The sequence below is a fragment of the Orbicella faveolata genome, unplaced genomic scaffold (genome assembly GCF_042242905.1).
Source record: "Orbicella faveolata isolate gen_17 unplaced genomic scaffold, um_ofav_v1 contig_3, whole genome shotgun sequence".
Lineage (NCBI taxonomy): Eukaryota > Metazoa > Cnidaria > Anthozoa > Scleractinia > Merulinidae > Orbicella > Orbicella faveolata.
Window position 1 is genome coordinate 23778897 of NW_028301558.1, and position 71091 is coordinate 23849987.

The window sequence follows — 71091 nt, forward strand, 5'->3', positions numbered from 1 at the left end:
CAGTGAAATGGACACAGCAAAACTTTTTGAACGCTCACTTTCGAGCTTGTGGGCCTAAATATAGCCACACCACTTTAAGACTGAAACAGTAGCCGAGACCGCGTTACGCGCATCGTGATTTTGATCAACTTCTGCTCGCTTTCCTGGAACTTGGGGAAAATTTTCCAGTCCTGGGGACTCTAAACTAACTCCTCATGGCCATGGTTTGCAGTGAAATTCACACAGCACAAGTTTTTGAAAGCACACTTTCGAGCTTCTAGGCCGAAAAATAGTCCCACATCACTTACGATTTAAAGAGTAGCCGAGACCGGCGTGCGCGCATCGTGATTTTGACTAACTTCGGGTCGATATTCCGGAACTTGGGGGATACTTTCCAGTCCCAGGGACTCTAAACTAGCTCTTGATGGCCTTGGTTTGCAGTGAAATGGAGACAGCAAAACTTTTTGAACGCTCACCTTCAAGCTTCTGGGCCGAAATATAGCCCACTTTACTTTAATACTGAAAAAGTAGCCGAGACCACCTTACGCGCATCGTGATTTTGACAAACTTCGGGTGGATTTCCCGGAACTTGGGGGATATTTTCCAGTCCCTTGGACGCTAAACTAGGTGCCGATGGCCTTGTTTTGCACTGAAATGGACACAGCAAAGTTTTTCCAACGCTCACTTTCGAGCTTGTGGGCCGAAATATAGCCATACTTCACTTTAAGACTGAAACAGTAGCCGAGACCACGTTTCGCGCATCGTGATTTTGATCAACTTCGGCTCGATTTCCCGGAACTTGCGAAATATTTTCCAGTCCCGGGGACTTTAAACTAACTGGTGCTGGTCTTGGTTTGCAGTGAAACGGAAAAAGAAAAAGTTTTTGAACGCATACTTTCGAGCTTCTGGAGCGAAATAGAACCCCACTTCACTTGAAGACTGAAAGAGTTGCCGAGACCGCCTTACGTGCATTGTGATTTTGAGCAACTTCGGCTCGATTTGCCGGAACTAAGGGGATATATTCCAGTTCTGAGGACTCTAAACTAATTCCTGATGGCCTTGGTTTTCAGTGAAATGGACAAAGGAAAGCTTTTTGCACACTCTCTTTGTAGCTTCTGGCCCGAAATAGAATCCCACTTCACTTTCAGACTCAAATAGTAGCCGAGACCGCCTCACGCGCATCGTGAGTTAGACCAAGTTCAGCTCGATTTCACGCAACTTTTGGGATATTTTCCAGTCCGGGGGACTCTAAACTAACTCCGGATGGCCGTGGTTTGCACTGAAATGTGAACAGCATAACTTTTTGAACGCCCGCTTTGGAGCTTCAGGGCAGCAATATAGCCCCACTTCACTTTAAGAGTGAAAGAGTAGTCGAGATCGCCTTACGCGCATTGTGATTTTGACCATTTTCGGATCGATTTCTCGGAACTTGGGGGATATTTTCCAGTTCCGGGGACTCTAAACTAACTCCTGATCCCCTTGCTTTGCATTGAAATGAACACTGCAAAACTTTTTGAACGCTCACTTTTGAGCTTGTGGGCCGAAATATAGCCACACTTTACTTTAAGACTGAAACAGTAGCCGAGTTCGCATTTCGCGCATCGTGATTTTGATCAACTTCGGCTCGCTTTCCCGGAACTTGGGATATATTTTCCACTCCCGGGGACCCTAAACTAACTTTTGATAGCTTTGGTTTCCAGTGAAATGCACACAGCAAAATGTTTTGAACGCTCACTTTCGAGCTTCTGGACAGAAATATAGCCCGACTTTACTTTAAGACTGAAAGAGTAGCCGAAACCGCCTTACGTATATCGTAATTTTGACGAACTTCGAATGGATTTCCCGAAACTTGGGGGATATTTTCCAGTCCCTTGGACGCTAAACTAAGTCCTGATGGCCTTGTTTTGAAGTTAAATGGACACAGCAAAACTTTTTGAATGCTCACTTTCTAGCTTGTGGGCCGAAATATAGGCGCACTTGACTATAAGACTGAAACAGTAGCCGAGACCACGTTACGCGCATCATGAATTTGAACAACGTCGGCTCCAATTCGCGGGACTTGGGGGATATTTTCCAGTCCCGGGGACTCTAAACTAACTCCTGATGGCCTTCGTTTGCATTGAAATGGACACAGCACAATTTTTAGAACGCACACTTTCGGGATTCTGGGCCGAAATATAGCCCCACTTCACTTAAGACTGAAAGAGTAGCCGAGACCGCCTTGCTCGCATCGTGAGTTTGACAATTTTCGGGTCGATATTCCGGAACTTGGGGGATATTTTCCAGTCCCAGGAACTCTAAACTAACTCCTGATGGCCTTGTTTTGCAGTGAAATGGACAGAGCAAAACTTTTTGAACGCTCACCTTCGAGCTTCCTGGCCGAAATAAAGCCCCACTTTACTTTAAGACTTAAAGAATAACCGAGACCACCTTACGCGCATTGTGATTTTGACAAACTTCGGGTGGATCTCCCGGAATTTGGGGAACATTTTGCAGTCCCTTGGACGCGAAACTAAGTCCTGATGGCCTTGTTTTGCAGTGAAATGGACACAGCAAAACTTTTTGAACGCTCACTTTCGAGCTTGTGGGCCGAAATATAGCCACACTTTACTTTAAGACTGAAACAGTAGCCGAGACCGCATTTCGCGCATCGTGATTTTGATCAACTTCGGCTCGCTTTCCCGGAACTTGGGGGATATTTTCCAGTCCCGGGGACCCTAAACTAACTTTTGATAGCTTTGGTTTGCAGTGAAATGCACACAGCAAAACTTTTTGAACGCTCACTTTCGAGCTTGTGGGCCGAAATATAGCCACACTTTACTTTAAGACTGAAACAATAGCCGAGTTCGCATTTCGCGCATCGTGATTTTGATCAACTTCGGCTCGCTTTCCCGGAACTTGGGGAATATTTTCCAGTCCCGGGGACCCTAAACTAACTTTTGATAGCTTTGGTTTGCAGTGAAATGCACACAGCAAAACTTTTTGAACGCTCACTGTCGAGCTTCTGGACAGAAATATAGCCCCACTTTACTTTAAGACTGAAAGGGTAGCCGAGACCGCCTTACGAGCATCGTGATTTTGACCAAGTTCAGCTCGATTTCCCGGAACTTGGGGGATATTTTCCAGTCCGGGAGACCTTAAACTAACTCCTGATGGCCTTGGTTTGTAGTTAAATGCACAAAGCGTAACTTTTTAAAGGGTCACTTTCGAGCTTCTGGGCCGAAATATAGCCCCACTTTACTTTAAGACTGAAAGAGTAGCCGAGACCGTCTTACGCGCATCGTGATTTTGACCAACTTCCGTTCGATTTCCCGGAACTTCGAGGATATATTCCAGTCCCGAGGACTCTAAACTAACTGCTGATGGCCTTGGTTTGCAGTGAAATGGACACAGCACATTTTTTTGAATGCTCACTTTCGAGCTTCTCGGCCGAAATATAGCCCTACTTCACTTTAAGACTGAAAGAGTAGCCGAGACCGCCTTACGCGCATCGTAATTTTGACCAACTTCGGGTCGATTTCCCGGAAGTTGGCGAATATTTTCAATTCCCGGGGAAGCTAAACTAACTTCGGATGGCCTTGGTTTGTAGTTAAATGGACACAGCAAAACTCTTTCAACGCTCACTTTCGAGCTTATGGGTCGAAATATAGCCTCACTTAACTTTAAGACTGAAAGAGTAGCCGAGACCGCCTTACGCGCATCGTGATTTTGGGATACTTCGGCTCGATTTCCCGCAAATAGGCGGATATTTTCCAGTTCCGGGGACTCTAAAATAACTCCTGATGGCCTTGGTTTCCAGTGAGATGGACACAGGAACACTTTTTGAACGCGCACTTTCGAGCTTGCTGGCCGAAATATAGCCCTACTTCTTTTTAAGACTGAAAGACTAGGCGGGACCGCCTTACGCGCATTGTGATTTTGAGGATCTTCGGCTCGATCTGGCGAAACTTGGAGATATTTTCCAGTCCCAAAGTCTCTAAACTCACTCCTGATTGTCTAAGATGTAACTGAAATAGAGACAAAAATTTTTGAACCCTTACTTTCGAGCTTCTGGAGTTAAATCTAAGCCCACTTTACCTTAAGACTGAAAGAGTAGCCGAGACCCCCTTAAGCGCATCGTGATTTTGACAAACTTCGGGTGGATTTCCCGTAACTTGGGGGATATTTCCAGTCCCTTGGACGCTAAACTAAGTCGTGATGGCCTTGTTTTGCAGTGAAATGGACACAGCAAAACTTTCTAAACACTCAGTTTCGAGCTTCTGGGCCGAAATATTGCCCCACTTCACTTTAAGACTGAAAGAGTAGCTGAGACCGGCGTACGCGCGTCGTGATTTTGACTAACTTCGGTTAAATTTCCCGGAACTTGGGGGATATTTTCCAGGCCCGGGGACTCTAAACTGACCCCCGACGTCCTTGGTCTGCAGTAAAATGGCTACAGCAAAACTTTTTAAACGCTCAGTCTTGAGCTTCTGGGCCGAAATATAGCTCCACTTCACTTTACGAGTGAAAGAGTAGCCGAGACCGCCTTACGCCCATCGTAATTTTGACCAACTTCGCCTCGATTTCCCGGAACTTGGGGGATATTTTCCAGTCCCTCAGACTCTAAAGTAACTCCTGATGGCCTTGCTCTGGAGGGAAATGGACACAGCACAACTCTTTGAACGCTCACTTTCCAGCTTCTGGGCGGAAATATTGCCCCAGTTCACTTTAAGAATGAAAGAGTAACTGGGACGGCCCTACGCGCATCGTGATTTTGACCAACTTTGGCTCGATTTCCCGGGAAATGGGGGATATTTTCCGCTACCGGAGACTCTAAACTAACTCCTGATTGCCTTGGTTTGCAGTGAAAAGGAAACAGCACAACTTTTTGAGCGCTCACGTTTAAGCTTCTGGGCCGAAGCATAGCCCTACTTCACTTTAAGACTGAAAGACTAGCCGAGACCGCCTTACGCGCATCGTGATTTTGGGCTACTTCGGCTCGATTTCCCGGAACTTGGGAGATAATTCCCAGTCCCGGGCACCCTAGACTAATTCCTGATGGTCTTGGTTTTAAGTGAAATGGACACAGCCAAACTCTTTGAACGTTGACTTTCGAGCTTCTGGGCCGAAATATAGCCCCACTTCACTTTAAGACTGAAAGAGTAGCCGGGACCGCCTTACGCGCATGGTAATTTTGTCAAACTTCGGCTTGATTTCCTGGCACTTGGGGGATATTTTCCAGTCCCGGAAGCTCTAAACTAACTCCTGAATGCCTTGGTTTTTAGTGAAATGGACACAGGTAAAAGGAGCGCACGCTGGGTTTCCAGGTTGTAGGGCGAACTATAGCCCCACTTTATTTTAAGACTGAAAGTGTACACGAAACCGCCTTAAGCGCATCGAAATTTTTAGCCACTATGGCTCGATCTGCCAAAACTTGGGGGATATTTTCCAGTCCTGGGGACTCTAAGCTAACTCCTGATAACCTTAGTTTTCAGTAAAATGGTCACAGGTAGCAGGAGCGCACGCTCGGTGTCGAGCTTCTAGGCCGAAATGTAGCCCCAGTTCATTTTAAGACTGAAAGAGTAAACGAAACTGCCGTAGGCTTATCGTAATTTTAAGAAAGTATGGCTCAATTTGCCGAAACTTGGAGGATAGCTTTCAGTCTCGAGGATTCTAAACTATCTCCTGATGGACTTAGTTCTTAGTGAAATGGACACAGGTAAAAGGAGAGCACGCTCGGTGTCGAGCTTGTAGAACCGAAATATAGCCCCACTTCATTTTCGGAGTAAACGAGTAGCCGAGACCGCCTTACGCGCATCGTGATTTTGAGCATCTTTGGCTCGATTTGCCGGAATTCGGGGAATATTTTCCAGTCCCGAGGACTCTATGCTAACTCCTGATGAACTTAGTTTTCAGTGATATGTACACAGGCAAAAGGAGCGCACGCTCGGTGTTGAGCTTGTCGGCCGAAATATAGCCCCACTTCATTTTAAGACTGAAAGAGTAACCCAGACCGCCTTACGCGCATCGTGATTTTGAGCAACTTTGGCTCGATCTGCCAGAATGTGGGAAATATTTTCCAGTCCCAAGGACTCTAAACTAACTCCTGATGGCCTAAGATGTCAGTGAAATGGACACAGCTAAAATTAGCGCACGCCCGGTCTCGAGCTTCTAGGTCGAAATATAGCGCCCCTTAATTTTAAGACTGAAAGAGTAGCCGAGACCGCCTTACGCGCATCGTGATTTTGGGCCACTTTTGCTCGATTTCCCGGAAGTTGGCGAATAATTTCAAGTCCCGGAGACGCTAAACTAACTCCGGATGACCTTGGTTTGCAGTTTAATGAACACAGCAAAACATTCTGAACGCTCACCTTCGAGCTTCAGGGCCGAAATATAGCCCTACTTAAATTTAAGACTGAAAGAATAGCCGAGAGCCCGTTACGCGCATCGTAATTTTCATCAACTTCGCCGCCATTTCCTGAAACTTGGAGAATATTTTCCAGTTCCGGGGACTCTATACTAACTCCTGATGGCCTTGGTTTGCAGTGAAATGGACACAGCAAAGCTTTTTGAACGCTCACTTTCGAGGTTGTGGGCCTAAATATAGCCACACTTCACTTTAAGACTGAAACAGTAGCCGAGACCGCGTTACGCGCATCGTGATTTTGATCAACTTCTGCTCGCTTTCCTGGAACTTGGGGAATATTTTCTAGTCCCTGGGACTCTAAACTAACTCCCGATGGCCATGGTTTGTACTGAAATTCACACAGCACAAGTTTTTGAACGCACACTTTCGAGCTTCTAGGCCGAAATATAGTCCCACATCACTTACGACTTAAGAATGGCTGACTGTTAGGACCGAGAAACGCCGGTCAACCTCCCATTTGACAAAGCGCTCATACTTTCCCTAAAGATACCCTTAGGTGACCTAATTCTAAAAATCATATTTAAAGGTTCCAGCGAATTTTTATTTTTCAGAAATTCGCGAAAATTTGAAAGCGCGGTCAAAGTGCGGTTTTTCGTGTAATGAAATGACCGAAATAAGGTTCGAGGACGAAGCGCTGCTTAAGTCTTAAAATAAACTCAATTGACTTCAAACTTCACACAAATGTGGAACAACCACTCTAATTTATTCCTCGCTTTAAACTAATCTCAGATATGTTGATATAGTGGTTTTACGAACCATTTTAAAAACAACTATGAAGCGTGTGAAAAATAACGGCAAATTATAGGTCATGTTTAACAGCATAAAAATGCATCTGGTACCTCACTTTCCGATTATTTTACTTTACAACCTTAAAATATCATTATTAAAGATATACCATGCCAAGTTTTATGCTCGAACTCGCAGTATTTCCCTTTGTGAGAAACGAAAATCTATGTCAATGTGTCGGGCGCAAATAACACAATAATTATGCACGAACCAGAGACAAATCAATTTCAATGGCGAAAGTAAAAGGCTATCATTAATTAGAATCCCGTCAATTCACTGCTATCAGGAGAAACATAATGTCCACTGCATAAAAACTGTTTGCAGACGTTTTCGAACCATTGCGCGTTAACTTTGTTTAATTTCGTGTCCGCCGTCATGTCTAGTTTGTCATCGCGTGTATTTCCTTAATGTCAACAACACGTGAATTGTTGTCATAACAAACGCAAGAGATTTCCTGGAACCTTAATGTTTTCGATTCACCAAAACGCTTTAAGTTCGTTAAGACACAATAATGGGTCAACTTGGAATGCTTTTTAGCATCAAGGACGTTAAAGGACTGTAAATTAATCGAGTTGAAATATCTTGAAGCAAATCAAAATCGCGCCCTTATTCTAATTTGGTAAACAGCCGATCTCCGTTCAAGTTAGAGAAGTCGAGAGGTTAATCCGGCAATGTACTACCGGTACAACAACAAAATCAAACCGAGGTCATCAAAAGTGTAAGTTTAAAAGTGAAGTGGCAAGTTCCAAATAAATTTCGCCTATGTAAATTGGAAACAAGATGTGAAACGGTCGGACCCGAAACAAATAAACAAAATAATAATACGACTAATTTAACCCGAAAATGTTACAGAAAACATACCTAAAAGCCGTCGATTCCCCTCGATACCACTCCACATTGCCTTAAAGAGCCCAAGCTTTCTGCTGTAAGAATCAGGGGCCTCATGAATCTGTATTTATTATATCGGCAACCATGCTGCGTGGCTGATATTCGAGACTCAGGAAAAGTTGTCACACAACCGTACGAGCAGCCCAGTCACGCTTTCACTGCTCTTGCGCAAATGTTCAACAATTCGCAGTTTACGTAAACCGACTACAAGTTTAAAGTTATGACAGTAGATTGAAGTGCGCTTGTTAAAGTTGTCCTATCGAGGAACAATTATTTCTTGTTTTTGAATGGCTCTTAGTTGTAGCTACAGTCGGGGAGGGGGGAGAGGGTATTCCCGGAAATTTCGGATATCTGTATGCCGTGGAAGATTAAGTGGTCTCCAGCTCTTAACGCCAACACTGAAACACTAGATGATTCTCGAAGTATCACAGGGGTCACTAGGGCTAAATAATTTTGAGTGTAGCTCCGATGAGTCAATTAACCGTTGGCGCGCATATTGCATTGACTGTGGACAGGTGGAAAAACAGTTAAACCGGAAAAGCCTGTTGCACATTGTAATTTAGCGTTGTCCAACACGCAGTCGGTCTGGTTGTAATGTTAATCGTATTTGAGAGAATCTCAAGTTTTCTTTCGACACATACTGGGGTGACATACTGTTAGATGGGCGTGGCCGGGAGCCACGAGTCAAGTCAGTCAACCCGCCATGCTTAACCGAGAAGAGTGACTGCGACCTTAACATCAGTGCCATTATCAACAGGTGTGACCGAGGAAGCGTCTCCTGAGGTTTCCATAGATTGTAACCATGCACGGTAGGGGTGTATTGATGTCTTCAAGGCCGCTGCGTTCGTGTCTTTTATAGGCTGTCTACTTTAGAGAGGCACTTGTCGCTGGAGATATGTACTCAGTCCCTGGAAAGCTATTTCCTTATGGACTTAGCCAACATGTGCTACAAACCTTGCTTGGAGCAGGCGTTGGCGCTTAACTCAAAGCCACAATAGGTCACCAGGAAGCCCTCATTGTTTTTAAAAAGGTTTGGGCTCTCAGGGCAGTCAGTGACAAGCAGCAATCTTATCTTATGGCAAAATTCCGCTTTGGTCAAACGACAGGCCGAAAGGTTGACGTCGAACTGGTGGCGCGGGAATGCGCAGTGTCCGGGATCCTTATAATATTCGTCTTTTTCAGGTGCTAGTTTTTCTCTCACCTAAGTGCCGCAACGCGCCAAAGTGATCCTGATGAGATGCATGTTCAGGCATCTGAAGAGGAGAGAAATTTTAGTCAGGTAAAGGAAGTTGTAGAAATACTCCAGCTCCAGCATCCTTTGGTACACGACCAGCAAGACTTCTGTGCCTTGGCGATGGAGGGTGACCTAAAGAACCTGAAACTGTGTATGCTACCGTGCGGGTGCGAAGACATGGGACTAGATATACCTCTCCCACTCGTGCGCGGAAAAGCTCCAAACTCAGCGCTTCTGAAGTATTTTATTAACAACTACACTTGGCGGAAGTATTCTTAGGAACTGCCGGTGTTTGACTTCTTCGGTATTTAGCAAACACCTCTTACGGGGGGGGGGGGAGGGGGAAGGATCGTTAAATTTTTGTAGAGAAGGGGAGGGAGTAGAGGAGGAAGACACTTAAGAGGAAAAACTAACCGCCGAATCGTCTCGACCTCGTTCCCAGGGTCTCTCATCTCACCACCCCCCTCGAGCGAGCTCAGCATCAGTTCATTAGAATAACACAGAGGCCTATTAGGGTAAAGCGTAGGGACAATCTGCAGTCCTTCCACTAGTGGCTCACTATCACTCTTCTCGGTTAAGCATGGTAAATTGACTGATTGACACGTGGCTCCCGGCCACGCCCATCTAGCGGTATGTCACCCCAGTATGTGTCGAAAGAAAACTTGAGATTCTCTCAAATACGATTAACATTACAACCAGACCGACTGCGTGTTGGACAACGCTAAATTACAATGTGCAACAGGCTTTTCCGGTTTAACTGTTTTTCCACCTGTCCACAGTCAATGCAATATGCGCGCCAACGGTTAATTGACTCATCGGAGCTACACTCAAAATTATTTAGCTTAGTGACCCCTCTGATATTTCAAGAATCATCTAGTGTTTCAGTGTTGGCGTTAAGAGCTGGAGATCACTTAATCTTCCACGGCATACAGATATCCGAAATTTCCAGGAATACTCTCTCTCCCCTCCCCGACTGTAGCTACAACTAAGAGCCATTCAAAAACAAGAAATAATTGTTCCTCGATAGGACAGCTTTAACAAGCGCACTTCAATCTACTGTCATAACTTTAAACTTGTAGTCGGTTTACGTAAACTGCGAATTGTTGAACATTTGCGCAAGAGCAGTGAAAGCGTGACTGGGCTGCTCGTACGGTTGTGTGACAACTTTTCCTGAGTCTCGAATATCAGCCACGCAGCATGGTTGCCGATATAATAAATACAGATTCATGAGGCCCCTGATTCTTACAGCAGAAAGCTTGGGCTCTTTAAGGCAATGTGGAGTGGTATCGAGGGGAATCGACGGCTTTTAGGTATGTTTTCTGTAACATTTTCGGGTTAAATTAGTCGTATTATTATTTTGTTTATTTGTTTCGGGTCCGACCGTTTCACATCTTGTTTCCAATTTACATAGGCGAAATTTATTTGGAACTTGCCACTTCACTTTTAAACTTACACTTTTGATGACCTCGGTTTGATTTTGTTGTTGTACCGGTAGTACATTGCCGGATTAACCTCTCGACTTCTCTAACTTGAACGGAGATCGGCTGTTTACCAAATTAGAATAAGGGCGCGATTTTGATTTGCTTCAAGATATTTCAACTCGATTAATTTACAGTCCTTTAACGTCCTTGATGCTAAAAAGCATTCCAAGTTGACCCATTATTGTGTCTTAACGAACTTAAAGCGTTTTGGTGAATCGAAAACATTAAGGTTCCAGGAAATCTCTTGCGTTTGTTATGACAACAATTCACGTGTTGTTGACATTAAGGAAATACACGCGATGACAAACTAGACATGACGGCGGACACGAAATTAAACAAAGTTAACGCGCAATGGTTCGAAAACGTCTGCAAACAGTTTTTATGCAGTGGACATTATGTTTCTCCTGATAGCAGTGAATTGACGGGATTCTAATTAATGATAGCCTTTTACTTTCGCCATTGAAATTGATTTGTCTCTGGTTCGTGCATAATTATTGTGTTATTTGCGCCCGACACATTGACATAGATTTTCGTTTTTCACAAAGGGAAATACTGCGAGTTCGAGCATAAAACTTGGCATGGTATATCTTTAATAATGATATTTTAAGGCTGTAAAGTAAAATAATCGGAAAGTGAGGTACCAGATGCATTTTTATGCTGTTAAACATGACCTATAATTTGCCGTTATTTTTCACACGCTTCATAGTTGTTTTTAAAATGGTTCGTAAAACCACTATATCAACATATCTGAGATTAGTTTAAAGCGAGGAATAAATTAGAGTGGTTGTTCCACATTTGTGTGAAGTTTGAAGTCAATTGAGTTTATTTTAAGACTTAAGCAGCGCTTCGTCCTCGCACCTTATTTCGGTTATTTCATTACACGAAAAACCGCACTTTGACCGCGCTTTCAAATTTTCGCGAATTTCTGAAAAATAAAAATTCGCTGGAACCTTTAAATATGATTTTTAGAATTAGGTCACCTAAGGGTATCTTTAGGGAAAGTATGAGCGCTTTGTCAAATGGGAGTTTGACCGGCGTTTCTCGATCCTAACAGTCAGCCATTCTTAAAGAGTAGCCGAGACCGGCGTGCGCGCATCGTGATTTTGACTAACTTCGGGTCGATATTCCGGAACTTGGGGGATACTTTCCAGTCGCAGGGACTCTAAACTAACTCTTGATGGCCTTGGTTTGCAGTGAAATGGAGACAGCAAAACTTTTTGAACGCTCACCTTCAAGCTTCTGGGCCGAAATATAGCCCACTTTACTTTAATACTGAAAAAGTAGCCGAGACCACCTTACGCGCATCGTGATTTTGACAAACTTCGGGTGGATTTCCGGGAACTTGGGGGATATTTTCCAGTCCCTTGGACGCTAAACTAGGTGCCGATGGCCTTGTTTTGCACTGAAATGGACACAGCAAAGCTTTTTGAACGCTTACTTTCGAGCTTGTGGGCCGAAATATAGCCATACTTCACTTTAAGACTGAAACAGTAGCCGAGACCACGTTTCGCGCATCGTGATTTTGATCAACTTCGGCTCGATTTCCCGGAACTTGCGAAATATTTTCCAGTCCCGGGGACTCTAAACTAACTCGTGCTGGTCTTGGTTTGCAGTGAAACGGAAACAGAAAAAGTTTTTGAACCCATACTTTCGAGCTTCTGGAGCGAAATAGAACCCCACTTCACTTGAAGACTGAAAGAGTAGCCGAGACCGCCTTACGTGCATCGTGATTTTGAGCAACTTCGGCTCGATTTGCCGGAACTAAGGGGATATATTCCAGTTCTGAGGACTCTACACTAATTCCTGATGGCCTTGGTTTGCAGTAAAATGGACCCAGAAAAACTTTTTGAACGCTCAATTTCGAGCTTCTGGGCCAAAATATAGCCCCCCATTACTTTAACACTGAAAGAGTAGCCGAGACCGCCTTACGCGCATCGTGATTTTGACAAACTTCGGGTTGATTTCCCGGAACTTGAGGGATATTTTCCAGTCCCGGGGACTCTCAACTAAGTCCTGCTTGTCTTGGTTTGCAGTGAAATGGACACAGCGAAAGTTTTTGAACGCTCACTCTCGAGCTTCTGGGCCGAAATAGAGCCCCATTTTACTTTGAGACTGAAAGAGTAGGCGAGACCGTCTTGAGCGAATCGTGATGTTGACCAATTTCGCGTTTATTACCCGAAACTTGGGGGATATATTCCAGTCAAAGGGACTCTAAAGTAGCTCCTGATGGCCTTGGTTTTCAGTGAAATGGACAGAGCACAACTTTGGAGCTTCTGGGCAGAAATATAGCCCCACTTTACTTTAAGACTGAAAGAGTAGATGAGACCGCCTTACGCGCATCGTAATTTTGACGAACTTCGAATGGATTTCCCGGAACTTGGGAGATATTTTGCAGTCCCTTGGACGCTAAACTAAGTCCTGATGGCCTTGTTTTGAAGTAAAATGGACACAACAAAACTTTTTGAACGCTCACTTTCTAGCTTGCGGGCCGAAATATAGCCACACTTCACTTTAGCACTGACACAGTAGCCGAGACCACGTTACGCGCATCATGAATTTGATCAACTTCGGCTCGATTTCCCGGGACTTGGGGGATATTCTCCAGTCCCGGGGACTCTAAACTAACTTCTGATGGCCTTGGTTTGCACTGAAAGTGACAGAGCAAAACTTTTTAAACACTCACTTTCGAGCTTCTGGGCCGAAATATTGCCCCACTTCACTTTAAGACTGAAAGAGTAGCCGAGACCACCCTACGCACATCGTGATTTTGACCAACTTCGGCTCGATTTACCGGAACTTGGGGTATATTTTCCAGTCCCGAGGACTCTTAAGTAACCCGTGATGGCCTTGGTTTGCATTGAAATGGATACAGCAAAACTTTTTGAACGCTCAGTTTTGAGCTTCGAAATATAGCCCCACCTCACTTTAAGACTAAAAGAGTAGCTGAGAAGGTCTTACGCGCATCGTGATTTTGACCAACGTCTTCTCGATTTTCCGGAACTTGGGAAATACATTCCACTCCCGGGGACTCTAAACTAACTCCTGATAGCCTTGGTTTGCAGTGAAATAGACACAGTAATTTTTTTTGAGCTTTGAGCTTGTGGGCCGAAATAGAGCCCCACTTCACTTTAAGACTGAAGGAGTAGCCGACACCGCCTTAAGCGCACCGTGATTTTGACCAACTTCGGCTCGATTTGCCGGAACTTGGGGGATATTTTCCAGTCCCGGGGACTCTAAACTAACTCCTGATTGTCTTGGTTTTCAGTGCAATGGACACAGCGAAACTTTTTGAACGCTCAATCTCGAGCTTCTGGACCGAAATATAGCCCCACTTTACTTTAAGACTGAAAGAGTAGCCGAGACCGTCTTGCGCAAATCGTGATTTTGACCAACTTCGGGTCGGCTTCCCGGATCTTGGGGGATATATTCCATTTCTGCGGGCTCTAAACTAACTCCTGATGGCCTTGGTTTTCAGTGAAATGGACAAAGGAAAGCTTTTTGAACACTCTCTTTGTAGCTTCTGGGCCGAAATAGAATCCCACTTCACTTTCAGACTCAAATAGTAGCCGAGACCGCCTCACGCGCATCGTGAGTTAGACCAAGTTCAGCTCGATTTCACGCAACTTTTGGGATATTTTCCAGTCCGGGGGACTCTAAACTAACTCCGGATTGCCGTGGTTTGCACTGAAATGCGCACAGCATAACTTTTTGAACGCCCACTTGGGAGCTTGTGGGCCGAAATATAGCCCCACTTCACTTTAAGACTGAAATAGTAGCCGAGATCGCCTTACGCACATCGTCATTTTGACCATTTTCGGATCGATTTCTCGGAACTTGGGGGATATTTTCCAGTTCCGGGGACTCTAAACTAACTCCTGATCGCCTTGCTTTGCACTGAAATCGACAGAGCAAAACTTTTTGAACGCTCACTTTCGAGCTTGTGGGCCGAAATATAGCCGCACTTTACTTTAAGACTGAAAGAGTAGCCGAAACCGCATTTCGCGCATCGTGATTTTGATCAACTTCGGCTCGCTTTCCCGGAACTTGGGATATATTTTCCACTCCCGGGGACCCTAAACTAACTTTTGATAGCTTTGGTTTGCAGTGAAATGCACAGAGCAAAACTTTTTGAACGCTCACTTTCGAGCTTCTGGACAGAAATATAGCCCGACTTTACTTTAAGACTGAAAGAGTAGCCGAAACCGCCTTACGTATATCCTAATTTTGACGAGCTTCGAATGGATTTCCCGGAACTTGGGGAATATTTTCCAGTCGCATGGACGCTAAACTAATGGCCTTGTTTTGAAGTGAAATGGACACAGCAAAACTTTTTGAACGCTCACTTTCTAGCTTGTGCGCCCAAATATAGGCACACTTGACTTTAAGACTGAAAGAGTAGCCGAGACCACGTTACGCGCATCATGAATTTGATCAACTTCGGCTCCAATTCCCGGGACTTGGGGGATATTTTCCAGTCCCGGGGACTCTAAACTAATTCCTGACTGCCTTGGTTTCCGTTGAAATGGACACAGCACAATTTTTTGAACGCACACTTTCGAGATTCTGGGCCAAAATATAGCCCCACTTCACTTAAGACTGAAAGAGTAGCCGAGACCGCCTTGCTCGAATCGTGAGTTTGACAAACTTCGGGTCGATATTCCGGAACTTGGGAAATACATTCCACTCCCGGGGACTCTAAACTAACTCCTGATGGCCTTGGTTTGCAGTGAAATAGACACAGTAATTTTTTTTTGAGCTTTGAGCCTGTGGGCCGAAATAGAGCCTCACTTCACTTTAAGACTGAAAGAGTAGCCGAGACCGCCTTACGCGCATCGTGATTTTGAGCAACTTCCGCTCGATTTTCTAGAATTTTGGTGCTATTTTCAAGTCCTGGGGACTGTAAACTAACTCCTGATGACCTTGGTTTACAGTGAAATGGACGCAGGAAAACTTTTTGAACGCTCAGTTTCGAGCTTCTGGGCCGAAATACAACCGTATTTCACTTTAAGACTGAAATAGTAGCCGAGACCGCCTTACGAGCATCGTGATTTTGACCAAGTTCAGCTCGATTTCCCGAAACTTGGGGGATATTTTCCAGTCCGGGGGACTTTAAACTAACTCCTGATGGCCTTGGTTTGCAGTTAAATGCAGAAAGCGGAACTTTTTAAAGGGTCACTTTCGAGCTTCTGGGCCGAAATATAGCCCAACTTTACTTTAAGACTGAAAGAGTAGCCGAGACCGTCTTACGCGCATGGTGATTTTGACCAACTTCCGTTCGATTTCCCGGAACTTCGGGGATATATTCCAGTCCTGGGGACTCTAAACTAACTGCTGATGGCCTTGGTTTGCAGTGAAATGGACACAGCACATTTTTTTGAACCCTCACTTTCGAGCTTCTCGGCCGAAATATAGCGCTACTTCACTTTAAGACTGAAAGAGTAGCCGAGACCCCCTTACGCGCATCGTAATTTTGACCAACTTCGGCTCGATTTCCCGGAAGTTGGCGAATATTTTCAATTCCCGGGGAAGCTAAACTAACTTCCGATGGCCTTAGTTTGCGGTTAAATGGACACAGCAAGACGTTTTGAACGCTTACTTTCGAGCTTATGGGTCGAAATATAGCCCCACTTAACTTTAAGACTGAAGGAGTAGCCGAGACCGCCTTACGCGCATCGTGATTTTGGGATACTTCGGCTCGATTTCCCGCAAATAGGGGGATATTTTGCAGTTCCGGACACTCTAAACTAACTCCTGATGGCCTTGGTTTCCAGTGAAATGGACACAGGAACACTTTTTGAACGCGCACTTTCGAGCTTGCTGGCCGAAATATAGCCCTACTTCTTTTTAAGACTGAAAGAGCAGGCGGGAGCGCCTTACGCGCATTGTGTTTTTGAGGATCTTCGGGTCGATCTGGCGAAACTTGGAGATATTTTCCAGTCCCAAAGTCTCTAAACTCACTCCTGATTGTCTAAGATGTGAGTGAAATACAGACAAAAATGTTTGAACCCTTACTTTCGAGCTTCTGGAGTTAAATCTAAGCCCACTTTACCTTAAGACTGAAAGAGTAGCCGAGACCCCCTTCAGCGCATCGTGATTTTGACAAACTTCGGGTGGATTTCCCGTAACTTGGGGGATATTTTCCAGTCCTGGGGACTCAAAACTGACCCCCGGCGTCCTTGGTCTCCAGTAAGATAGACACAGCAAAACTTTTTGAACGCTCACTTTTGAGCTTCTGGGCCGAAATATAGCTCCACCTTACTTTAAGAGTGAAAGAGTAGCCGAGACCGCCTTACGCCCATCGTAATTTTGACCAACTTCGGCTGGATTTCTCGGAACTTGGGGGATATTTTCCAGTCCCGCGGACTCTAAAGTAACTCCTGATGGCCTTGCTCTGGAGTGAAATGGACACAGCACAACTTTTTGAACGCTCACTTTCCAGCTTCTGGGCGGTAATATTGCCCCAGTTCACTTTAAGAATGAAAGAGTAACCGGGACCGCCTTACGCGCATCGTGATTTTGACCAACTTTGGCTCGATTTCCCGGGAAATGGGGGATATTTTCCGGTAACGGGGACTCTAAACTAACTCCTGATTGCCTTGGTTTGCAGTGAAATGGACACAGCACAACTTTTTGAACGCTCACTTTTGAGCTTCTGGGCCGAAGCATAGCCCTACTTCACTTTAAGACTGAAAGACTAGCCGAGACCGCCTTACGCCCATCGTGATTTTGGGCTACTTCGGCTCGATTTCCCGGAACTTGGGAGATAATTCCCAGTCCCGGGCACTCTAAACTAATTCCTGATGGCCTTGGTCTTCAGTGAAATGGACACAGCCAAACTCTTTGAAGGTTCACTTTCGAACTTCTGGGCCGAAATATAGCCCCACTTCACTTTAAGACTGAAAGAGTAGCCGGGACCGCCTTACGCGCATGGTAATTTTGTCGAACTTCGGCTTGATTTCCTGGGACTTGGGGGATATTTTCCAGTCCCGGAAGCTCTAAACTAACTCCTGAATGCCTTGGTTTTTAGTTAAATGGACACAGGCAAAAAGGGGCGCACGCTAGGTTTCCAGGTTGTAGGCCGAAATATAGCCCCACTTTATTTTAAGACTGAAAGTGTACACGAAACCGCCTTAAGCGCAGCGAAATATTTAGCCACTATGGCTCGATCTGCCAAAACTTGGGGGATATTTTCCAGTCCCGGGGACTCTACCCTAACTCTTGATGGCCTTAGTTTTCAGTCAAATGGTCACAGGTAAGAGGAGCGCACGCTCGGTGTCGAGCTTCTAGGCCGAAATGTAGCCCCAGTTCATTTTAAGACTGAAAGAGTAAACGAAACTGCCGTACGCTTATCGTAATTTTAAGAAACTATGGCTCAATTTGCCGAAACTTGGAGGATAGCTTCCAGTCTCGAGGATTCTAAACTATCTCCTGATGGACTTAGTTCTTAGTGAAATGGACACAGGTAAAAGGAGAGCACGCTCGGTGTCGAGCTTGTAGAACCGAAATATAGCCCCACTTCATTTTCGGAGTAAACGAGTAGCCGAGACCGCCTTACGCGCATCGTGATTTTGAGCATCTTTGGCTCGATTTGCCGGAATTCGGGGAATATTTTCCAGTCCCGAGGACTCTATGCTAACTCCTGATGAACTTAGTTTTCAGTGATATGTACACAGGCAAAAGGAGCGCACGCTCGGTGTTGAGCTTGTCGGCCGAAATATAGCGCCACTTCATTTTAAGACTGAAAGAGTAGCCGAAACCGCCTTACGCGCATCGTGATTTTGAGCAACTTTGGCTCGATCTGCCAGAATTTGGGAAATATTTTCCAGTCCCAAGGACTCTAAACTAACTCCTGATGGCCTAAGATGTCAGTGAAATGGACACAGGTAAAATTAGCGCACGCCCGGTCTCGAGCTTCTAGGTCGAAATATAGCCCCCCTTAATTTTAAGACTGAAAGAGTAGCCGAGACCGCCTTACGCGCATCGTGATTTTGGGCCACTTTTGCTCGATTTCCCGGAAGTTGGCGAATAATTTCAAGTCGCGGGGATGCTAAACTAACTCCCGATGACCTTGGTTTGCAGTTTAATGAACACAGCAAAATATTCTGAACGCTCACCTTCGAGCTTCAGGGCCGAAATATAGCCCTACTTAAATTTAAGACTGAAAGAATAGCCGAGAGCCCGTTACGCGCATCGTAATTTTGATCAACTTCGGCGCCATTTCCTGGAACTTGAAGAATATTTTCCAGTCCCGGGGACTCTAAACTAACTCCTGACGGCCTTGGTTTGCAGTGAAATGGACACAGCAAAGCTTTTTGAACGCTCAATTTCGACCTTGCGGGCCAAAATATAGCCCCACTTCACTTTAAGACAGAAAGAGTAGCCGAGACCACTTTAGGGGCATCGTAATTTTGACCAACCTCGGCTCAATTTCCCGGACCTTGGGGCATATTTTCTTGTCCTGGGGACACTAAACTTACGCGCATCGTGATTTTGATGAACTTCTGCTCGCTTTCCTGGAACTTGGGGAATATTTCCCAGTTCCGGGGACTCTAAACTAACTCCTGATGGCCATGGTTTGCAGTGAAATTCACACAGCACAATTTTTTGAAGGCACACTTTCGAGCTTCTAGGCCGAAATATAGTCCCACATCACTTACGACTTAAAGAGTAGCCGAGACCGGCGTGCGCCCATCGTGATTTTGACTAACTTCGGGTGGATATTCCGGAACTTGGGGGATACTTTCCAGTCCCAGGGACTCTAAAGTAACTCTTGATGGCCTTGGTTTGCAGTGAAATGGAGACAGCAAAACTTTTTGAACGCTCACCTTCAAGCTTCTAGGCCGAAATATAGCCCACTTTACTTTAATACTGAAAAAGTAGCCGAGAGCGCCTTACGCGCATCGTGATTTTGACAAACTTCGGGTGGATTTCCGGGAACTTGGGGGATATTTTCCAGTCCCTTGGACGCTAAACTAGGTGCCGATGGCCTTGTTTTGCAGTAAAATGGACCCAGCAAAACTTTTTGAACGCTCAATTTCGAGCTTCTGGCCCGAAATATAGCCCCACTTCACTTTAAGACTGAAAGAGTAGCCGAGACCACTTTAGGGGCATCGTGATTTTGACCAACCTCGGCTCAATTTCCCGGACCTTGGGGCATATTTTCTTGTCCTGGGGACGCTAAACTAACTCTTGACGGCCTTGCTTTGCAGTGAAATGGGCACAGCATAACTTTTTGAACGCTCACTTTTGAGCTTCTGGGCCGAAATATACAGCCACGTCACTTTAAGACTCAAAGAGTAGCCGAGACTGCTTTACGCGCATCGTGATTTTGACAAAGTTCGGCTCGATTTCCCGGAACTTGGGGGATATTTTGATGTCCCGGACACTGTAAACAATCTGCTGATGTGGCTTGGTTTGCGGTGAAATGGACACAGCAAAACTTTTTGAACTTTCACTTTCTAGCTTCTGGGCCGAAATATAGCCCCAGTTCACTTTAAGAATGAAAGAGTAGCCGAGACCGCCTTACGCGCATCGTGATTTTGACAAAATTGGGCTCGATTTCCCCGAACTTGGGCGATATTTTCCAGTCCCGAGGAGTCTAAACTAACTCCTGATGGCCTTGCTTTGCAGTGAAATGAACACAGGAAAACGTTTTGAACTTTCACTTTCTAGTTTCTAGGCCGAAATATAGCCCCGGTTCACTTTAAGAATGAAAGAGTACCTGAGACCGCCTTACGCGCATCGTGATTTTGACAAAATTCGGCTTGATTTCCCCGAACTTGGGCGATATTTTCCAGTCCCGGGGAGTCTAAACTAACTCCTGATTGCCTTGGTTTGCAGTGAAATGAACACAGTAACACTTTTTGAAAGTAGTAAATAGCGCTGATTGGGGCCGTAACCAATCAGGAGCCAGGGATCGTACCACGTGACCACTTTTTTCCCATACATTCTCTTAAATCTTAAAATCCAAGATGACCCCTTGGTGGAGCAAACATGGCGCCCAAAGTGGGTTTTGTCACGTGACCGGTTTCTGGATGACGTCACAGCTCGCCCATGCGCAAATAAGGAGGCATGAAATCGAGTGTGATCGAATAGAACCAATGAGAGGGTTTTGGATGGGATAAAAAGGTGTTGAGTTGGTGAGTTTGGCATTGTTGTTTGGAGATCACAGTGACGCGAAGATGGCTTCGGAGGAGAGCAAGACGAATGTGGGGGTGATTAGTGTTCCTGAAGAGGAGTTGGAAGACGACATGTCGAAAGAGGATTTTGCAGCGAGAGTGATGGATGCCGTGCATGATGGTATTTTTGGAAAGATAATGAAAAGCGCCGTTTCTCACGCTATGGATGTCCTCCTGAGGAAAGAGGTGACGAAGCTGGCGGATGAGGTGCTGAGGTTCAGAAAAGTCCTGTCTGAAAAGATGCTTGCTGACAAGTCAAGATCGTTTAAAGACCCTGTGTGTTTGGAGAAGTTGCCGGATGGATTTGAGGCCGGATGGGAAGCGTGGAAGAGCGGTTGGGGCGACAGAGAAGAGTTGGCGTACCAAGCATTTATTGAAGAAATTGCACCACTACCACCCACAGAGTGAAAAAATTTTTATTCATGCCTGTAACTAATAAAGATCCTTTAATGAGAGAATGTACATGGTTTGTTGTGTGATTTTTTGCATCATCTTGAGTGCTTGCACGTCATTGGTTCCCAGGTGCACGAGGGATAGCATCATGGTCTGTGGGGTGAGAAATTCTCCGTGAAAGCCTGAGGAGGATTGGAAAACGCGTCCGAAGGGCCAGACCTTGGAGAGGTCTCTTCTCATGTACCATGGGTAGGGAAAATGTTGGGTGAGGAAGAGGAGCATGACATCTTCGTCGGGGTGGGGTTCGTCCAAACAGATTTTACAGGCCAGGGGTCTCTATGGAAAATGAAAAAAGAAAAATGAATGCCCCGACCAGGAATCGAACCTGGGTCTTTGAGGCCACAACTCAACGTCTTAACCATTATCGAAGCGCTTACCTCTTTAGGACTTGGTTTTGGGGATGTCATGGTGAGGTAGTCCGAAATTAACGGTTTTACAATGAGGGCAGAGTCTTTGGGAGGGTTTCAACCACCAGGTGTGAAGGGATTTACAGCTTCCGTGAAAGAATTGGTCGCAACACGGTGTCAGGAAGTAGTCTTGGATACTGTGATTGGAAGTGTATCCTTCCTTACACCATATACATTGGGGTTTAGGAAATCGTGACATGGAGTCTGAAAAATGGAACAAAAACAACTTTTTATTAGACATTCCACTTGTTATTACAGGGTGGGACATGTGCACAGTCCTGATGACCGGCGCCCATTTTGTCTTCATAAAAAGATTTCACATGATTGACACGTGACAGGGCTTCTTCATAATGGTTCCCCAGGAAGACGGCTTCGTAACGGGAGGTCTCATAATTGGGATACATGCCATAGATGGCTCCGCAACAGGTAGCCCAGACGCACCCTAGTCCCCAGGCTTCTCTCAACGGTCCCGAGAGTGCGCGTACGAGTTTGTCGTGGGTCCCACGTTTACCCAACTCTAGGAGCGGTAGGCGGCAGCATGGTCTGGTTTGTTTGCATACATAACAGGAGGTGGATTCCATGTCTAGAATTGAAATAGTCGATGGTAAGTGTTGTGGGCCCAGTCTACATGGATTACTAAATCGTTAATATCGTCCTCGTCAGCGACCCCCAGCCTCTCTTCCAGGAACAAAAGATCTAGTTCGTCCAGGGCTACCCCGACGATGTCTAAAAATTCCTGTACAAAAGGGTTTCTTCTCCGTCCTTCATCCGCTCTCGCACTCGCTTTCTCATGGCAGTCAACTCGGAATGACAATGCTCTAATACTTCCATACTCACTTGGTACTTTGAGAAGCCACAGCAACGATAGTATCCACAGTCTTCTGTAATGGGCGCTCATACAAGTCTTTGACTGAAAAAACTCAGAGTGAAAGTGAACGGTCCGACTCGTTTGTTTTATACACACGGTATAATGGTGTCCAGTCTCCGACCGTGAGTGGGCGTGGTAGGGGGATACCCCCTATCCCCTGGGTCTGTGTTAACACGTGACTTCGTCTTGATCTGTGATTGGCTGGACGGATCTGCATAAAGCGAATCAGCATCGTCCGCTCTTCACTCTGAGTTTTTAACTTGTATTGAGCGCTACCATGGCCTTGAGGGACAGATATATTCAAAACGATTTCAGACCGAGAAAGCCCGAGGTCACTTACGAGGAGGCAATCGATCGAATGGACGAGGTCTGGACCCGGTTTTACGAGAGCATGAATTTACCCATCCGGGATTTGTTGGCGGGCCGTCGGTGGTTGACAAGGTTTCGGGATTCGAGCCAGCTCGAGGTGATGTTACACCAGGTGTTGTTCTTTATGGACGAGCAGCGTGAGAACTGGACACGAAGTCGGTACCAGTACCGTAGCATCGAGAGGTGTTTCAGTAGAACCTTATTCAACGCGATCCGTGCTATTCGCAAGAACCTTGTATGGGACGTGAAAGTGAAGCCGCCCGTGGACCGGATCACGTTTCACAGACTTATGTTGTGCTACGGTTTCGAGCCTTTTCAGTCCACGTGGACTCAGAGACAAAAGAACACTGTGCGACGTTATGTCAATGAAATCAATTTTTATTACAGCACATTTAACAAATGTAATCAGAACACAATGCGAGCGATGATCGATGCGAAAGATAGATTACCCAACGTGTAAATATGAAAAATAAAATGTCAGAGTGTGTTTTTTACAAAAAACTGTGTCTGTGTGTTTCTTAGTTTGGGTTCTGTCCATGAATCAGTATGTCTTGGGCGACCCCTCGCGGGGATTTGTCGATCCATTGGAAGAACTTGCAGTTACGCTTGGGACACTTGAGATAGAGCCTGTCCGGGTTGGACTGGGAGTGGGAGGTGGCTAAGACCAGGGACTTGTTGCATAGACATCGGAAACGAGCTGGGTCGATGTTCCTGTAGCAGGGGTGGGTCTGTTCTTCGACGCGTCTCAGGTAGGCGCTCACCTCTTTAGCGCCACAGGTCACATAACACTTGGTGTAGAATCTGGAAGAGGGGCATCGGTAATACTCCCACCAGGTACCGCCTTCGGGTGTTAGCACTCTTCCGAATTCCATGGGTACCATGCAACGTGGGCAGGTGGGATCTTGTGTTTTCAGTTGGTTCAGGAACTGATCGGGGTCGAATTCCTGCAACACTTGTACCTCGGTGAATTCTCCTTGGTCGTCCACTTCAGGTGGTAATTCTACGAGGTTGACTTTCTTGAATTTGTCGAGTGCTATGGGTTCCAGGACTTGAATGGTTTGAGGAGGTGATTCTCCTATCACGGTCAGGCATCCGCCTTGAATGGCAGGTAGCTTTGAGTCTATATGAGGAAGATAGAGATTGAGTTAGTATCCCAAAAAGGTGTTTTCACGTAGCATGGTTTTTAGGATGTGTGTGGTTTTTCGCACGTTTTTGGCGGTCAGTCTTTGCCTTCGCCTGTAATAGTTACTTCTCATTTGGCTTTTGACTTCCTGTCGTTTGATCGAAAAGACGCTCCATGGCTGCGAGAAGCCTTTGAGAGGGACGGTGGTCCAACTGACAGAGTCCGGTGTGATCTCTTTGAAGAGGACGCGTTCGTTGAAACGTAGTCTGGCACGAGGTTTTTTGAATAACCATCCATCTAAGGTGGATTGTAGTTTACCTTCTCCTTCCACTCTCTTGGGTAGGACCAGTTTCAGTTTCTTACGTGCCTCCTTCTTTTTGGACGATTTTTTCTTTTTCCTGTCGGGTTCGACGTGTGAATCCATGACGACTGCTGAAAAGTGACTCGTGATGGAATGCGTGGTTCGACTTTATGGACGTTTTTTACGACCAATCGGTGACGTGTGGTGTGATGGGATCATGTGACGGTCTTCGTTTCGATTGGTGGATCTGAAAATTGGCGCGTGATCCGTGAAAGTACGGAGTGAAAGTGGATCCACGGCGCGGGTATAAAAGGAGCCCGTTTGACGCAGTGAATCATTCTCGACTTGCTCTTGACGCGGTGATGACTCATAGGATTTTGGATGACAGAGACTTTGAAGAGATCATTGAAGATCTGAGACGATATTTGAATCTAGCTTCTGACAATTTGGATATAATCGAAAAAGAAGGCAAGAAGTCACCCTATACGAGGATAATTAACTTGGAATTGCACGTTGTTGATCTCTTGTTCTCTAGACTTCGAAGACACCTGACTGACTGGGGAGACCCGAAGCACCATCCTGAATTGTCGTATCTAGGAAGAAAGAGGTTTGACGAGGCAAGATGACTTACTATAGCAACTCGAACCAGATTCGGGACCTAGTGAAGCAGATCGTGGATCAGAAGGTACACACTTTAAGAGATCTCGATGCCATTCCGGATGCAAAAGTGGACATGTACATTTTTGACAATCTCTTCGAACCGTTAGGTCAAATACCCGATTGTCTGTGGTCTTTTGAGCTCTTGATGAGACGTCGTCCTGACTGGGGTGGTACGATTTTGGAGATGATGAAGAGGAACGAAAAGGTGTATTTGTTCTGTGGTGAGTGGTGTCGCGTGATGTACAGAAGTGGTAGCGGTCAATTCAAATTCATTCATTGTCGGGATCCTGCCCTGGACGCAGAGCGTTCCTGTTTGATCGCCACGGATAACCTCACGTACATGATGAGCGATGCCATACGTGATCTGTTTGAACCCTTGCGGTTCGCTCTAGACATATCACGACGGGTGCTGGAGTCAGACAAGAGTCCCAGGGTGGAGGAGATACTGACTTTCAACAGGTGCGCTCACAAGGAAACGTGTCTGAAGTTGGAAGAGTTGATCTATGATGTCATGCGTCAGCGGGATCTGTGGAAGGATCGGTTTTTCTTTCGTGCCCTAGAAGCTGAGGAGGATGACCTATGTGAGGAGTGTAGAGAGAGTATGCGAGAAGCATTCTATGTGAATGGGGACGAGGAGGAAGCCCTGAAGTGGAGACCCGGTAAAGGGGATTGTTGTTGGAGAAATTGTAGATATTATGCCATTGATACCTATGAGGAAGACTGCGATAATGAGTATGGTCTAGAATGTAAGAACTCGGAATATGTTCGATACTTTTCAGATTCAGACTAGTCTTTTTTGCCTTCTTTTTCGTTTAGCCAATCAGATCTGTTTTTTCGTAAGAACCAATCAGGCACGACGTTTTTGTACATATAAGAAAGTTGAAATAAAAAATTGGGTTCAAATCATTATGTCTCATGCCTTGAGTTGGTTGATCTCGAGAGTGTGTGAGACCATGGCCGATCGATGGTGTTGGACAACCTTGTGTTCCAAGTGCGCTAGAGTCTACGAGCGATACGGTAAAGCTGAACCCATCCCTCACCATTTCAGTGATTCGCCCTTGGAGGTGTTTGACTATACCGACGTCGAACCCAACGTGATGCGTTTTGTCGTTTATATCTTGTGGTTGAAACAGCAACCCGATTCATTTAAGAAGTATCTCGAGGTACGTGAGCAGCGTTTCGAGTTGTGGAGACAGTGCGTTTACAAACTTTATCGACTATGAAGAAAGGTCAAAAGAAGAAGCCGCTTTCGACCGGAACGTTACTGGGACGGTATCGGGATCCTTCTAGACCCGGTAGTCTGGGTGGTCTGACGCGATTCGCCAAGGCCAATAAGATCTCGGTGCGACGTGCTCGCGAGGTCCTGCAACGGGATTTGAGGTACACATTGCACAAACCCAGACGTCGTCGGTTTCCCACGGTCCCGGTGGTGGTGTTCGGAATCGACGAGCAGTGGACGGCCGACCTGATCGAGGTGATCAATATCTCGAAGTACAATCGAGGGTATCGTTATCTCTTGACGGTGGTGGACGTGTTTTCCAAGCACGCCTGGGTCCAACCCTTGAAGAGCAAGACGGGTAAAGCGGTGACGGAAGCCATGTCTAAGATCTTGAAAGGAGGTAGAAAACCCATCAATCTTCAGACGGACGACGGGAAGGAATTCTACAACAAGACGTTTCAGGATTTGATGAAGCAGAAAGGCATTCATCATTTTTCGACTCGTAATGATACGAAATCCAGTGTGGTGGAACGGTTCAATCGGACCCTGAAGGAACGTTTGTACCGATACTTCACCGTGAAGAATACGATGAAGTTTGTGCCCGTGTTACAAGATCTGGTCCAAGGGTACAATCGATCGTATCATCGCAGTATCAAGATGGCTCCGGATCAAGTGACTTTAGGCAATAGCGAGGATGTGTGGGAGACTCTTTACGGTAAAAAGGGAAAAAAATCGAGACGACCTTCACTGGAAGTCGGGGATCGTGTGAGACTGAACAAGAAGTTCCGACAGTTCAAGAAAGGGTATTTACCCGGTTGGACCGAAGAGGTGTTTGTGATACGCAGGGTGCGTCCTGGTAAGGTCCCCACGTACAAAGTGGAAGAATGGGATGGGACGTCGGTCGAAGGTACGTTTTACGCGCAAGATTTGCAAAAGGTGTCCGTGAAAGACGACGATCTGTTCCGCATCGACAAGATCGTCAAACGGAAAGGGGATAAAGTCTTGGTGCGTTGGAAAGGTTGGCCAGTCAAGTACGACAGTTGGGTGGATAAAAAAGGCTTGTACGTGACAAAAAAGCCAAAGACAAAAAAATGAAAGACTTTTACGTGCAACTGATGAGCAATGCCAGCACGAACGAGTTCCCGGACAACAAGGCCAACAGTTTCAAGAATCGTCTGCCTTACCCGCTCCTGTTTGAGTCCGACAAGGAATGGAAAGTGGGTTTGAGTAGTGTTTCTTATCCGCCTCCACCCCCTCGACGTTATACACAGCTGCCTCACAGACCGCACCTATTGGAAGATGACGACACCCTGTTGGAATTTAAATGGAGTACGGAAAGTTTCGTACTGAGTTCCGATGGTAAATGGTATCCGCGACCCTACCGTAACACTTTTACCATCAGGGGGTCTGAGCTGCACGAGGACCGAGTCAAAGTCACGAGTGGGAAATCTCTCATGCGATACTTGATAGGTCGTTACCAAGATCGTCTGACGCACTTCATGGAACGTGAAAAAGAAAGTCTACGAACTCATGACGGTAAAAAGTACTACGCTGTGTTTCGTTGGGAAGGTGACTCTGATTATCGACAATACGGATACCTTCGTCGATGAAATTAGTAGTGACACGGTGAGACTGCGTCCCAAAATCTGGTTTGGCCCTGAATTGGTCAAGAAACTCAAGTGGGTGGAAAAGACTGGAATTGCCGATTACAAATTGAGTCATCACGTGATTAAATTCTTCAAAGACGATGTAGTGCCCGCTTTCAAACTCGATTGGAAGGATCAACACAACGCGCATTCAACGAATTTTTGGAACATCACGGACGATGGGTCCTTACAGCTCAGTCCCTATTGCAATTGGCGCTTTGACTATCTGGACGAGCTCTACGATCAGCACTATGGTGGTGACGTCAAAGTCAGTCAGAGTATTCGCCCGCCCATGTACTTGTATTCGAACGTAGGTCGCAGCACGATCACAGGGAATCGCGTGACGGACCTATTGAGAGAAGTACCTCACGACCCTGCCAAGGTGACGTACGAACCGACTCAGATTCAATATAAACCTGTGCGCAGCAACGTTTTGGATATAGTGGAGGTGCAATTGGCCGAGAACGACGGACGCTTGGTGGACTTTGCGTCGGGCGTGACGTCGGTGACATTACACTTTAAGTATGAATGAGTCTGCCGACGACTTTTACGTGCAACTGATGAGCAATGCCAGCACGAGCGAGTTCCCGGACAACAAGGCCCACAGTTTCAAGAACCGTCTGCCGAACCCGTTACAGTTGAGAGAGTCGGGCTGGAAAGTGGGTATCAGCGACCTCTCGTTTCCGTCCGCGGTGAGTAAGATGGGTTTGAAGGATTCTCTTCTGTTTGAAATCTGGTGGATCGATATGGTGAACACGTCTAGAAACATATACACCCGGGTCGCTGGAGTGACGAGAGAGGGCGATTTGGAATTCACGCCGAGGACCGGTACCGAGTTGCTGAACGCGATACGAGATCGATACATGCGTAGGTTGAGAGATCGAACGGATGTCGACGTGACCATGTACAAGAAAAAGAGCAAAGCCGACGATCCCACCGAATTGCTGTACACGGTCATACATCGGGCCGAGAATGGAGAATGCGTCCTCGACAACTCGAGAACGTGCATCAGCCTCCTGATCAACGGTAAACGCGTCTATCCCCAAATGTCCATCGGCATCGAATTGGCCAAGAAGATGAAATGGGTCAAGATGGGAACATTGCAAAACGGTCAACCGGGTTACGTCTTGGGACCTCACTTGAGGAAAGAATTTCCCACGGAGGTCGTACCCACGGCCACGGACTTGATCATAGCCCAGAATGACGGGGACGAACTATTTTACAAGATCGACCCGGACACATTACATTTGAGTTGTTTCATCAATTGGGTTTTCACGGACCTGGATCGCAGTTACGAGGAAGCGTTCGGTCACGAGCGTCGTTCCTTGTTCGTGTATTCGAATGTGGGACAGAGTATGGTGACGGGGAATCAAGTCACGGACATGTTGAAACAGGTTCGTTACGATCCGGACGTGGTCGACCTTCAACCGAGACACATCCTATATCTACCGGTGCGCACGACCTTTTTGGACATTGTCGAGACGCAGGTGTCTGAGAACGACGGACGACTGGTGGACTTTGCGTCGGGCGTGACCACGATCACGTTGCATTTCAAAAAAGGATGAGTGATTTTTACGTCAGCTTACCCAGTCACAGTAGTAAGAACGAGTTCCCGGACAACAAGGCGAACCATTTCAAGATCAGGTTACCCCGCCCCATACGCCTGAATGGAAGCTTCTGAGGATAAAACCATCTTGTCCTTTTCCGCATGGAGACGCGTAGAATCGAGTAGTTACTACACGTATGGAGAAGCTTACTTCGACACGGATGACCTCAAAGAGGTGTTTCACAACGTGGACGGTATTGGACTCATGAAATCCATGATCGCCTATTTCGATGGACAACGCGTCTTCAAACAATCTGGACCCAAATTTGGAGCCAAATATGTCACGAATGATGGGAAGAGAAGCTACGTCTTGTTAAGGTGGGAAGGCGAAGACCTGGTCACGGACAACAAAAACATCTTTCGTCCGATCGTGCATTTCCCTGCATTCCACGTCAATGTTGAACTGGCTTGTAAAATGGGATGGCTCGAAAAGAACGGCAGTGGTTACGATCTGGGACCTAACTTGCAGATCGAATTTTTTGACGATGTCATTCCGGACATTAGCGTCGTCGGGGACGTACATGACGCTGACGGAGCACCTGTCTTTTGGGCTGTCATCGCCGATAAAGGAGGACATGGAGATTTTTTAAAACTCAGCATCTATTGCAATTGGCGTTTTCTGAACCTGAACAAGGCTTTCGAGGTGGTGGTGGGAAACAGTTCGCGTTCCTTGTTCGTCTACTCTGACGTGGGTGGAAGTAGCGTGGTGGGAAATCAAGTCACGGATTTACTGAGAGAGGTCAACTTGATTCGAAGAGGTGCGGGTGTCCAGTATTTCGAGCCTTACCACATTCAATATATTCCCGTGCGCAAAGACGTCATTGACATAATAGAGGTGCAAGTGGCTGAGACAACTGGAGAACTGGTGAGTTTTGGAGACGGCAATACGATCACGACGTTACACTTTAAGAAAGAATGATCGGTGGAACGCTGGTACGGTTTCATCCCGACAAAATGAAGCAATCTGGAGACGGATTCGGCATGGCTTGGAGAGGTGTCAAGAAACGAGGTTCCGGCGTTCTCCGAGACTTTATCACCGAGGCGGCCACGGAAGGTCTGAAAGGTTTAAATTCGGGTGGCAAGGGAGGAAAGCCCAATTGGAGAGGAGGACTCGCCGGGGTCAAGAGAGGAGCGACCCGAGCCGTGAAACGTAAAGCGACGCAAGAGATCAAACGGGCGTTGGCGAAAAAAGTGAGAAAAGACCTATTTGGAGTATGAATCCCATTTACTCGAGGCGCGTGAGACTTATCCCAATACGACGAACGTATAAAGGCGGATCGATCTTCCCATCACGATCAAAACGTCCGAACTATCGTTGGGTGCAGTCAGCCCTGAGAAGGAGACGAAGACGACGACGACGTAGACGATGACCGACCTCGTGGCTCATGCCCGGTCGGCGGGGGTTCGTAACCCTCGTCTGAACATGTTCAGTACCCCTCCCACAGACGTCAGCATGTCGTCTCGACGTTTGGTGAGAATCAACCCGTTCAATACGGGGATCAATCCAGTGACCTTCCAAGTCGATCCTCAAGAAGACTTCATCGACTTGAACGAGAGTTTCTTCGAGGTGGAATTGACCGTCAAGAAAAGTGACGCTACGAATCTGCTGACAGCGGATATCATGGGACTCGCCAATAATCTGGCCCACACACTCTTCAAACAGATCAATGTGAGATTGAATGGTACTCTCGTCAGCCCCAGACGGATACTTACCACTTCAAAGCCTACATCGAGACACTGTTGAACCACGACCGAGACGACGGTGAATCGATCCTGACACCTAGGGGTTGGTACAACTGTCTCGGTGTACCCGATGACGGAGATGGCGATGAATTGACTGCCAATAAGCTGGATACGACTCACGACGATTACAAAGCTTTACCCCAAGATCTCAAGAAACTAGTACAGGGTCGACTCCAGTTTCTGGATGGAGAGGCCGTGACTTTGAGGTTCAAACCTTTCCTGGAAGTGTTTCATCTCAGCAAATTACTGTTACCTGGCGTGCAGATCCAGATTGACATGTACTTCAATACCCCAGCCCTGTGGACCGTCCGATGGGCCGGTGCCAGTACTCTGAGACTGACTGAAGCCGACGTGAAAGTGAGATTGTTCCTGTCTCAAGTGAGAGTGACTCCCTCGTTGTACCGAAAGATCATGACCAGCCTGAAAGGTGGAAGAGTGGCCACTTACCCCACGGTGAGAGGGGAAATTCGCACTTACTCGCACCCCAACGACAATCGTCACTTTGAGTGCAGCAATCCTTTCCACAATAAGCTACCTAATCGGTTAGTGGTGTTGTTGTTGAAACAAGCTGCCTTCAACGGAACCATCACAGAGAGTCCGTTCAATTTTGGAAAATTCAATCTGGCTTCCATCAAACAATTGGTGAGAGGTGAAGAGTACCCCTACGAGACCCTAGAACTCCAATACGATGGGGACAGTAAAGGCTACTACAGATTCCTCCAAGCCTCAGGAGCTTTGTGCAGGGGAAAAGGAAACATGGTCAGAAAAGTGGATTGGGGGAACGGCAAGAGATGCAACATGTTCGTATTTGACAACACGGCCAATGGATGTTTGGACAGTCCAGTGTTGAACCCCAAGCAAGAAGGTGAACTGCGTCTGGTGATCGATTTTGGAGGCAACCCGGAGAAAACCTGACTATCTTGTTGTACGGCGAATTCGAGAACTTGCTGGAGATCAACGAGAACCGAGTCGTCATCTACGACGTGTACCAATGAGAAGAAGAAAAAAATGGAGAAAGTAGCCTTGAATAATATACAATTGGATCATTTGGCACGGACGAATCCGTCACTTCGCTGTGTATTTTTCGGCACGGTACCTTGCGATCGGCTTCCAAGGACAGTACCTCAAGAAGGACCGACCGTTTACATCGTGAACACGGACCCTCACGATAAACCGGGCGTGCATTGGATCGCTTTGTGGGCCGACAAGAACAAGTGCGAGATACTGGACAGTTACAGTCTACCGTTGGACGCGTACGGAACAGCCGAACCGATCCAAGAATGGTTGGACCGTCATTTCAAGTACCAGATTCACAACGGCAGGAGTCTACAGTCCCTGTTCAGTCAGAGTTGCGGCGGCTACGCCCTGATGTTCCTGATCGACCGAGCCGAAGGTCGTGACATGAACGATTTCTTGAATCGTTTTAAGAAAAACGAGTTTGTGGAGAACGATCGTAAAGTAGGACACATGTTAGAACGTTTGATCGTGGACGAGTTGGCCTGGCGCAAGATTTGTAAAACCCCGTGTCACCAGGACACGTGCGGTTCCTCCAGAGGAGTGCGTCATTTGTTATAAAGTAAGCTGTTCGAATAAAAAAAGTGTTCATTTTTGAGGGAAGGATGTTGCGTCACTTTGCGAATGCATAAAAAGGTGCGGCGGAAACCCAAATCGTTCATTATGGAGTTCCCTACAAAACAAGACACTTCATGGATCTTCAGTTTCGAGGGCATAGACACTTGGACGACGTCATAGCCAGGTTAGAAAAACGCTACGGAAAATCTGGTAAAAAAACACCTCAACCCAGTGCGGCTCATTTCAAGAAAAACCAACCGCCGAAAAGACGGCTCGATCTTAAAATACTTCAACCAGCAAGAAGACAAATCGCTCCAACGAGTGTCTTTCACACCGGTGAATTACCAGCTACTGTGACCACCCGTAGGAAACGCAAGAGAGCGACCACCATGCCGGGGCTTTCAGAGAAAGAAGACAGGAAAAGAAGAATGAAAAAGAGGCATTGGTACGAGGACAGGTTCGGAGATTTGAGTAAATTCGCGAAGAAACCTCGAAAAAGGAGATCGGCGCCTGCCAAGCGTCCCAAGAGAGCCGCTGCCAAGAGAGCCATGACCAAGATCAAGAGGGGAAAAGCGTGGTACGCCAGGAAATTCCAAGTGGGAAAATTTGCGAAACGCCGGAGAGCCCCTGCCAAGAGTCGTGCCAAGAAAAAACCCATCTGTTTCAATCGTAGGGTCACCCTCTTGAGTCTGATGAAACGCATCCCTGCCGTCAAGACCCCATTGGCCAAGTTGTTCGGATAAAAACGGAGCGTCTCGAGACCCTGGATCATTTCAAGATCATGGAACGACGCAAAGCGTTTCAATTTCACACTCCTTCGAGTTTGTTGATAGCGGGTCCGTCTGGGTGCGGCAAGACGGTGTTCACCACCAAACTGCTCTTGGAGAACGGCGACTTGTTCCAACAAAAACCGAAGAGTATTCATTACTGCTACGGATCATGGCAAGATGGTTTCCAAAAGCTGAAGAAGGGTGGGGTCAAGTTTTACGAAGGCATCCCCGAAAGCGAACAGTTACCCCGATGGTTTCCTGGAGGGGGTGTGTTGGTCTTGGACGATCTGATGGACGAGGGTGGTAACGACAAGCGCGTGTTGGATCTCTTCACCAAACATTCGCATCATCGGAACATCACGGTGCTTTACTTGTGTCAGAATCTATTCCCTAACGGAAAATTCGCCAAGACCATTTCCCGCAACGCTCATTACATCGCGGCTTTCAAGAACCCTCGGGATCAGTTGGGGATACGAAATCTACTACTGCAATCGTTTCCCACGCAATGGCAGGAAGTGTTGGACACGTTTCGAAAGGTCACCGATCGACCTTACGGATACATGCTATTGGATCTTCATCCAGCCAGTCAGGACGATCAACGCGTCCTCAGCCATGTGTTAAAAGACGAAGGCTTCGTACGATGCCATCAGTTTGCGACACCGTCATGTTGAGGAGCGAAGTCGGGTGGTTTCCGCTGTTCATTCACCTGTGTAAAAACAGGCTCCATCACATCATGAACCCCAATGAGCTGGACTACGAACCTATGAGACAGGTCGCAGAATGTGAGAGTTACCGTCAAGTGCGGTTCATCGTGAAAGCATATAATGGGGAGGGTTTCGATTATTTGGTTCATAAACAACGAGAACTCGCTCAGAAGAAGATAGAAAGAGAGAGGGGAAGGGATAAAAATGAGTTCTTATGGTAGTGACGATTTCAACTTCTCGGCTCTGGACGATTATTCGCCTTGGGGGTCACCGAATCGAACGAGTACTCCGATTCCGCCTGCAGCGGGTGTAGGTGTGAGTCTGAACGCTCTCTCACCGCTATCGTCACTGGCGACACCGCCCCTGCCAAATGTCTCGCCCGTCGGAGTAGGCACTCCTGGCGCGGGTGCATCACAGACCAACGTCCCGGTGCGTGTCGGTAGCGCTGGCCCAGGGCCCTCGCGCTCCAACGTCACAGCGGGTGTCGGTGCACCCCGGATAACAGACGCCACACCTTTGGCACGAGCCGTTCGAGGAGGGAAACGACCGAGACGCGTCCCACGTCAAAATACGCCGACGTCTCCCAGTGATTCCGGCAGCCGCAGAAGAAGTAGCGCTAGTGGTAGCGGTGGAAGACGCAGAGGCAGAGGTAGAGGCGGAGGCGGAGGCGGAGGCGGAGGCGGAGGTGGAGGTGGAGGTGGAGGTGGAGGCGGAGGCGGAGGTGGAAGTGGTAGTGACTCCACACCTCCTTCGTCGATTCGATCGGGTCGAGGAGGAAGAAGAAGGAGGCGAGGAGACCGTGTTCTCGACCAAGCCCAGATGCAGCAACAATTGGAAGAGATTTTGCGCCAACAACAACAGACGGTCGCGGGTCGTCGCATTGCAGGCATCACGACCACCAACACGATCACGACTACCTATAAAAACGGACAACGCCCTACCGTCACACGCAATTCGACCAGTGTACGTAACTGAGAACAACCATGAGAAGACGCCGTCGTCGACAGAAAAGGAGAAAGCAATGGGGCGGTGCTCTTGCAAATGCCTTGTCTGCGATGTTACCCATTGGCAAAGGAGCTGCGTTGGGATTGGCCAAAGCGTTGGGTGGCCGCGCCGTGAAAACAGGAATACGAGCTGGAACCTCCGCTGCCATTGGTGCTGCGGGAGTAGGCGTGGGTCACGGGATCCGAAGACTTGTGAGACTTAAGAAAAGACGACCCCCTCGCCGATGAAAAACCATTCGAATCAAGATGTTGAGGAGTGAAGTCGAGTGGTTCCCCTACTTCCTGCATCTATGCCGATGCTCTCGCTCCTACTGGGATGCGACCAGCATGGATCACGAAGACATGAAACGTATCGCGGACGAGTGCGATAGTTACAGACAAGTCCGGGACATCCTGAACCAATCCGTGGAAACCGCCTTCAAGGACGAGATCTGGGAATACGAGCAACAAGCTAAAAGGATCGAACGTCCCGATAGAAAGTCAGACTACGTTTGGCACTGGTTAGAAAAGAGTCATGAGTACTTCTGTTTGTTTATTGGATGAACCTTTCACCACCGTTGTGGATTTGGATTCCCTGAAACGTTTGGACGGTTTGTACGCCTTCTACCACAGGTATTGGTGGTGTCGAAGGCAGATGTTCGGTTACTACAAATTGTGCAACGCCATTCTCAACGGACTGGCCTTACTGACTGTGGCTGTGAGTATCGTCTTGGGATCCGTGTGGAAAGACGGGTACACGGTGGTAGGATTGACGGCTTTCGCCACCTTACTGAAAGGATGGAACGATTTCAAGAAGTATTCGTTCAAGATGGACATGGCCCAATTCGCTTACACGACGAACGAAAAGACGCTGACAGAACTCAGGAACTACGCTCTGGGTGGAGTGGAGGAATTGGATGGGTTTTTGACCAAGATGCAAACGTTGGACGACGTGGTGACGGATTTTACACCTCCCACGTACGACCGATACGTTCGAGACTACGAAATACGATTTCATCACGTGCCGCTATAAAAAAATGACATCGTGGTAATAATCTTCATTCAGAACCAACATGCCCAAGAGGTCGAGGAGAAAGAAAGCGTCTTCGAGAAGACGTAGAACCACCACCACTAAAAGAAGACGGTACCAAAGGGGAGAAGGGGCTGTCAGTGTGGTGGCGGGTTTACCCAAGGCGGCTTGGAGTATCACCAAAGGCATCGGAAGCCTGAGAGAAAGACAAGAACGGGCGCATACCAGAAGGATGATGGAACGGATGAGACGAGGCGAAAAAATTCCACACAAAGGCGAAGAGTTCCGTTGCTCCATCATGTGAAATAAAAGGACGAGGATTGGCGGCGTCCACCTCACTCGACACCATGCGAGCACGGAGGAAGAGGAGACGAAGAACGATACAGAGAGGTGGAATGGTTGGATACGTGTATCAAAGGTCTCAGCAAAAGTCTTAGAGGTCTATCAAAATCAAAGAGAGTCGCACGGGCCTCGAACAAAATTTCTCCGAAGCTCAATTTACCTCAGATTTTCAAAATGCTAGGTAAAAGTATAAAGATGTGACTCATCCACTCGGACTCAGACAAAAAAGAGACTGCACGTTGGAAGGATGGCTAAGAGAAAAGCCTCGTCGCGTACCAAAAAGAGGAGAAAGACTCAAAAGGGAGGTGTGGCTCCCATCCTCGTGGACTTCAAGCAGGGATTCAGGGTCACCAAGGATATGATAAACGCCATCAGGAAACCCGTCGATCATCAAAAGGCCAAACGTGGGGTGGCCAGTCGCAAACGCGAGTACCAAGAGTAAAAGAGACGTGGAGGTACCCGAGGTTTCAACATTTGGGTTGTTCACAAAGGTTACGGGAAACGAAACCCAGGTTGCTGCATCATGTAATAAAAAGAGCACACCAATCCACTCGTACGCATAAGTCCACGATGAAGCGGTTACGACGACAACGTCATTTCTTGACGCACGTCCTGAAAGAAGCCAATCGAAACAAACGTCAACGGATGTTGCAATACGCCGACAAAGATCAGATCAACGCCATCAGCGAGATGGTTCTCAATTTGCTGAAAAAGAGGATCCCCATCAACGCAACGACTTATGGGAAACTGAAAAGACATAAAAAGGTTTTGCGTGAAGTGTGTAGACGCAAAAACTCCCTCAAGCGTCAAAGAGAACATCTCCTGAGCCAAAACGGAGCGGGGTTCTAGAGCGGTTTACACGGTTGTTTCAAAGCATGTTGTGTACGGTGAAAGGACGCAGCGAAGACGGTTACCCGCTGGAGGGGATCGACGTCATACCCAATTTCCCGCCGAGAGAGGAAGAGTCCAATACCATTCCTAAACTCGTGCAGTTGTTGCAAGACGCCAATCGTCGCGAAGCCCGATGGAAAGACTCGTACGAGTACTTGAACAAGAGGTACCACGACCTGTATCAAGAATACATGGCTTTAAAGTTCGGTGACTTCTGCCAAACCTGTCAAACGAAACGAGATACCACACCGCCCGGTGGGTGCATCGAGTTGTGCAGGGAGTGCGGTAAAGGCAAGCAAACCGTTCAAAGTCTCAAACTCGAGTTGGAAAAGAAAGACGAATCCATACGGTACTGGCAAGACTGTTACGAGACGGCCTTGAGAGAATTGTCCGAGTTTCCTGGCACGAACTTGAGTCAGGTATGAACGAAGTCATGATGGTACCCGTTCAAGAATTCAATCGTTTGCAAGATTATTACAAGGGTAAGATCAGTCAGAATGCCTTGTTGAACAAAGCGGGACGTCTGGCCGCCGAAGAACATCTCATCTTGAACGACAAACGCATCCCGGACAGCATGACCGTCAAGATGACCAAACCCATCGCCACCGAGGAAGGTAAACTGGTGAAACGCATACGGACGGGTAAAAGCGGTCCCATCTCGTACCAGGGAACGACAGAACCCGAAGGCATGGTCGACGCACCCGTCGAAACTCTCTTGAAACAGATCATCAAGGGAGTCAACCAACCACCCGCCGCACGAACTCCCGTGATCATCAAGCAAGAAGTCGCCACACCTTCCACGTCAGGTTTTAAAAAGGAGCTGAAAACTCCCAAACCATCCACGTCAGGTTTTAAAAAGGAGTGGAAAACCACCAAACCTACCATTCCACCCAAACCAGTCACGTTAGGTAAAACTCCAATATCATCCAAAAAGAAAGTCTTGTCCGAAGCGCAAAAAGGCTTCTTAAGATCCATCGGTGTCGCCGAGAAATACATAGACGACGGTGGTTACAGCCCCAAAGGTAAGGCAAAGAAGTACAAGAAGGCCAAACCGACAGCCGCAGAAAAGTTACAAGCAGGGTGGGAAGATTTCGAGCCCTGGAGAAAAGGACTGGACTATGACTCGGATTAAGAAGAGGAAAAAAGCACCACCCCTGAGGAAAAGCACCCGGCGGCGTCGTCAACGAGGGTATGGGATCGACATCCAAAAATGGTTGGGCAAGACTGGGATCGAGTTTCATTGGCCCGGTTATCAGTGCATGGACCTGGTACCAAACTGAAGAAACGTCTAGCGCGAGGAGACCCGGGGATCAACCGTCTGGACCGACTGGCCAAACAACACGACATTGACTAATCCAGGGCCAAGAACTTACAGGACAAATGGAAAGCCGACACCAAGATGATCCAAGCCATTGACAAATTACCCGGACGTAAAACCATGACAGAACGCATTGTTAAGAAAATCATGCAAACCAAGAAACGTTGGAAATTGTAAACTTTATTGTTGTAATCATTAAATTACACACTCTTCGTTGTTTTTTCAAAAAAGAGTCTCTTTGTTTTCTTCTTCAAGTCTCGCATACCATGCCATTGTGGTACAGAGTATCCGAGGCATTCGATGTCACAAACAAACGTTCCATCCTTATTTGGTCCCCGAACGTCGACGAAGATATGAATAACAACCTAAACCTAATTCTGGAGGTGAAATTGAACACTCTGAAAGGGGTGTTAAAATAAAACATGCGATACCCCTCCATGCGTATATGATCGTACGAAATGACACTGAGGGGAAAGAACACGGTGCCGTGAATGTACATGGGACTTCGTCCCTCCGTGGATCGCACAAAGTCCTCCATCTCGCGATAGTACTGGAACCACACTGTGACAGGAAGGGGATAAGGCAAATGATCCCACGAACGCGTCAAGGAATTGTGCGTCTCGAAGGGTCTTCCAATGTCTCTGAAATGTCCAAGGGCATCGTGAATCAATCTGCGTTGAATGTCCACTGCGAATGAAAAATAAAAACAGTGTCAGGTCCACAGTCCGTCCTCATGGTAAAGCGAGGGGCCTCCAGGAAAAGGTACTAGACAGAGCTGTTGAATCGCAATATCCCTTTGTCCCTCCACGCGTCTAAAGAAGAGTCTGAACCTTTGAATTCGGATCAAGTTATACGTATAATAGGGGGTGTTGTAAATGAACAGACGGTACAGAATAGCTCTGACCTCTCGGGTCGGTTCCACGGGGAGACGCACACTACCATGAATGTACAGGTCTCGATCACGATACAGAGTCACGAAGTTTCTGAGAAAGGTATAATAACGTCGCCAAACGTCAGGGTCCAAGTCATACGGTAAATCATTCCACAAGTACGACCCCTCGCAATGGCAGTGGTTAGGTCTACCCTCACTACGATATCGCTCCAACTCTCGATCCATTCTAACTAAACGATCATTCGCACCTGCCGTTAACTGGGGCTCCTCATAATCATCTTCCTCGAGTTCCTCGTCGGTTTCCAACACGACCTCAGGTTGAATATCGTCGATCACGCGTCGGCAGTTGCCACAGGTCATAACCCGTCTCTCCATCTCCTGGTAGCAACGTCGATGCATGAACACACCGCAGCAAGGAGTACGTTGGCACGATGCCAGAGAATCGACGTGAATATCTCTTTGACAAATAAAACACACTTGTTGAATCGGTGTTTCTTCGGGTATCTGACCCCGAAGGCGACGACTACGTCTCGGTGGTTCATCGTCATCGTGTGATCGTGCACGACGCCGACGACGTACTCGTCTCGGTGATTCTTCGGGGGACTGACTTCGAGGTCGGCGGCTGCTGCGCCCAGATTCAGTCGACATCACCAAAACTGAAAAAACGTCGAATGCGTGCACCTCGCTTTATGTCAATCATGCACCAATCAAAACGAAAAAGGCCGACATCACGTGTACAGGGCAGACCCAGAGGATAGGGGGTATCCCCCTACCACGCCCACCTCACGGTCGGAGAATGGAACCAGGTCGAGTGCAACCTGGGATCCAGTTTTACCGTAAGTATAAAAAGATCGGCTCGAACCGTTCACGGCACTCTGAGTTTTTGACTTGTATCGAGCGCTGAAAAAATCATGGCAGAGGAGCTGACCGACAAGGAGATGAACCAACAGATGGATCAACATGAAGCAGTGAGTATAACGTGCACCCTATGTAAGAAAGTCATCCTTAGAACCGAAACCTGCGGTCGTACCAAGTGCTGCCGTTACTACGTGCATTTCTATTGCTTCGTCGGGGCACTCGATGATCAGATGAGCCAGGGGGTGAACAAAGAGAAGTTGCACTGTCAGATCTGTCACACTCCGTGCTATCTAAGTACGTTCGTGGCTTCCCTAGACAACTGACGACATCTTTTTTGCCACGCCTTTGTTCACAGAGTTACTGGGATTGTCTCCCCACTGAACTACAGGACTACATCATGCGTCTGGTCAGGCATGAAATCCTATTCGAGCGTACAAGAAGCGAAAAGTCACGTTATCTCAATGAAATAGTAGAATACGGCAAACTGAAAGAACAATGGGGCATAGGACACATTAAGATTGTGACAGTTCGATGTAATTCGTCATGTTGTATAAAATAGAAGAAAGAATACAGATTCACACATTCGAAAATAATTGGCTGTTACATTGACATTTACGACAAACCTCAAGAAACGTATTTAGCTCCCACCATAAAAGAGGCCATGAGTCGCGCCCCCATAGAAAAGACCTGGTGCTATCCTACCTTTTCTCAAATACAACACGCTACCTATTATGATTTATAGAGTCGCTGGGACAGGCTACCACCAGAAATACAGCGTTACGTATTAGACCTGGCAACCTGGCAGCACATACGCGATCGAAGGAACAATAAACAATTGAGTCGACTTCACAGAAGAATCTTAGATTATGCTGAACTGAAAAGACAATGGGGCTACGGCCACATACAAATTAAAAAACAGAAATATACATCGAAATCAAATTACAGAGGCAAATCTCATTTTACGGCTTTCTATGGTTATTACATCAACCTTAGTAACAGGAAAAAGAAAGTCTATCTAGGATTCAGTTTCAGAAACGTGTTCCATAACTTAGAACGTAAAAAAGCGTCCCTGTTCGGTCCCTTTGAGGACGATGATGTTGTTTAAAAATAAAAAAGCGATGTTCGTAACATTTTGTCTCATTCATGTCTTCACAGAACAGACGGACCCACGACGAAGCCTTCTTCGACGATGACGATGACGACTGGATCTTTGATCCGGCTCTCGACCGAGTGATGATCCAAACCGGAGGTGGTAGCAATACAAGACCACTCCTAGAATTTGAATTAAGACCCGTAGGCGCTCGACGTAACTGGAGAAATCTCTTCAACAAACAACGATTCGAAGCCACGCTCAGACAACGCAGAGACGTGACTCCCAGGGACAATCTAGGTCAAGAATTGACTCACGCCCTTCACCGATCCATCGAGCAACAAATCGCTCAGGATCCTACCCTGACACCCAACTCCACGGTCCATTTCACCATGCGGTCCAGTGCCTTCACGCACGCCTTTCAATCCACCACCTTCACCGTGCGCGAATTCGAAGAAGGGAGTGAAAGACTAGACACTTATCTCCAGTCTCTCGCGGCCAAACTCAACTCCAACGAAGAATTCACCCCCGACGACACGTTTACCATGGAAACCACCTTCATACGCACCCCAGGTCGAGGGCGCGGAAACGGAAAACGATACAAACCGAGTTGTGCCGCCGTACGGGGAATCGTCAAACGGTCGCGCGTGACCATCAAAAACAAAGACAATCTCTGCTGCGCTCGCGCTATCGTCACCATGAAAGCCCTGGTAGACGCGAACGGGAATTCGCGAGCCCAAGATTACCACAATCTCAAACAGGGGCGACCTGTCCAAGAGCGATTGGCCAAAGAACTCCACCGTCTAGCCCACGTCCCCGAAGGACCTTGCGGCATTCCAGAACTGCAGCAATTTCAGGCCGCGTTACCTGGGTACCAGCTCAAGGTCCTTTCCATCGATCCACCCCACATGCTCATCTACGCGGGACCCGTACCCTCAGACAAGATCATTCGTCTCATCAAAGAAGACAGTCACTACGACGGATGTAACTCGTTCAGTGGGTTCCTCAACAAATCCTACTTCTGCGACGAATGCAATCGAGGATTCGACCACGACGACTTTCAACGTCATCCCTGCAACGGTAAATGGTGTACCGCCTGCAAACGAAAAGACTGCCCCGATTTCATCGAAAAAAAACGACCCCTAGCACGCGGCAAGTTTCCCGCACCCACCTCCATCTGCCGATTGTGCCACAGAAAATTCTTCGGAGCCCAATGCTACAACTACCACCTGCAACGACGGAGCCTCAACATCCCATCCATCTGCGACACTTACAAAAAGTGTCCAGACTGTTGCCACGTCTACGAACCAAAACACGGGACTGGAAGAGGAGGAGACCATCGTGTCCCCGATCACACGTGCGGATGGGGCGAATGCCACATCTGCGAAAAGAAAGTCTTTCTGCAGACTCACCGATGTTACATCCAACGCATCCCCGAAGACGAAGACGAACCCAAAAAGAAACGCGTGCCGCGCGACGAAGTCAAAGTCGACCCTTCGAAGAACCCGAACCCGGTGATCCAGACACGGGAGTCTGGGTGGACCGAGATCCGCCCCTTCAAGTGTACTGCGACTACGAAGCTATCACCGACGCCGAAGGGAATCAGACACCCATTCTACTCTGCTTGGAAGACGATGAAGAGGATCAATTCTGCTCCTTCTACGGTCCCAACTGCACCGCTGACATGTTCGACCACCTCGAATCCCTCGCCGTCGACGTGGACGGAGACGATCGGGACGTCATCGTCCTCTTTCACAATCTCAAAGGCTACGACGGGATGTTCATCTTACAACACTGTTACGCCGCGCATCGAGAAGTCACGGATCAGATCACCGTAGGCACCAAGATACTGTCCCTGAGATCCGACAGACTGACTTTCAAAGATTCCCTATGCTTTCTCCCGTTCCCGCTGGCCAACTTTCCCGCCACCTTCGGAATCCACGAACTCTGCAAGGGATTCTTCCCACACAAATTCAACACCCTAGAAAACCAAGAGTACGAAGGACCCATGCCACCGCGAGACATGTACGATCCCGACGGCATGTCCGCCAAAAAGAAAGCCGAATTCGAACAGTGGTACCAAGAGAAAGTCAATGATAACTACCATTTCGCACTAAGGCAAGAAATGGAAGCCTACTGCGAATCGGATGTCAAACTCCTCAAAGCGGGCTGTCAAAAGTTCCGGCAAGAATTCAAACAAAAAGCCGACTTTGACCCCTTGGAGAAATGCGTCACCATCGCCTCCGCCTGCAACCGATTCTGGCCCAAGAAACTCGTCCCACTCAACACCATCGCCTCCAGGCCGCCTCCAGGCTGGCACGGCGCCCGATCCAATCAGTCCGTCAAAGCCCTGAAATGGCTAGCCTGGCAAGAACACTTGTTGCAACATCACGACCAAGGCGATCGTATCCGTACCGTGCGAAACGGAGGTGAAGTCCGACTAGCCAATCACCTCGTGGACGGCTACGATCCAGACACTCGAACCGTCTACGAATTCCACGGATGTCTATGGCACGGATGTCCTCGCTGTTTCCCGATCAACCGAGACCGATATCCCATCTGTCACACCGATCGCACTCTACAGGAAGTCTACGAGTCCACACTCCGTAAACACGACCTTCTCAGTCGCCAAGGCTACCAGCTCCACGTCAAGTGGGAATGCGAGTGGGACCTAGAGGTCAAAACCGACCCAGATCTCCGCAAGTTTCTAGACACGTTCCAAATCGTCGAACCGCTCGAGCCCAGAGAAGCCTTCTTCGGAGGTCGCACGAACGCTGTCAAACTGCATCACGTGACCGACGTGGCTCAAGGAGAAAAAACCGAGTACGTCGACGTGACGTCCCTCTACCCCTGGGTGAACAAGGAATGCGAATACCCCATACGACACCCGCAAGTCATTGTCAACCCCCAAGATCAAGACATACACCACTACTTCGGTACGGCCAAAGTGGACATACTGCCGCCTCACGAACTATACCATCCCGTTCTACCCTTCAGGCACGGAGGTAAACTCACCTTCCCACTCTGTCGATCGTGCGTGGAACACGAAATGACCAAACCCCTCCTAGAGAAATCGCATCACTGCCCTCACACGGCCGAGTAACGCACGCTACGAGGGACCTGGTGCACACCCGAAGTCCAGAAAGCCGTTGTCATGGGATACACGCTCAACAAGATCCACGAAGTACACCATTTCCCGCCAGAACAACGCCGTAAAGGACTCTTCGCCGATTACGTGAATACCTGGCTAAAAATCAAACAGGAATCCGCTGGCTACCCCAACTGGTGTAACACCCCCGAAGACAAGGCACGGTACGTGCAACAATACCAACAGAAAGAAGGCATCGCTCTAGATCCGACCATGATCCAGAAAAATCCAGGACGCAAAGCCACCGCCAAACTCATGCTCAACTCCTTCTGGGGCAAGTTCGGCGAAAACCTACACAAACCCACTACCCAAGTCGTCTACAACGCAACGCAACTCTTCGACCTCGTTTCCGATCCCTTCAACGACATACGACAAGTCAGAATCGCCAATGACGAAGCCCTAGAAGTCGTACACGCCGAACTCAAAGACAATCAACCCAACAACGGACGAATCAACATCTTCGTCGCCTCTTTCACCACCTGCTGGGCGCGTCTCAAATTATACAGCTACCTGGAACAATTAAAACAACAAGTTCTCTACTTTGACACTGACTCCGTCATCTACTCGCACAAACCAGGCCAAGCCGATGTTCCGCTAGGCGATTACCTGGGCGAGATGACCAACGAACTCGACGATGACGATTTCATCACCGATTTCACTACCGCTGGACCCAAAAATTACGGATACAGAACCCACCAAGGCAAAGTCTGCTGCAAAGTCAGAGGCTTCTCACTCAATGTACGAGGATCCAGGCAACTCAATTATGACGTCATGCGACAAAATCTACTCGACGAACTCACACAATCTCTCGAGGGTGAACGACGCAACATCAATGTCGTCAACCCCAACTTCTTCTGGAGACACCCAGCCACCAAACATCTCAAAGTCATCACACGAACCAAACGATACGGACTCGTCTTCGACAAACGCGTCGTAGACACGAACACTTTCATGTCGTTTCCGTACGGATACACACCCATGTAATTTTTACTTCCTGTAATCAATAAAAATCAATTATGAAACTCACTTCCGGTCTCTCGCCTTATTTGCGCATGCGCGAGCTGTGACGTCATCCAGAAACCAGTCACGTGACAAAACCCACTTTGCGCGCCATGTTTGCTCCACCAAGGGCCCATCGTGGATTTTAAAATTTAAGAGAATGTATGGGAAAAAAGTGGTCACGTGGTACCATCCCTGGCTCCTGATTGGTTACGGTCCCAATCAGCGCTATTTACTACTTTTGAACGCTTATTTTCGAGCTTCTGGGATGAAATATAGCCCCACTTCACTTTAAGACTGAAAGAGTAGGCGAGATCGCCTTACGCGCATCGTGATTTTGAGCAACTTCTGCTCGATTTTCTAGGATTTTGGCGATATTTTCAAGTCCCGGGGACTCTAAACTAACTCCTGATGGCCTTGGTTTGCAGTGAAATGGACGCAGGAAAACGTTTTGAACGCTCAGTTTCGAGCTTCTGGGCCGAAATACAACCGTATTTCACTTTAAGACTGAAATAGTACCGGAGACCGCCTTAGGAGCATCGTGATTTTGACCAAGCTCAGCTCGATTTCCCGGAACTTCGGGGATATTTTTCAGTCCGGGGGACTTTAAACTAACTCCTGATGGCCTTGGTTTGCAGTTAAATGCAGAAAGCGGAACTTTTTAAAGGGTCACTTTCGAGCTTCTAGGCCGAAATATAGCCCCACTTTACTTTAAGACTGAAAGAGTAGCCGAGACCGTCTTACGCGCATCGTGATTTTGACCAACTTCCGTTCGATTTCCCGGAACTTCGGGGATATATTCCAGTCCCGGGGACTCTCAACTAACTACTGATGGCTTGGTTTGCAGTGAAATGGACACAGAACCTTTTTTGAACGATCTCTTTCCAGCTTCTCGGCCGAAATATAGCCCTACTTCACTTTAAGACTGAAAGAGTAGCCGAGATCGCCTTACGCGCATCGTAATTTTGACCAACTTCGGCTCGATTTCCCGGAAGTTGGCGAATATTTTCAATTCCCGGGGAAGCTAAACTAACTTCCGATGGCCTTAGTTTGCAGTTAAATGGACACAGCAAAACTTTTTGAACGCTCAATTTCGAGCTTCTAGGCCAAAATATTGCCCCCCATTACTTTAACACTGAAAGAGTAGCCGAGACCGCCTTACGCGCATCGTGATTTTGACAAACTTCGGGTTGATTTCCCAGAACTTGGGGGATATTTTCCAGTCCCGGGGACTGTCAACTAACTCCTGCTTGTCTTGGTTTGCAGTGAAATGGACACAGCGAAAGTTTTTGAACGCTCACTCTCGAGCTTCTGGGCCGAAATAGAGCCCCATTTTACTTTAAGACTGAAAGAGTAGGCGAGACCGTCTTGAGCGAATCGTCATTTTGACCAATTTCGCGTTTATTTCCCGAAACTTGGTGGATATATTCCAGTCAAAGGGACTCTAAAGTAACTCCTGATGGCCTTGGTTTTCAGTGAAATGGACAGAGCACAACTTTGGAGCTTCTGGGCAGAAATATAGCCCCACTTTACTTTAAGACTGAAAGAGTAGATGAGACCGCCTTACGCGCATGGTAATTTTGACGAACTTCGAATGGATTTCGCGGAACTTGGGGGATATTTTGCAGTCCCTTGGATGCTAAACTAAGTCCTGATGGCCTTGTTTTGAAGTAAACTGGACACAACAAAACTTTTTAAACGCTCACTTTCTAGCTTGCGGGCCGAAATATAGCCACACTTCACTTTAGGACTGACACAGTAGCCGAGACCACCTTACGCACATCGTGATTTTGACCAACTTCGGCTCGATTTACCGGAACTTGGGGGATATTTTCCAGTCCCGAGGACTCTTAAGTAACCCTTGATGGCCTTGGTTTGCATTGAAATGGATACAGGAAAACTCTTTGAACGCTCACTTTTGAGCTTCTGGGCCGAAATATAGCCCCACTTCACTTTAAGACTGAAAGAGTAGCCGAGAAGGTCTTATGCGCATCGTGATTTTGACCAACGTCTTCTCGATTTTCCGGAACTTGGGAAATACATTCCACTCCCGGGGACTCTAAACTAACTCCTGATAGCCTTGGTTTGCAGTGAAATGGACACAGCGAAACTTTTTGAACGCTCAATCTCGAGCTTCTGGACCGAAATGTAGCCCCACTTTACTTTAAGACTGAAAGAGTAGCCAAGACCGTCTTGCGCAAATCGTGATTTTGACCAACTTCGGGTCGGTTTCCCGGAACTTGGGGGATATATTCCATTTCCGCGGGCTCTAAACTAACTCCTGATGGCCTTGGTTTTCAGTGAAATGGACAAAGGAAAGCTTTTTGAACACTCTCTTTGTAGCTTCTGCCCGAAATAGAATCCCACTTCACTTTCAGACTCAAATAGTAGCCGAGACCGCCTCACGCGCATCGTGAGTTAGACCAAGTTCACCTCGATTTCACGCAATTTTTGGGATGTTTTCCAGTCCGGGGGACTCTAAACTAACTCCGGATGGCCTTGGTTTGCACTGAAATGCGCACAGCATAACTTTTTGAACGCCCACTTTGGAGTGGATTTCCCGGAATGGATTTCCGAATGGATTTCCCGGAACTTGGGGTATATTTTCCAGTCCCTTGGACGCTAAACTAAGTCCTGATGGCCTTGTTTTGAAGTGAAATGGACACAGCAAAACTTTCTAGCTTGTGGGCCCAAATATAGGCACACTTAACTTTAAGACTGAAACAGTAGCCGAGACCACGTTACGCGCATCATGAATTTGATCAACTTCGGCTCCAATTCCCGGGACTTCGGGGATATTTTCCAGTCCCGGGGACTCTAAACTAACTCCTAATGGCCTTGGTTTGCATTGAAATGGACACAGCACAATTTTTTGAACGCACACTTTCGAGCTTCTGGGCCGAAATATAGCCCCACTTCACTTAAGACTGAAAGAGTAGCCGAGACCGCCTTGCTCGCATCGTGAATTTGACAAACTTCGGGTCGATATTCCGGAACTTGGGCGATATTTTCCAGTCCCAGGAACTCTAAAATAACTCCTGATGGCCTTGGTTTGCAGTGAAATGGACAGAGCAAAACTTTTTGAACGCTCACCTTCCAGCTTCCTGGCCAAAATAAAGCCCCACTTTACTTTAAGACTTAAAGAGTAACCGAGACCGCATTTCGCGCATCGTGATTTTGATCAACTTCGGCTCGCTTTCCCGGAACTTGGGGAATATTTTCCAGTCCCGGAGACTCTAAACTAACTTTTGATCGCTTTGGTTTGCAGTGAAATGCACACAGCAAAACTTTTTAAACCCTCACTTTCGAGCTTCTGGACAGAAATATAGCCCCACTTCACTTTAAGACTGAAAGGGTAGCCGAGACCGCATTGGGAGCATCGTGATTTTGACCAACTTCAGCTCGATTTACCGGAACTTGAGAAATATTTTTCAGTCCCGGGGACTCTAAACTAGCCCCTGATGGCCTTGGTTTGCAGTGAAATGGACACAGCAAAACATTTTGAACGCTCACTTTCGGGCTTCTGGCCCGAAATATAGCCCCACTTCACTTTAAGACTGAAAGAGTAGCCGAGACTACCTTACGCAAATCGTGATTTTGACTAACTTCGGCTCGATTTCCCGGAAGTTGGGGGATATTTTCCAGTCCCGGGGACTCTAAACTAGCTCCTGATTGCTTTGGTTTGCAGTGAAATAAACACACGGAAACTTTTTGAACGCTCACTTTCAAGCTCCTGCGCAGGAATAAAGCCTCACTTCACTTTAACACTGAAACAGTAAGCGAGTCCGCCTAACGCGCACCGTGATTTTGACCAACTTCGGCTAAATTTCCCTGAACTTGGAGGATATTTTCCAGTCCCGAAGACTCTTAAGTAACCCCTGATGGCCTTGGTTTCCATTGAAATGGATACAGCAAAACTTTTTGAACCTCACTTTTGAGCTTCTGGGCCGAAATATAGCCCCACTTCACTTTAAGACTGAAAGACTAGCCAAGACCGTCTTGCGCGCATCGTGACTTTGATCAACGTCTTCTCCATTTTCCGGAACTTGGGAAATATATGGCAGTCCCGGGGACTCTAAACTAACTCCTGATAGCCTTGGTTTGCAGTGAAATGGACACAGCAAATTTTTTGCTGCGCTCACTTTGGAGCTTCTGGACCGAAATAGAGCCCCACTTCACTTTAAGACTGAAAGAGTAGCCGAGGCCGCCTTAGGCGCGTCGTGATTTTGACCAACTTCGGCTTGAGTTGCCAGAACTTAAAAGATATTTTCCAGTCCCCGGGACTCTAAACTAACTCATGATGGCCTTGGTTTTCAGTGAAATTCAGGGAGGAAAACTTTTTGAACGCTCACTTTCGAGCTTCTAGACCGAAATATAGCCCTACTTCACTTTAAGACTGAAAGAGTAGCCGAGACCGCCTTACGCGAATCGTTATTTTGACCAACTTCGTCTCGATTTCGCGGAACTTGGGGGATATTTTCCAGTTCCGGGCACTGTAAACTACTTCCTGAGGGCCTTGCTTTGCAGTGAAATGGGCACAGCATAACTTTTTGAACGCTCACTTTCGAGCTTGTGGGCCGAAATATACAGCCACGTCACTTTAAGACTCAAAGAGTAGCCGAGACTGCTTTACGCGCATCGTGATTTTGACAAAGTTCGGCTCGATCTCCCGGAACTTGGGGGATATTTTGATGTCCCGGAGACTGTAAACTATCTCCTGATGTGGCTTGGTTCGCGGTGAAATGGACACAGCGAAACTTTTTGAACTTTCACTTTCGAGCTTCTAGGCCGAAATATAGCCCGAGTTCACTTTAAAGAATGAAAGAATAGCCGAGACCGCCTTACGCGCATCGTGATTTTGACCAACTTTGGCCCGATATCCCGGGAAATGGGGAATATTTTCCGGTACCGGGGACTCTAAACTAACTCCTGATTGCCTTGGTTTGCATTGAAATGGAGAGAGCAAAACTTTTTCAACGCTGCCCTTCGGGCTTCTGAGCCGAAATATAGCCCCACTTCAGTTCAAGACTGAAAGAGTAGCCGAGACCGTCTTACGCGCATCGTGATTTTGACCAACTTCGGCTCGATTTCCCGAAATTTCGGGTATATATTCAAGTCCCAAGGACTCTAAACTAACCCCTGATAGCCTTGGTCTGCAGTGAAATGGACACAGCAAATTTTTTTTAACGCTTACTTTCGAAATTCTGGGCCGAAATAGAGCCCCACTTCACTTTAAGACTGAAAGAGTAGCCGAGACCGCCTTACGCGCATCGTGATTTTGACCAACTTCGGCTTGAGTTGCCAGAACTTAAGGGATATTTTCCAGTCCCGTGGACTCTAAACTAACTCATGATGGCCTTGGTTTTCAGTTAAATTGAGAGAGCAAAACTTTTTGAACGCTCACCTTCGAGCTTCTGGGCCGAAATATACAGCCACGTCACTTTAAGACTAAAAGAGTAGCCGAGACTGCTTTACGCGCATCGTGATTTTGACAAACTTCGGCTCAATAACCCCGAACTTGGGCGATGTTTTCCAGTCCCGAGGAGTCTAAACTAACTCCTGATGGCCTTGGTTTGCAGTGAAATGAACATAGTAACACTTTTTGAACCCTTATTTTCGAGCTTCTGGGATGAAATATAGCCCCATTTCAGTTTAAGACTGAAAGAGTAGGCGAGACCACCTTACGCGCATCGTGATTTTGAGGAACTTCCGCTGGATTTTCTAGAATTTTGGCGATATTTTCAAGTCCCGGGAACTCTAAACTAACTCCTGATGGCCTTGGTTTCCAGTGAAATGGACGCAGGAAAAGTTTTTGAATGCTCAGTTTCGAGCTTCTGGGCCGAAATACAACCGTATTTCATTTTAAGACTGAAATAGTACCCGAGACCGCCTTAGGAGCATCGTGATTTTGACCAAGTTCAGCTCGATTTCTTGGAACTTGGGGGATATTTTCCAGTTCGGGGGACTTTAAACTAACTCCTGATGGCCTTGGTTTGCAGTTAAATGCAGAAAGCGTAACTTTTTAAAGGGTCACTTTCGAACTTCTAGGCCGAAATATAGCCCCACTTTACTTTAAGACTGAAAGAGTAGCCGAGACCGTCTTACGCGCATGGTGATTTTGACCAACTTCCGTTCGATTTCCCGGAACTTCGGGGATATATTCCAGTCCCAGGGAATCTAAACTAACTGCTGATGGCCTTGGTTTGCAGTGAAATGGACACAGCACATTTTTTGAACGCTCTCTTTACAGCTTCTCGGCCGAAATTTAGCCCTACTTCACTTTAAGACTGAAAGAGTAGCCGAGACCGCCTTACGCGCATCGTAATTTTGACCAACTTCGGCTGGATTTTCCGCAAATAGGGGGATATTTTCCAGTCCCGGGGACTCTAAACTAACTCCTGATGCCCTTGGTTTTCAGTGAAATGGACACAGGAACACTTTTTGAACGCGCACTTTGGAGCTTGCTGGCCGAAATATAGCCCTACTTCTTTTTAAGACTGAAAGAGTAGGCGGGAGCGCCTTACGCGCATTGTGATTTTGAGGATCTTCGGCTCGATCTGGCGAAACTTGGGAGATATTTTCCAGTCCCAAAGTCTCTAAACTCACTTCTGATTGTCTAAGATGTGAGTGAAATAGAGACAAAATTTTTGAACCCTTACTTTCGAGCTTCTGGAGTTAAATCTAAGCCCACTTTACCTTAAGACTGAAAGAGTAGCCGAGACCCCCTTAAGCGCATCGTGATTTTGACTAACTTCGGGTGGATTTCCCGTAACTTGGGGGATATTTTCAGTCCCTTGGACGCTAAACTAAGTCGTGATGGCCTTGTTTTGCAGTGAAATGGACACAGCAAAACTTTTGAAACACTCAGTTTCGAGCTTCTGGGCCGAAATATTGCCCTACTTCACTTTAAAACTGAAAGAGTAGTCGAGACCGCCGTACGCGCGTCGTGATTTTGACGAACTTGGGTTAAATTTCCCGGAACTTGGGGGATATTTTCCAGTCCCGGGGACTCTAAACTGACCCCCGACGTCCTTGGTCTGCAGTAAAATGGACACAGCAAAACTTTTTGAACGCTCACTTTTGAGCTTCTGGGCCGAAATATAGCTCCACTTCACTTTAAGAGTGAAAGAGTAGCCGAGACCGCCTTACGCCCATCGTAATTTTGCCCAACTTCGGCTCGATTTGCCGGAACTTGGGGGATATTTTCCAGTCCCGCGGACTCTAAAGTAACTCCTGATGGCCTTGCTCTGGAGTGAAATGGACACAGCACAACTTTTTGAACGCTCACTTTCCAGCTTCTGGGCGGAAATATTGCCCCAGTTAACTTTCAGAATGAAAGAGTAACGGGGACCGCCTTACGCGCATCGTGATTTTGACCAATTTTCGCTCGATTTCCCGGGAAATGGGGAATATTTTCCGGTACCGGGGACTCTAAAGTAACTCCTGATTGCCTTGGTTTGAATTGGAATGAAGAGAGGAAAACTTTTTTAACGCTTACTTTTGAGCTTCTGGCCTTGCTCTGCAGTGAAATGGACACAGCCAAACTCTTTGAAGGTTCACTTTCGAGCTTCTGGGCCGAAATATAGCCCCACTTCACTTTAAGACTGAAAGAGTAGCCGGGACCGCCTTACGCGCATGGTAATTTTGTCGAACTTCGGCTTGATTTCCTGGGACTTGGGGGATATTTTCCAGTCCCGGAAGCTCGAAACTAACTCCTGAATGCCTTGGTTTTTAGTGAAATGGACACAGGTAAAAGGGGCGCACGCTAAGTTTCCAGGTTGTAGGCCGAACTATAGCCCCACTTTATTTTAAGACTGAAAGTGTACACGAAACCGCCTTAAGCGCATCGAAATTTTTAGCCACTATGGCTCGATCTGCCAAAACTTGGGGGATATTTTCCAGTCCTGGGGACTCTACCCTAACTCTTGATGGCCTTAGTTTTCAGTCAAATGGTCACAGGTAACAGGAGCGCACGCTCGGTGTCGAGCTTCTAGGCCGAAATGTAGCCCCAGTTCATTTTAGGACTGAAAGAGTAAACGAAACTGCCGTACGCTTATCGTAATTTTAAGAAAGTATGGCTCAATTTGCCGAAACTTGGAAGATAGCTTCCAGTCTCGAGGATTCTAAACTATCTCCTGATGGACTTAGTTCCTAGTGAAATGGACACAGGTAAAAGGAGAGCACGCTCGGTGTCGAGCTTGTAGAACCGAAATATAGCCCCACTTCATTTTCGGAGTAAACGAGTAGCCGAGACCGCCTTACGCGCATCGTGATTTTGAGCAACTTTGGCTCGATCTGCCAGAATTTGGGAAATATTTTCCAGTCCCAAGGACTCTAAACTAACTCCTGATGGCCTAAGATGTCAGTGAAATGGACACAGGTAAAATTAGCGCACGCCCGGTCTCGAGCTTCTAGGTCGAAGTATAGCCCCCCTTAATTTTAAGACTGAAAGAGTAGCCGAGACCGCCTTACGCGTATCGTGATTTTGGGCCAGTTTTGCTCGATTTCCCGGAAGTTGGCGAATAATTTCAAGTCCCGGGGACGCTAAACTAACTCCCGATGACCTTGGTTTGCAGTTTAATGAACACAGCAAAACATTCTGAACGCTCACCTTCGAGCTTCAGGGCCGAAATATAGCCCTACTTAAATTTAAGACTGAAAGAATAGCCGAGAGCCCGATACGCGCATCGTAATTTTCATCAACTTCGGCGCCATTTCCTGGAACTTGGAGAATATTTTCCAGTCCCGGGGACTCTATACTAACTCCTGATGGCCTTGGTTTGCAGTGAAATGGACACAGCAAAACTTTTTGAACGCTCACTTTCGAGCTTGTGGGCCTGAATATAGCCACACTTCACTTTAAGACTGAAACAGTAGCCGAGACCGCGTTACGCGCATCGTGATTTTGATCAACTTCTGCTCGCTTTCCTGGAACTTGGGGAATATTTTCCATCCCGGGCACTCTAAACTAACTCCTGATGGCCATGGTTTGCAGTGAAATTCACACAGCACAAGTTTTTGAAGGCACACTTTCGAGCTTCTAGGCCGAAATATAGTCCCACATCACTTACGACTTAAAGAGTAGCCGAGACCGGCGTGCGCGCATCGTGATTGAGACCAACTTCAGGTCGATATTCCGGAACTTGGGGGATATTTTCCAGTCCCCTGGACGCTAAACTAGGTGCCGATGGCCTTGTTTTGCAGTGAAATGGACACAGCAAACCTTTTTGAAAGCTCACTTTCGAGGTTGTGGGCCGAAATATAGCCATACTTTACTTTAACAATGAAACAATAGCCGAGACCGCATTTCGCGCATCGTTATTTTGATCAACTTCGGCTCGCTTTCCCGGAACTTGGGATATATTTTCCACTCCCGGGGACCCTAAACTAACTTTTGATAGCTTTGGTTTGCAGTGAAATGTACACAGCAAAACTTTTTTAACGCTCACTTTCGAGCTTCTTGACAGAAATATAGCCCGACTTTATTTTAAGACTGAAAGAGTAGCCGAAACCGCCTTACGTATATCGTAATTTTGACGAACTTCGAATGGATTTCCCGGAACTTGGGGTATATTTTCCAGTCCCTTGGACGCTAAACTAAGTCCTGATGGCCTTGTTTTGAAGTGAAATGGACACAGCACAACTTTTTGAACGCTCACTTTCTAGCTTGTGGGCCGAAATATAGGCACACTTGACTTTAAGACTGAAACAGTAGCCGAGACCACGTTACGCGCATCATGAATTTGATCAACTTCGGCTCCAAATCCCGCGACTTGGGGGATATTTTCGAGTCCCGGGGACTCTAAACTAACTCCTGATGGCCTTGGTTTGCAGTGAAATGGACACAGCAATTTTTTTGCAGCGCTCACTTTGGAGCTTCTGGGCCGAAATAGAACCCCACTTCACTTTAAGACTGAAAGAGTAGCCGAGGCCGCCTTACGCGCATCGTGATTTTGACCAACCTCGGCTTGAGTTGCCAGAACTTAAAAGATATTTTCCAGTCCCGGGGACTCTAAACTAACTCATGATGGCCTTGGTTTTCAGTGAAATTTAGAGAGGAAAACTTTTTGAACGCTCACTTTCGAGCTTCTAGACCGAAATATAGCCCTACTTCACTTTAAGACTGAAAGAGTAGCCGAGACCGCCTTACGCGCATCGTGATTTTGACCAACTTTGGCTCGATTTCCCGGGAAATGGGGAATATTTTCCGGTACCGGGGACTCTAAAGTAACTCCTGATTGTCTTGGTTTGAATTGAAATGGGGAGAGAAAAACTTTTTCAACGCTCCCCTTCGAGCTTCTGAGCCGAAATATAGCCCCACTTCAGTTTAAGACTGAAAGAGTAGCCGACAACCTCTTACGCGCATCGTGATTTTGACCAACTTCGGCTCGATTTCCCGAAATTTCGGGGATATATTCAAGTCCCAAGGACCCTAAACTAACCCCTGATGGCCTTGGTCTGCAGTGAAATGGACACAGCAAAGTTTTTTCGGCGCTCACTTTGGAGCTTCTGGGCCGAAATAGAGCCCCACGTCACCTTAAGACTGAAAGAGTAGCCGAGGCCGCCTTAGGCGCATCGTGATTTTGACCAACTTCGGCTTGAGTTGCGAGAACTTAAGGGATATTTTCCAGTCCCGTGGACTCTAAACTAACTCATGATGGCCTTGGTTTTCAGTTAAATTGAGAGAGCAAAACTTTTTGAACGCTCACTTTCGAGCTTCTGGGCCGAAATATACAGCCACGTCACTTTAAGACTAAAAGAGTAGCCGAGACTGCTTTACGCGCATCGTGGTTTTGACAAACTATGGCTCAATAACCCCGAACTTGGGCGATGTTTTCCAGTCCCGAGGAGTCTAAACTAACTCCTGATGGCCTTGGTTTGCAGTGAAATGAACACAGTAACACTTTTTGAACCCTTATTTTCGAGCTTCTGGGATGAAATATAGCCCCACTTCACTTTAAGACTGAAAGAGTAGGTGAGACCACCTTACGGGCATCGTGATTTTGAGCAACTTCCGCTGGATTTTCTAGAATTTTGGCGATATTTTCAAGTCCCGGGGACTCTAAACTAACTCCTGATGGCCTTGGTTAGCAGTGAAATGGACGCAGGAAAACGTTTTGAACGCTCAGTTTCGAGCTTCTGGGCCGAAATACAACCTTACTTCACTTTGAGACTGAAATAGTAACCGAGACCGCCTTACGAGCATCGTGATTTTGACCAAGTTCAGCTCGATTTCTCGGAACTTGGGCGATATTTTCCAGTTCGGGGGACTTTAAACTAACTCCTGATGGCCTTGGTTTGCAGTTAAATGCAGAAAGCGTAACTTTTTAAAGGGTCACTTTCGAGCTTCTAGGCCGAAATATAGCCCCACTTTACTTTAAGACTGAAAGAGTAGCCGAGACCGTCTTACGCGCATGGTGATTTTGACCAACTTCCGTTCGATTTCCCGGAACTTCGGGGATATATTCCAGTCCTGGGGACTCTAAACTAACTGCTGATGGTCTTGGTTTGCAGTGAAATGGACACAGCACATTTTTTTGAACCCTCACCTTCGAGCTTCTCGGCCGAAATATAGCCTTACTTCACTTTAAGAATGAAAGAGTAGCCGAGACCGCCTTACGCGCATCGTAATTTTCACCAACTTCGGCTCGATTTCCCGGAAGTTGGCGAATATTTTCAATTCCCGGGGAAGCTAAACTAACTTCCGATGGCCTTAGTTTCCAGTTAAATGGACATAGGAAAACTTTTTGAACGCTCACTTTCGAGCTTATGGGTCGAAATATAGCCCCACTTAACTTTAAGACTGAAAGAGTAGCCGAGACCGCTTACGCGCATCGTGAGTTTGGGATACTTCGGCTCGATTTCCCGCAAATAGGGGGATATTTTCAGGTCCCGGGGACTCTAAACTAACTCCTGATGGCCTTGGTCTCCAGTGAAACGGACACAGGAACACTTTTTGAACGCGCACTTTCCAGCTTGCTGCCCGAAATATAGCCCTACTTCTTTTTAAGACTGAAAGACTAGGCGGGAGCGCCTTACGCCCATTGTGATTTTGAGGATCTTCGGCTCGATCTGGCGAAACTTGGGAGATATTTTACAGTCCCAAAGTCTCTAAACTCACTCCTGATTGTCTAAGATGTGAGTGAAATAGAAACAAAAATTTTTGAACCCTTACTTTCGAGCTTCTGGAGTTAAATCTCAGCCCACTTTACCTTAAGACTGAAAGAGTAGCCGAGACCCCCTTAAGCGCATCGTGATTTTGACTAACTTCGGGTGGAATTCCCGTAACTTGGGGGATATTTCCAGTCCCTTGGACGCTAAACTAAGTCGTGATGGCCTTGTTTTGCAGTGAAATGGACACAGCAAAACTTTTTAAACACTCAGTTTCGAGCTTCTGGGTCGAAATATTGCCCTACTTCACTTTGAGACTGAAAGAGTAGCCGAAACCGCCGTACGCGCGTCGTGATTTTGACGAACTTGGGTTAAATTTCCCGGAACTTGGGGGATATTTTCCAGTCCCGCAGAGTCTAAACTGACCCCCGACGTCCTTGGTCTGCAGTAAACTGGACACAGCAAAACTCTTTGAACGCTAATTTTTGAGCTTCTGGGCCGAAATATAGCTCCACTTCACTTTAAGAGTGAAAGAGTAGCCGAGACCGCCTTACGCCCATCGTAATTTTGACCAACTTCGGCTCGATTTCCCGGAACTTGGAGGATATTTTCCAGTCCCGCGGACTCTAAAGTAACTCCTGATGGCCATGCTCTGGAGTGAAATGGACACAGCACAACTTTTTGAACGCTCACTTTCCAGCTTCTGGGCGGAAATATTGCCCCAGTTCACTTTAAGAATGAGAGAGTAACCGGGACTGCCTTACGCGCATCGTGATTTTGACCAACTTTGGCTCGATTTCCCGGGAAATGGGGGATATTTTCCGCTACCGGGGACTCTAAACTAACTCCTGATTGCCTTGGTTTGCAGTGAAATGGACACAGCAGCACTTTTTGAACGCTCACTTTTGAGCTTCTGGGCCGAAGCCTAGCCCTACTTCACTTTAAGACTGAAAGACTAGCCGAGACCACCTTACGCGCATCGTGACTTTGGGCTACTTCGGCTCGATTTCCCGGAACTTGGGAGATAATTCCCAGTCCCGGGCACTCTACACTAATTCCTGATGGCCTTGGTTTTCAGTGAAATGGACACAGCCAAACTCTTTGAACGTGCACTTTCGAGCTTCTGGGCCGAAATATAGCCCCACTTCACTTTAAGACTGAAAGAGTAGCCGGGACCGCCTTACGCGCATGGTAATTTTGTCGAACTTCGGCTTGATTTCTTGGGACTTGGGGGATATTTTCCAGTCCCCGAAGCTCGAAACTAACTCCTGAATGCCTTGGTTTTTAGTGAAATGGACACAGGTAAAAGGAGCGCACGCTAGGTTTCCAGGTTGTAGGCCGAAATATAGCCCCACTTTATTTTAAGACTGAAAGTGTACACGAAACCGCCTTAAGCGCATCGAAATTTTTAGCCACTATGGCTCGATCTGCCAAAACTTGGGGGATATTTTCCAGTCCCGGGGACTCTACCCTAACTCTTGATGGCCTTAGTTTTCAGTCAAATGGTCACAGGTAACAGGAGCGCACGCTCGGTGTCGAGCTTCTAGGCCGAAATGTAGCCCCAGTTCATTTTAGGACTGAAAGAGTAAACGAAACTGCCGTAGGCTTATCGTAATTTTAAGAAAGTATGGCTCAATTTGCCGAAACTTGAAGGATAGCTTCCAGTCTCGAGGATTTTAAACTATCTCCTGATGGACTTAGTTCTTAGTGAAATGGACACAGGTAAAAGGAGAGCACGCTCGGTGTCGAGCTTGTAGAACCGAAATATAGCCCCACTTCATTTTCGGAGTAAACGAGTAGCCGAGACCGCCTTAGGCCCATCGTGATTTTGAGCATCTTTGGCTCGATTTGCCGGAATTCGGGGAATATTTTCCAGTCCCGAGGACTCTATGCTAACTCCTGATGAACTTAGTTTTCAGTGATATGTACACATGCAAAAGGAGCGCACGTTCGGTGTTGAGCTTGTCGGCCGAAATGTAGCCCCACTTCATTTTAAGACTGAAAGAGTAGCCGAGACCGCCTTACGCGCATCGTGATTTTGAGCAACTTTGGCTCGATCTGCCAGAATTTGGGAAATATTTTCCAGTCCCAAGGACTCTAAACTAACTCCTGATGGCCTAAGATGTCAGTGAAATGGACACAGGTAAAATTAGCGCACGCCCGGTCTCGAGCTTCTAGGTCAAAATATAGCCCCCCTTAATTTTAAGACTGAAAGAGTAGCCGAGACCGCCTTCCGCGTATCGTGATTTTGGGCCAGTTTTGCTCGATTTCCCGGAAGTTGGCGAATAATTTCAAGTCCCGGGGACGCTAAACTAACTCCCGATGACCTTGGTTTGCAGTTTAATGAACACAGCAAAACATTCTCAACGCTGACCTTCGAGCTTCAGGGCCGAAATATAGCCCTACTTAAATTTAAGACTGAAAGAATTGCCGAGAGCCCGTTACGCGCATCGTAATTTTCATCAACTTCGGCGCCATTTCCTGGAACTTGGAAAATATTTTCCAGTTCCGGGGACTCTATACTAACTCCTGATGGCCTTGGTTTGCAGTGAAATGGACACAGCAAAACTTTTTGAACGCTCACTTTCGAACTTGTCGGCCTAAATATAGCCACACTTCACTTTGAAACTGAAACAGTAGCCGAGACCGCGTTACGCGCATCGTGATTTTGATCAACTTCTGCTCGCTTTCCTGGAACTTGGGGAATATTTTCCAGTCGCGGGCACTATAAACTAACTCCTGATGGCCATGGTTTGCAGTGAAATTCACACAGCACAAGTTTTTGAAGGCACACTTTCGAGCTTCTAGGCCGAAATATAGTCCCACATCACTTACGACTTAGAGAGTAGCCGAGACCGCCTTGCTCGCATCGTGAGTTGAACAAACTTCGGGTCGATATTCCGGAACTTGGGCGATATTTTCCAGTCCCAGGAACTCTAAACTAACTCCTGATGGCCTTGGTTTGCAGTGAAATGCACAGAGCAAAACTTTTTGAACGCTCACCTTGGAGCTTCCTGGCCGAAATAAAGCCCCACTTTACTTTAAGACCTAAAGAGTAACCGAGACCACCTTACGCGCATTGTGATTTTGACAAACTTCGGGTGGATCTCCCGGAACTTGGGAAATATTTTGTAGTCCCAAGGGCTCTAAACTAACTCCTGATGGCCTTGCTTTGCAGTGACATGGACACAGCAAAACTTTTCGAATGCGCACTTTCGAGTCTCTGGGCCGAAATATAGCGCAACTTCACTTTAAGACTGAAAGAGTAGGCGGGACCGCCTTGCGCGCATCGTGATTTTGACACACTTGGGCTCGATTTCCCGGAACTGGGGGGATATTTTCTACTTCCGCGTACTCTAAACTAACGCCTGATGCCCTTGGTGTTCAGTGAAATGGACACAGCAAAACTTTTTGAACGCTCACTTTCGAAATTGTGGGCCGAAATACAGCCACACTTCACTTTAAGACTGAAACAGTAACCCAGACCGCGTTACGCGCATAGTGATTTTGATCAACTTCTGCTCGATTTCCCGGAACTTGGGGAATATTTTCCAGTCCCGGGGACTCTAAACAAACTCCTGACGGCCTTGGTTTCCAGTGAAAGGGACAGAGCAAAACATTTGAACGCGCACTTTCGAGCTTCTTGGCCGAACTATAGCCCAACTTCACTTTAAGACTGAAAGACTAACCGAGAGCGCCTTACACGCATCGTGACTTTGACCAACTTCAGCTTGATCTGGGGGAACTTGTGAAATATTTTGTAGTCCCAAGGGCTCTAAACTAACTCCTGATGGCCTTGCTTTGCAGTGAAATGGACACAGCAAAATTTTTCGAATGCGCACTTTCGAGTCTCTGGGCCGAAATATAGCGCAACTTCACTTTAAGACTGAAAGAGTAGGCGGGACCGCCTTGCGCGCATCGTGATTTTGACACACTTGGGCTCGATTTCCCGGAACTGGGGGGATATTTTCTACTTCCGCGTACTCTAAACTAACGCCTGATGCCCTTGGTGTTCAGTGAAATGGACACAGCAAAACTTTTTGAACGCTCACTTTCGAAATTGTGGGCCGAAATACAGCCACACTTCACTTTAAGACTGAAACAGTAACCCAGACCGCGTTACGCGCATAGTGATTTTGATCAACTTCTGCTCGATTTCCCGGAACTTGGGGAATATTTTCCAGTCCCGGGGACTCTAAACAAACTCCTGACGGCCTTGGTTTCCAGTGAAAGGGACAGAGCAAAACATTTGAACGCGCACTTTCGAGCTTCTTGGCCGAACTATAGCCCAACTTCACTTTAAGACTGAAAGACTAACCGAGAGCGCCTTACGCGCATCGTGACTTTGACCAACTTCGGCTCGATCTGGCGGAACTTGGGAAATATTTTGTAGTCTCAAGGGCTCTAACCTAACTCCTGATGGCCTTGCTTTGCAGTGAAATGGACACAGCAAAACTTTTCGAATGCGCACTTTCGAGTCTCTGGGCCAAAATATAGCGCAACTTCACTTTAAGACTGAAAGAGTAGGCGGGACCGCCTTGCGCGCATCGTGATTTTGACCAACTTCGTCTCGATTTCGCGGAACTTGGGGGATATTTTCCAGTTCCGGGGACTCTAAACTAACTCCTGATGGCTTTGGTTTGCAGTGAAATGGACACAGGATAACTTTTTCAACGCTCACTTTCGAGCTTCTGGGCCGAAGCATAGGCCTACTTCACTTTAAGACTGAAAGAGTAGCTGAGATTGCCTTAAGCGCATCGTGATTTTGGGTTACATCCGCTCGATATCCCGGAACTTGGGAAATAATTCCCAGTCCCGGGCACTCTAAACTAATTTCTGATGGCCTTGGTTTTCAGTGAAATGGACACAGCCAAACTTTTTGAACGTTCACTTTCGAGCTTCTGGGCCGGAATATAGCCCCACTTCACTTTAAGACTGAAAGAGTAGCCGAGACCGCCTTACGCGCATGGTAAATTTGTCAAACTTCGGCTTGATTTCTCGGGGTTTGAGGGATATTTTCCCTTCCCGGAAGCTCGAAACTAACTCCTGATTGCCTTGGTTTTCAGTGAAATGGACACAGGTAAAAGGAGCGCACGCTAGGTTTCCAGGTTGTAGGCCGAACTATAGCCCCACTTTATTTTAAGACTGAAAGTGTACACGAAACCGCCTTAAGCGCATCGAAATTTTTAGCTACTATGGCTCGATCTGCCAAAACTTGGGGGATATTTTCCAGTCCCGGGGACTGTAAGCTAACTCCTGATAACCTTAGTTTTCAGTAAAATGGTCACAGGTAACAGGAGCGCACGCTCCCTGTCGAGCTTCTAGGTCGAAATAAAGCCCCACTTCATTTTAAGACTGAAAGAGTAAACGAAACTGCCGTAGGCTTATCGTAATTTTAAGAAAGTATGGCTCAATTTGCCGAAACTTGCAGGATAGTTTCCAGTCTCGAGGACTCTAAACTATCTCCTGATGGACTTAGTTCCTAGTGAAAAGGACACAGGCAAAAGGAGCGCACGCTCAGTGTCAAGCTTGTACAACCGAAATATGGCCCCACTTCATTTTCAGAGTGAAAGAGTAGCCGACACCGCCTTACTCGCATCTTGATTTTGAGCATCTTTGGCTCGATTTGCAGGAATTCGGGGAATATTTTCCAGTCCCGAGGACTCTATGCTAACTCATGATGAATTTAGTTCTCAGTGATATGTACACAGGCAAAAGGAGCACACGCTCGGTTTCGAGATTCTCGGCCGAAATATAGCCCCACTTCATTTTAAGACTGAAAGAGTAGCCGAGACCGCCTTACGCGCATCGTGATTTTGAGCAACTTTGGCTCGATCTGCCAGAATTTGGGAAATATTTTCCAGTCCCAAGGACTCTAAACTAACTCCTGATGGCCTAAGATGTCAGTGAAATGGACACAGGTAAAATTAGCGCACGCCCGGTCTCGAGCTTCTAGGTCGAAATATAGCCCCCCTTAATTTTAAGACTGAAAGAGTAGCCGAGACCGCCTTCCGCGTATCGTGATTTTGGGCCAGTTTTGCTCGATTTCCCGGAAGTTGGCGAATAATTTCAAGTCCCGGGGACGCTAAACTAACTCCCGATGACCTTGGTTTGCAGTTTAATGAACACAGCAAAACATTCTCAACGCTGACCTTCGAGCTTCAGGGCCGAAATATAGCCCTACTTAAATTTAAGACTGAAAGAATTGCCGAGAGCCCGTTACGCGCATCGTAATTTTCATCAACTTCGGCGCCATTTCCTGGAACTTGGAAAATATTTTCCAGTTCCGGGGACTCTATACTAACTCCTGATGGCCTTGGTTTGCAGTGAAATGGACACAGCAAAACTTTTTGAACGCTCACTTTCGAACTTGTCGGCCTAAATATAGCCACACTTCACTTTGAAACTGAAACAGTAGCCGAGACCGCGTTACGCGCATCGTGATTTTGATCAACTTCTGCTCGCTTTCCTGGAACTTGGGGAATATTTTCCAGTCGCGGGCACTATAAACTAACTCCTGATGGCCATGGTTTGCAGTGAAATTCACACAGCACAAGTTTTTGAAGGCACACTTTCGAGCTTCTAGGCCGAAATATAGTCCCACATCACTTACGACTTAGAGAGTAGCCGAGACCGCCTTGCTCGCATCGTGAGTTGAACAAACTTCGGGTCGATATTCCGGAACTTGGGCGATATTTTCCAGTCCCAGGAACTCTAAACTAACTCCTGATGGCCTTGGTTTGCAGTGAAATGCACAGAGCAAAACTTTTTGAACGCTCACCTTGGAGCTTCCTGGCCGAAATAAAGCCCCACTTTACTTTAAGACCTAAAGAGTAACCGAGACCACCTTACGCGCATTGTGATTTTGACAAACTTCGGGTGGATCTCCCGGAACTTGGGAAATATTTTGTAGTCCCAAGGGCTCTAAACTAACTCCTGATGGCCTTGCTTTGCAGTGACATGGACACAGCAAAACTTTTCGAATGCGCACTTTCGAGTCTCTGGGCCGAAATATAGCGCAACTTCACTTTAAGACTGAAAGAGTAGGCGGGACCGCCTTGCGCGCATCGTGATTTTGACACACTTGGGCTCGATTTCCCGGAACTGGGGGGATATTTTCTACTTCCGCGTACTCTAAACTAACGCCTGATGCCCTTGGTGTTCAGTGAAATGGACACAGCAAAACTTTTTGAACGCTCACTTTCGAAATTGTGGGCCGAAATACAGCCACACTTCACTTTAAGACTGAAACAGTAACCCAGACCGCGTTACGCGCATAGTGATTTTGATCAACTTCTGCTCGATTTCCCGGAACTTGGGGAATATTTTCCAGTCCCGGGGACTCTAAACAAACTCCTGACGGCCTTGGTTTCCAGTGAAAGGGACAGAGCAAAACATTTGAACGCGCACTTTCGAGCTTCTTGGCCGAACTATAGCCCAACTTCACTTTAAGACTGAAAGACTAACCGAGAGCGCCTTACACGCATCGTGACTTTGACCAACTTCAGCTTGATCTGGGGGAACTTGTGAAATATTTTGTAGTCCCAAGGGCTCTAAACTAACTCCTGATGGCCTTGCTTTGCAGTGAAATGGACACAGCAAAATTTTTCGAATGCGCACTTTCGAGTCTCTGGGCCGAAATATAGCGCAACTTCACTTTAAGACTGAAAGAGTAGGCGGGACCGCCTTGCGCGCATCGTGATTTTGACCAACTTGGGCTCGATTTCCCGGAACTGGGGGGATATTTTCTACTTCCGCGTACTCTAAACTAACGCCTGATGCCCTTGGTGTTCAGTGAAATGGACACAGCAAAACTTTTTGAACGCTCACTTTCGAAATTGTGGGCCGAAATACAGCCACACTTCACTTTAAGACTGAAACAGTAACCCAGACCGCGTTACGCGCATAGTGATTTTGATCAACTTCTGCTCGATTTCCCGGAACTTGGGGAATATTTTCCAGTCCCGGGGACTCTAAACAAACTCCTGACGGCCTTGGTTTCCAGTGAAAGGGACAGAGCAAAACATTTGAACGCGCACTTTCGAGCTTCTTGGCCGAACTATAGCCCAACTTCACTTTAAGACTGAAAGACTAACCGAGAGCGCCTTACGCGCATCGTGACTTTGACCAACTTCGGCTCGATCTGGCGGAACTTGGGAAATATTTTGTAGTCTCAAGGGCTCTAACCTAACTCCTGATGGCCTTGCTTTGCAGTGAAATGGACACAGCAAAACTTTTCGAATGCGCACTTTCGAGTCTCTGGGCCAAAATATAGCGCAACTTCACTTTAAGACTGAAAGAGTAGGCGGGACCGCCTTGCGCGCATCGTGATTTTGACCAACTTCGTCTCGATTTCGCGGAACTTGGGGGATATTTTCCAGTTCCGGGGACTCTAAACTAACTCCTGATGGCTTTGGTTTGCAGTGAAATGGACACAGGATAACTTTTTCAACGCTCACTTTCGAGCTTCTGGGCCGAAGCATAGGCCTACTTCACTTTAAGACTGAAAGAGTAGCTGAGATTGCCTTAAGCGCATCGTGATTTTGGGTTACATCCGCTCGATATCCCGGAACTTGGGAAATAATTCCCAGTCCCGGGCACTCTAAACTAATTTCTGATGGCCTTGGTTTTCAGTGAAATGGACACAGCCAAACTTTTTGAACGTTCACTTTCGAGCTTCTGGGCCGGAATATAGCCCCACTTCACTTTAAGACTGAAAGAGTAGCCGAGACCGCCTTACGCGCATGGTAAATTTGTCAAACTTCGGCTTGATTTCTCGGGGTTTGAGGGATATTTTCCCTTCCCGGAAGCTCGAAACTAACTCCTGATTGCCTTGGTTTTCAGTGAAATGGACACAGGTAAAAGGAGCGCACGCTAGGTTTCCAGGTTGTAGGCCGAACTATAGCCCCACTTTATTTTAAGACTGAAAGTGTACACGAAACCGCCTTAAGCGCATCGAAATTTTTAGCTACTATGGCTCGATCTGCCAAAACTTGGGGGATATTTTCCAGTCCCGGGGACTGTAAGCTAACTCCTGATAACCTTAGTTTTCAGTAAAATGGTCACAGGTAACAGGAGCGCACGCTCCCTGTCGAGCTTCTAGGTCGAAATAAAGCCCCACTTCATTTTAAGACTGAAAGAGTAAACGAAACTGCCGTAGGCTTATCGTAATTTTAAGAAAGTATGGCTCAATTTGCCGAAACTTGCAGGATAGTTTCCAGTCTCGAGGACTCTAAACTATCTCCTGATGGACTTAGTTCCTAGTGAAAAGGACACAGGCAAAAGGAGCGCACGCTCAGTGTCAAGCTTGTACAACCGAAATATGGCCCCACTTCATTTTCAGAGTGAAAGAGTAGCCGACACCGCCTTACTCGCATCTTGATTTTGAGCATCTTTGGCTCGATTTGCAGGAATTCGGGGAATATTTTCCAGTCCCGAGGACTCTATGCTAACTCATGATGAATTTAGTTCTCAGTGATATGTACACAGGCAAAAGGAGCACACGCTCGGTTTCGAGATTCTCGGCCGAAATATAGCCCCACTTCATTTTAAGACTGAAAGAGTAGCCGAGACCGCCTTACGCGCATCGTGATTTTGAGCAACTTTGGCTCGATCTGCCAGAATTTGGGGAGTATTTTCCAGTCCCAAGGACTCTAAACTAACACCTGATCGCCTAAGATGCCAGTGAAATGGACACAGGTAAAATTAGCGCACGCCCGGTCTCGAGCTTCTAGGTCGAAATATAGCCCCCTTAATTTTAAGACTGAAAGAGTAGCCGAGACCGCCTTACGCGCATCGTGATTTTGGGCCACTTTTGCTCGATTTCCCGGCAGTTGGCGAATAATTTCAAGTCCCAGGGACGCTAAACTAACTCCCGATGACCTTGGTTTGGTTTCCAATTTAATGAACACAGCAAAACATTCTGAACGCTGACCTTCGAGCTTCAGGGCCGAAATATAGCCCTACTTAAATTTAAGACTGAGAGAATAGCCGAGAGCCCGTTACGCGCATGGTGATTTTGATCAACTTCGGCGCGATTTCCTGGAACTTGGAGAATATTTTCCACTCCCGGAGACTCTAAACTAACTCTTGACGGCCTTGGTTTCCAGTGAAAGGGACAGATGAAAACTTTTTGAACGCACACTTTCGAGCTTCTTGGCCGAACTATAGCCCAACTTCACTTTAAGACTGAAAGACTAACCGAGAGCGCCTTACGCGCATCATGACTTTGACCACCTTCGGCTCGATCTGGCGGAACTTGGGAAATATTTTCTAGTCCCAAGGGCTCTAAACTTACTCCTGATGGCCTTGCTTTGCAGTGACATGGACACAGCAAAACTTTTCGAATGCGCACTTTCGAGCCTCTGTGCCGAAATATAGCGCAACTTCACTTTAAGACTGAAAGAGTAGGCGGGACCGCCTTGCGCGCATCGTGATTTTGACCAACTTGGGCTCGATTTCCCGGAACTGGGGGGATATTTTCTACTTCCGCGTACTCTAAACTAACGCCTGATGCCCTTGGTGTTCAGTGAAATGGACACAGCAAAACTTTTTGAACGCTCACTTTCGAGCTTGTGGGCCGAAATACAGCCACACTTCACTTTAAGACTGAAACAGTAGCCGAGACCGCGTTACGCGCATCGTGATTTTGATCAACTTCTGCTCGATTTCCCGGAACTTGGGGAATATTTTCCAGTCCCGGGGACTCTAAACTAACTCCTGATGGCCATGGTTTGCAGTGAAATTTACACAGCACAAGTTTTTGAACGCACACTTTTGAGGTTCTGGACCGAAATAGAGCCCCACTTTACTTGAAGACTGAAAGAGTAGCCGAGACCGAGCTACGCGCATCCTGATTTTGAGCAGCTTGGGCTCGATTTGCCGGAACTTAGGGGATATATTCCAGTCCTGAGGACTCTAAACTAATTTCTGATGGCCTTGGTTTGCAGTAAAATGGACCCAGCAAAACTTTTTGAACCCTCAATTTCGAGCTTCTGGGCAAAAATATAGCCCCACTTTACTTTAACACTAAAAGGGTAGCCGAGACCGCCTTACGCGCATCGTGATTTTGACAAACTTCGGGTTGATTTCCCGGAACTTGGGGGATATTTTCCAGTCCCGGGGACTCTAAACTAACTCCTGCTTGTCTTGGTTTGGAGTGAAATGGAAACAGCAAAACTTTTTGAACGCTGACTTTCCAGCTTCTGGGCCCAAAAGTTTAGCCCCACTTCATTTTAAGATTGAAAGAGTAGCCGAGGCCGCCTTACGCGCATCGTAATTTTGACTAACTTAAGCTCGATTTTCGGAAACTTGGGGAGTATTTTCCAGTCCCGGGGACTCTAAACTAACTCCTGATTGCCTTGCTTTGCAGTGAAATGGACACAGAAAACTTTTTTAACGCTCTTGTGCGAGCTTCTGGGCCAAAATATAGCCACACTTCACTTTAAGACTGAAAGAGTAGCCGAGACCGCCTTATGCGAATCGTGATTTTGACAAACTACGCCTCGATTTCCCGGAACTTGGGGGATATTTTCCAGACCCGGGAACTTTAAACTAACTCCTGATTGCCTTGGTTTGCAGTAAAATGGAAACGGCAAAACTTTTTCAACGCTCACTTTAAAGCATCTGGGCCAACACATAGCCCCACTTCACTTTAAGACTTAAAGAGTAGCCGAGACCGTCTTAAGCGCATCGTGATTTTGACCACGTTCGGCTCCATTTCCCGGAACTGGGGGGATATTTTCCAGTGCCGGGGACTCTAAACTAACTCCTGATTGCCTTGGTTGGCCGAGCAATGGGCACAGGAAAACCTTTTGAATGCTCACTTTCGAGCTGCTGGGTCGAAATATAGCCCCACTTCACTTTAAAACTGAAAGAGTAGCCGAGACCGCCTTGCGCGCAACGTGATTTTGACCAACTTCCGCTTGATTTCCCGGAACTTGGGGGATATTTTACAGTCCCGGGGACTCTAAAGTATTTCCTCTTGGCCTTGGTTTGCAGTAAAATGGACACAGGAAAACTTTTTGAACGCTCACTTTCGAGCCTTTGGGCCGAAATATAGCCCATTTCATTTTAAGGCTGAAAGAGTAGACGAGACCGCCTTACGCGCATCGTGATTTTGAGCCTCTATGGATCGATTTCCCGGAACTTGGGGGATAGTTTCTAGCTTTGGAAGCTCTAAACTCACTCCTGATTGCCTCCTGAAATCGACACAGATTAAATTAGCGCACGCTTGGTGCCGAGCTTCTAGGTCGAAATATAGCCCCACTTCATTTTAAGACTGAAAAAATAGACGAAACGGCCTTACGCGCATCGTGATTTTGAGCAACTTTGGCTCAATTGGCCGGAACTTGTGGGATATTTTTCAGTCCCAGGGACTGTAAACTAACTCCCGATCGCCTTGGTTTGCATTGAAATGGACAGAGCAAAACATTTTAAACGCTCACCTTCAAGCTTTTGAGCCGAATATAGCCCCACTTCACTTTAAGCCTGAAAGAGTAGCGGAGACCGGTTTACGCGCATCGTGATTTTGACCATCTTCGGCTTGATTTCCCAGAACTTGGGGGATATATTCAAGTCTCGGGGACTCTAAACTATCTCCTGATTGCCTTGGTTTGCATTGAAATGGACACAGCAATTTTTTTTGAACGCTCACTTTGGACCTTCTGGGCCGAAGTAGAGCCTCACTTCACTTTAAGACTGAACGAATAGCCGAGACGGCCTCACGCGTATCTTCATTTTGACAACCTTTGTCCCCATTTTCCCGCACTTACAGGATATTTTCCAGTCCCTGGGACTCTAACCTAACTTCTGCTCGCCTTTGTTTGCAGTGAAATGGACACAGGAAGACCTTTTGAACGGTCACTTTCGAGCTTCTGGGCAGAAATATAGCCCCACTTCACTTTAAGACTGAAAGATTAGCCGAGACCGCCTTACGCACATGGTGATTTTGACCAACTTCGGCTAAATTTCCCTGAATTTGGGGGATATTTTCCACTCCCTGGGTCTCTAAACTAATTCCTGATGGCTTTGGAAG

General features: G+C 47.1%; 7 protein-coding genes across 7 annotated transcripts; 6 read left to right on the forward strand and 1 right to left on the reverse strand.

The window, feature by feature from the left end:
• Window positions 1-20647: 20647 nt before the first annotated feature.
• Window positions 20648-21373, forward strand: LOC149106945 (uncharacterized). The gene has a single exon (XM_089298416.1). It carries the CDS (start codon window positions 20956-20958, stop codon window positions 21358-21360), a length of 405 nt encoding a protein of 134 aa, XP_089154542.1. The 5' UTR covers window positions 20648-20955; the 3' UTR covers window positions 21361-21373.
• Window positions 21374-24959: 3586 nt separating this feature from the next.
• On the forward strand, window positions 24960-26022 carry LOC149106946 (uncharacterized). Its single transcript, XM_089298617.1, has one exon. The coding sequence runs from the start codon at window positions 25096-25098 to the stop codon at window positions 25921-25923; it is 828 nt and encodes a 275-aa protein (XP_089154743.1). The 5' UTR covers window positions 24960-25095; the 3' UTR covers window positions 25924-26022.
• Window positions 26023-28542: 2520 nt separating this feature from the next.
• Window positions 28543-29662, forward strand: LOC149106947 (uncharacterized). Its single transcript, XM_089298397.1, has one exon. It carries the CDS (start codon window positions 28559-28561, stop codon window positions 29561-29563), a length of 1005 nt encoding a protein of 334 aa, XP_089154523.1. The 5' UTR covers window positions 28543-28558; the 3' UTR covers window positions 29564-29662.
• A 3620-nt stretch (window positions 29663-33282) lies between these two features.
• Window positions 33283-34409, forward strand: LOC149106948 (uncharacterized). The gene has a single exon (XM_089298641.1). It carries the CDS (start codon window positions 33701-33703, stop codon window positions 34358-34360), a length of 660 nt encoding a protein of 219 aa, XP_089154767.1. The 5' UTR covers window positions 33283-33700; the 3' UTR covers window positions 34361-34409.
• Window positions 34410-34588: 179 nt separating this feature from the next.
• Window positions 34589-35368, forward strand: LOC149106949 (uncharacterized). Its single transcript, XM_089298174.1, has one exon. The coding sequence runs from the start codon at window positions 34598-34600 to the stop codon at window positions 35366-35368; it is 771 nt and encodes a 256-aa protein (XP_089154300.1). The 5' UTR covers window positions 34589-34597.
• Window positions 35369-35908: 540 nt separating this feature from the next.
• Window positions 35909-36726, forward strand: LOC149106950 (uncharacterized). The gene has a single exon (XM_089298175.1). The coding sequence runs from the start codon at window positions 35912-35914 to the stop codon at window positions 36407-36409; it is 498 nt and encodes a 165-aa protein (XP_089154301.1). The 5' UTR covers window positions 35909-35911; the 3' UTR covers window positions 36410-36726.
• Window positions 36727-39227: 2501 nt separating this feature from the next.
• On the reverse strand, window positions 39228-40868 carry LOC149106951 (uncharacterized). Its single transcript, XM_089298864.1, has one exon. The coding sequence runs from the start codon at window positions 40495-40497 to the stop codon at window positions 39670-39672; it is 828 nt and encodes a 275-aa protein (XP_089154990.1). The 5' UTR covers window positions 40498-40868; the 3' UTR covers window positions 39228-39669.
• Window positions 40869-71091: the final 30223 nt, after the last annotated feature.

Bases quoted from the DNA above. Each gene is read 5' to 3' on its own strand.
- LOC149106945 (XM_089298416.1), top strand. From the start codon at position 20,956: ATGGCTTCGGAGGAGAGCAAGACGAATGTGGGGGTGATTAGTGTTCCT.
- LOC149106946 (XM_089298617.1), top strand. From the start codon at position 25,096: ATGACTTACTATAGCAACTCGAACCAGATTCGGGACCTAGTGAAGCAG.
- LOC149106947 (XM_089298397.1), top strand. From the start codon at position 28,559: ATGAGCAATGCCAGCACGAGCGAGTTCCCGGACAACAAGGCCCACAGT.
- LOC149106948 (XM_089298641.1), top strand. From the start codon at position 33,701: ATGGAACGACGCAAAGCGTTTCAATTTCACACTCCTTCGAGTTTGTTG.
- LOC149106949 (XM_089298174.1), top strand. From the start codon at position 34,598: ATGAGTTCTTATGGTAGTGACGATTTCAACTTCTCGGCTCTGGACGAT.
- LOC149106950 (XM_089298175.1), top strand. From the start codon at position 35,912: ATGAGTACTTCTGTTTGTTTATTGGATGAACCTTTCACCACCGTTGTG.
- LOC149106951 (XM_089298864.1), bottom strand. From the start codon at position 40,497: ATGTCGACTGAATCTGGGCGCAGCAGCCGCCGACCTCGAAGTCAGTCC.